General features: G+C 40.3%; 4 protein-coding genes across 4 annotated transcripts; 1 reads left to right on the top strand and 3 right to left on the bottom strand.

Annotated features, from left to right (window-relative positions):
* The first annotated feature begins 9,298 nt into the window (after nt 1–9,298).
* LOC125190095 lies at nt 9,299–12,579 on the top strand. The gene is made up of 3 exons (XM_048087291.1): nt 9,299–9,831; nt 9,888–10,865; nt 12,555–12,579. The coding sequence occupies exons 1-3, from the start codon at nt 9,299–9,301 to the stop codon at nt 12,577–12,579; spliced, it is 1,536 nt and encodes a 511-aa protein (XP_047943248.1).
* Nucleotides 12,580–26,825: 14,246 nt separating this feature from the next.
* LOC125190094 (late embryogenesis abundant protein At1g64065-like) lies at nt 26,826–27,218 on the bottom strand. The gene has a single exon (XM_048087290.1). It carries the CDS (start codon nt 27,216–27,218, stop codon nt 26,826–26,828), a length of 393 nt encoding a protein of 130 aa, XP_047943247.1.
* Nucleotides 27,219–35,088: 7,870 nt separating this feature from the next.
* On the bottom strand, nt 35,089–35,676 carry LOC125190093 (DNA polymerase epsilon subunit C-like). Its single transcript, XM_048087289.1, has one exon. The coding sequence runs from the start codon at nt 35,674–35,676 to the stop codon at nt 35,089–35,091; it is 588 nt and encodes a 195-aa protein (XP_047943246.1).
* Nucleotides 35,677–36,592: 916 nt separating this feature from the next.
* On the bottom strand, nt 36,593–37,879 carry LOC125190092 (cell wall protein IFF6-like). The gene has a single exon (XM_048087288.1). The coding sequence runs from the start codon at nt 37,877–37,879 to the stop codon at nt 36,593–36,595; it is 1,287 nt and encodes a 428-aa protein (XP_047943245.1).
* Nucleotides 37,880–61,370: the final 23,491 nt, after the last annotated feature.

Below are 61,370 nucleotides of genomic sequence, written 5' to 3'. Positions count from 1 at the left end.
GCAAGGATCTGAGTTCCATGCTGAAGTCTATATTATCAATCTAGAAACCTATGATCTCATATTGGGGGGAGAGTGGCTGTCAACTCTTGGAGAGATCAAATGGAATTTCAACAAACTTAGCATGGTGTTTGAAATAAATGGTAAGGAACTTAAGCTGCAAGGTGAGTTGTGGTCTCCAAAGACAGAGCAGCTCAACTATTTGCATGTTTTGAACCAGCAAGAAACTGATGAGGATGAGAGGAAACTAGTCAAATGATGCCATCTGTGGAAGGAGATTTTGGCTGTTGCTGGGAGATTAGTGTGGAGGAACTATGGCCCAACCTTAACCTGATCCTTGATGAGTATGCTGAATTATTTGAGGAGCCAAAATGGTTACCACCACAGAGGGAACAAGACCATAAAATTGTGTTGAAGGAGGGAACAGAAGCTGTGAATATCAGGCCTTACAAATATGCTTCTCATCGAAAAGATGTTATTGAGAAGATGATTGTTGAAATGCTTGAGGCAGGGGTTATAAGGCACAGTGAGAGCCCTTTTGCGAGTCCCATAGTTCTGGTTAAAAAGAAGGACTCCACCTGGAGAATGTGTGTGGATTACAGAGCCTTAAATGCTGTGACTGTGAAAGATAAGTACCCCATACCTGTTATTGAATAGCTGCTTGATGAGTTGGGTATAGCTGCTTGGTTCTCTAAGATTGACCTGCGTTCAGGCTACTGGCAAGTAAGAATGAAGCCTGAAGATGTGTATAAGACTGCCTTTAAGACACATTCTGGGCACTATGAATTTTTAGTGATGCCTTTTGGCCTCACAAATGCACCAGCTACCTTTCAAAATTTGATGAATACTGTGTTCAGGAATTATTTGAGGAGGTTTGTTCAGGTTTTCTTTGTTGATATCTTAATCTATAGCAAGAGTAAAGAAGAGCATGAGAAGCACCTAACTCTGGTAATGGAACTGATGAAGGAGCATGGTCTCTTGGCTAAGAGGTCTAAGTGTAACTTTGGGTGCAGAAAGGTGGAATACTTGGGGCATGTAATATCTGAGGAAGGAGTTGCAACTGATGAGGGAAAAATTGAGGTAGTAAGAAATTGGCCTCAGCCTCGGACTGTGAAACATGTTAGAAGTTTTCTGGGCCTCACTGGTTATTACAGAATATTTGTTCACAACTATGGTGTAATGGCTCGGCCTCTGATAGAAGTGGTGAAGGGAGCTGTGTTCAAATGGACTAATGAAGCTTAGGAGGCCTTTGAGAAACTCAAATTGGCCATGACAACAGCCCCTGTGCTGGCCTTACCTGATTTTTCTAAGGAGTTTGTAGTAGAGACTGATGCCTCTGGTGTTGGAATTGGGGCAGTGTTGATGCAGGATAAACACCCCATAGCCTTCATCAGTAAAGCTTTATCTCCAAAATATCAGTCTCTATCAGTTTATGAGAAGAAACTCTTGGCTATCCTCATGGCAGTTAAGAAGTGGTACCATTATCTACAATGCAAGAAGTTCATTATATTGACTGATCATCAGAGCCTCAAATATCTTTTGGAACAGAAGTTAACAACACCTACACAGCAGGCTTGGATGACCAAACTCATGCACTTCGACTATGAGATAAGGTACAAGAAGGGCATTGATAATTCTGTGGCTGATGCTCTCTCAAGGGTACCTGAGGTTATAACATATGCTCTAACCTCTTATGTCATTCCCCTAGAGCTGATTGCGAAGATTAAGGCCTCATGGGAATCTGATGTCCACATTCAACAGATACTTAAAGAGAAGCAAGAGAATGATGACTCTCATCCCAAGTATAGCTGGAACAGGGGAGAACTGAGAAGGAATGGTAGATTGGTGGTGGGTAATGATCTACAACTGAAGGCTCAGATATTGTCTATTTTTCATGATTCTGCTCTTGCTGGTCATTCAGGAGTGTTGGGGACTTACAAAAGAATCTCTGCTCTATTATATTGGCCTAAATTGAGAAAAGAGGTCAGAGAGTTTGTGAGGGTTTATGTTACATGTCAGAGGTACAAACCAGGGAATTCATCCCCAGCTGACCTTCTACAACCTTTACCTATGCCAGCTGCAATCTTTACAGATTTAACCATAGATTTTATTGAGGCTTTACCAACTTCACAAGGGAAAGACACTATTATGGTAGTGGTGGACAGATTGAGCAAGTATGCCCACTTTATGGCTCTCTCCCATCCTTTTACAGCAAAGAAAGTAGCCGAGGTATTTCTGGATTCTGTCTTCAAGCTTCATGGAATGCCCATTAAGGTGGTGAGTGATAGAGGAGCTATTTTTGTTGGATCTTTTTGGAAGGAATTCCTTACCTTATTGGGTGTGGAATTTCTTTATTCGGTCTGACAAACGCCCCAGCCGTGTTTATGGATTTGATGAACCGAGTTTTCCACCCGTACCTAGATACGTTCGTCTTAGTATTCATAGATGATATCTTAGTCTACTCGAAGGACAAGAAGAAGCACGCGGAGCACCTACGGATCGCGCTGGAGACGTTGAGGAAGGAGAAGCTGTACGCCAAATTCAGCAAGTGTGAATTCTGGCTGAAGGAAGTCAACTTCTTAGGGCACATCGTGTCAGCAGGGGGAATCCGAGTGGACCCCGCCAAGATCGAGGCGGTACAACAGTGGACGTCGCCATCGACGCCGAACGAGATTCGGAGTTTCCTGGGTCTGGCAGGATACTACCGAAGGTTCATAGAAGGGTTCTCCAAGATAGCGAGACCAATGACCCAACAACTCAAGAAAGGAATCAAGGTGAACTGGACGCCGGAGTGTGAAGCGAGCTTCCAGCTTTTGAAGGAGAAATTGACCACCGCACCAGTGTTAGCTGTGCCAGAGCTTGGGGTGAATTACGTAGTTTGCACCGACGCTTCGAAGGTCGGATTAGGATGCGTGTTGATGCAAAACAACAAGGTGATCGCTTACGCGTCGCGACAGTTGAAATCGCACGAGTTGAACTACCCGACCCACGATTTAGAGTTAGCCGCAGTAGTGCATGCCCTAAAGATTTGGAGGCACCATCTCTACGGAGTTAGGTGTGAAATCTTTACGGACCACAAGAGTTTGAAGTACTTCTTCGAGCAGAAGGATCTGAACATGCAACAACGGAGATGGCTTGAGCTAGTGAAGGATTACGATTGTGGCATCAACTACCACCCTGGCAAGGCAAACGTAGTAGCAGACGCTTTAAGCCGTAGAGACCATTCGCAACTCGCTGTTTTTCTAACAGAAGAGGAAAGTTTACTACGAGAGTTGAGTAAGTTGCGGATAAAAGTAGTTAGAACACCCGATACCGTGGAAGGTCGAATCGCCGCGTTAGTAGTAGAACCTGGTCTAAGGACGAGGATCGTGGCAGCACAACGGCTAGATGAGAAATTGGAGGAGATTCGAGTCGAAGTAAGAACCGGTGAATCCGGACAGTTTAGCGAGGCTTCCGATAACGCTCTCACCTTTGAAGGGAGACTGTGCGTACCAAATGACGAGAGACTTAGGAACGAGATCATGAACGAAGCTCACGAAACCCCATACACTGCTCACCCCGGGAGCACAAAAATGTACCAGGATCTGAAGAAGTCCTTTTGGTGGAACGGCATGAAGAGAGACGTCGCAGCTTTTGTGGAGCGCTGCTTAGCCTGCCAACAGGTGAAAGCCTTACACCAACGACCGTACGGGAAGCTACAACCGCTTGAGATACCTGAGTGGAAATAGGAGCACATCGCTATGGACTTCGTGACGGCATTGCCGAAGACCCTCAAAGGGAACACCGCGATCTGGGTGATCATAGATCGACTTACCAAGAGTGCGCATTTCATACCAATCCCCGTAACCCATGGATCGGATAAGCTAGCTCGGATCTACATTCAAGAGATCGTGCGATTACATGGAGTCCCAGTGACGATTACGTCTGATCGTGACCCGAAGTTTACCTCGATATTTTGGATTAGTCTACAACATGAGCTTGGAACACGCTTAAACTTTAGCACCGCTTTCCACCCACAACCCGATGGACAATCCAAAAGAACGATACAAACTCTCGAGGATATGCTAATAGCCGTGGTGCTCGACCGAGGCGGAAGTTGGGAGACCGCACTCCCTTTGATCGAGTTCGCCTACAACAACAGCTTTCAAGCAACGATCGGCATGGCGCCATATGAAGCACTTTATGGGAGAAAGTGTAGATCTCCGCTCTATTGGGATGAAGTTGGCGAACGAAGAACGCTTGGACTCGATGCAGTCGAAGAGATGGTCGAAATCGTTCGACAAATTCGTGCGCGAATGAAGGAAGCTCAGGACAGACAGAAGTCGTACGCCGACGTTCGACGGACGGACTTACAGTTCCACGCTGGTGATAAAGTTTTCCTCAAAGTATCCCCGTCGAAAGGGATAGCGCGTTTTGGAGTCAAGGGCAAACTGAAACCACGTTTTATCGGGCCGTACGAAATTCTAGAAGGAGTGGGACCAGTAGCTTATCGTTTAGCGTTGCCGCCCAGCCTTGGGAACGTGCACAACGTTTTTCATGTGTCGCAGTTGCGAAAATACGTATTCGATCCGAAGCATGTGATTCGTTACGAGGATATTGCCGTAAGCCCGGATCTGAGCTACGAGGAGCAACCCAAGATAATCTTAGATCGAAAGGTCCAAACCTTGAGAAATAAAACCACTGCCTTCGTAAAGATTCAATGGAGAAACCACGGGCCCGAGGAAGCCACGTGGGAGCTCGAGGATAAGATGATGGAACTATACCCGGAACTCTTTCCATAAAGGTACCAAATTTCGGGACGAAATTTCTTTTAAGTGTGGTAGGATGTAACATCCCGAATTTCCGAACCCTAATTTTAGAGCCCTAGAATTTATTATTGGTGACGTGGAGGATGTGAATTATTTGATGAGTGAATTTATTTCATGAGTTTATTTGACCGGGAAGTTTGAAAAGTCAAACTTATTGATTTAATGATGTGACATGTAATATATTAATTTGTGAGATTATGTGGTAAATTAATTATCTAAGGGTGAATGAGAATATTAGAGAAAATTTCCATAAATACTTGTCACCCTAATTCTTGTAATTTTCGAACCCTAGACCCCCTTTGAAGAGAAATTCTATTCTCTTCCGGATTTAATTTAATCCTTGGGATATTTACCCAAATTAAAATCCAAGACCCAATTATTTCCTTATTTTAAAAGAGGAAAATCGAGCCCCTTACTTTCCTAGGTGATTTTCGAAAATCACTCATGTAGGGAAGGAAATATTATTTTGCTTATTTAATTGATCCCTTATTTGATTTCCTTTCATACCTAGAATTTAATTATTCTACCAAATCTTTACATACCTCAAGAGATCTTGCCTTACTTTATTCTAGTCAATATTTAAAAATCCATGCCTTATTTAAAAGGCATAGGAGGCGCCACTTTTCACTCCAAATTGGGAGAATTCTTATTTTTATTTTGCTCCGTTATATTTTATTCTACTCCGTAAAATATACCAAAACAAAATCTTGGCCATCCTAGAAGCCTAATTTTTGAAAATTTGGAGATTTGCCCTAGGATCTATTTTTGTTAATTCTTCTTCCCTACTTCACAATATTTATTTATTTAATTGTGGAGAATAAGATCTTACCAAATATTCTATTCTAATTACCTAAAGATCTTGTTGGACTCTATAAATAAGAACCAAAACCCCTAACCCTAGCCCCCACATTTTCGAAAATCCCCCACCCTCACTCTCTCAAATTTTCTTCTTCTACTCTCCAATATTTTGCTATCTTTTGGAGAAGAATTGAAGTTTAATCCAAGAATTTTGAAGAACCAAGGCTAATACTTGTTTTCTACCGATCGTTTTCCTCTAAAAAGGTACTTTTGTTTAATTATAAGTTTTTCTTCATCTTCTTCTTCTTTCTAACCGATTAATCGTTCTTCTTGAACCCTCATGCATCTTGGTTGAGTGAAAGAGGGATAAAAGGGATGTGGGAATATGTTCATGTGTGTGTGTGTGGCGCGTGTGTGTGTGTGGCGTGTGTGTGTGTGGCGTGTGTGTGTGTGTCGTGTGGTGTGTGTGTTGTGTCGTGTAGAGTGTGTTTGATGGTTAAATATTTGCGTGTGATAAACATGATCTTGATTGATTAGTAAGGATAAGATAAATCGGTGGGAAACGGGAAAAAGTCTTGAGGCATGCATGAGTAAGAGTAGTATTGAACCTAATTTGTGATATGTGCCTATGTGATTAAAAGGTGAAACTTTGGTTGCGAAGCCGGATAACGGAAAAGCGAAACTACTTGAAAACTAAGCAGTCGAGGTGGGCTTTACTCTGAAAACTACTTGTCAAAAGTATGAATTGGTGTTATAAGGGTGGTTTAACTGTTATGCCATGCCTATGTTTGTTTACTTGTGATATTGTGCGCCTGACGCCTAGTTTGTGAGTTTGCTCCATTGGGCTATATGGTTATGGATGTGATTATACGAATTCGGGTCTGAGTATGGGCCGCAAGCCCTACCAGGCTGTGTACACAAGGGGATCGGGAGCCGTCCTTGCTAGTCGGCCGATCTCGTGGGCAAAAAGTGTGGCCACACTTTCGTCGCACCATGGAATGATTGTGATTGTTATTTTTGTTGAGGAAAACGGGGAGTTATTTTGACTGGCCAGTCTATGGAAAATATATTTAGTGATACTCGTGATATTCTCTTATAACTGCTTAAAACTCGAGTTCACTTGGTAAGGGTGGCATAACCTATAAAATGTTTTGGCAACAAGCTCACTGAGTATTTCAAAATACTCAGCCCTGCATGTGTTTTCCTTATGTGCATGTTGAATGATGACGAGCGGTGGCGGGTGTTGAGCAGATTAATTAATTAATATGGATATGTTGAACTTCAAGCGTAGTTGTGTCTTCATACATAGCTATACTTTCTCTTGGTCGTTTTCCGCTGAATTTTGATACACTTTAGAATTTCTTTTTGGAATATTTGTATCTTGCCTTCGGTTTGAGGCCTTAGTCTTTTCTTGTGACTTTGTCTTGGATATTATGTCGTACTCTTAAGATATTTTGATCGTCGTTTATGATATCTTCCTTCCTTTAAACTTCTAGGTTAAGTTGTTGCGTTTAATACTCTGATATTTCTTCCAATTCTTTTGGTCAATACTCTTTAAATGAAACCCTAGCCTATGTTTACTTCTTTAGAGTCGGTTTTGGGTAGCAGCCGCCACATTTATTGTACCCTAGGAGGGCGGGCTGTTACAGTTGGTATCAGAGCCTCAGTTCTTTCCGCTCTGGACCCAAGAGTCTTTTCAAACTTTAGGTAGTCCATGAAATCTTTTGTGTAAATGAACTAAATATGGAAGGCTCAACACCGCAACTCGTCTCGTTCAACCGCAAAGAAAGAGGTACTAGATATTTTGTGACTTGTGCTTGAAACTTGATGCTTTTGGAAATATTGTGAATGAGAAGTGACGCTTTCTGAATGATGATTTGTTGAATATGAGAACTTGTGAAAAGCATGCTTTATGTGCTAGAAATATTATGAATGCGAAGCGATGCTTCTTTAATGATTTGTTGAATGTTACATGAGAACTTGTGAAAATTTGTGAAATGCGAATGTGATCACGTGAAACTAAGTTGAAATATTGCTATGCTTAGACTTGGACTTTGGACCTAGCATGCTTTAGCTATGATCACAGCGCTTGTACCAACAATAGAAACGTAGAGTGACTAGTATAAGGCCGTTAGTGTATGTGGGAATTCGACGAAATGCGAATGGAAAACGCGCAATTAGTTATCTAAGAATGGGAACCTTGGACGCGACGTTGCCCTTGTACCACCATCTTTAGACTTTTACACACTTTCGCAGCACCATTTGAGATCACGCACTTTCTATTCTTTTCCACCTTTGTGACGGTGCTGACTTGTTCCTTTCCCCTTTTTGTAGATGGTTCAACCCTATCACGCCCTTATGCGTCGCCCTTAAGCTAAGAATAGGAACTTTCCGGTGGAGCGCTATAGAGAGCTGGAATGGGACGGAGAGCAGTTCCTTCTGAACTTCGTCACCGACTTCTATGGTCATTGGCTGGACGCCTACGCGTACAAGACTACCCATCACGAGGGAATCATACGACTTATCCACCTACTGCCTTCCCCTTGGAGCGAGTGGACCGCTCAAGCCTCAGTATCCTACACCTGGTTTAGCCCACCCAAGTACACGCCTCGAGGAGACTTCGTCGGCCTAATAGGAGTCTTACTTTCGGCCATGTCTGCCGCCGTTGATGGACCTCCACTCCATCCACTAACGCAAAGGTACTCGCCAGGAGCAGCACGTCAGATGAAGTATCGCGATGACGAGGAACCACACGTTGCTCGCGTTCCCCAAAGAAGGACTCTTAGGATGCGCGTTTTGGCCCCTCGAAGGATCATAAGAGAGGCCGAAGAGATGCTTACTTCGATTCCTTCACCCCTGAGCAACGAGAAGAAGGACGGGGAGATGGGATCGTTCGAGAAAGGAGAGAGTTCGAACGCAGAGAGTGTCGGAGAGTCGGGAGATGTCTAGTGCCCGAATAGAAATTTTGTTTTCTTTTCCCCACGTTTTGAATCTCTAGAACTTCTTTTTATGTTGTTATTTTCTTCCGCGATTGTATCGCTCTTTTCCATTCATTTTACCAAGACCTTTTGGGATTACTTTTGAAATTTAATGGGGAATTCGCACCTTTCATTCTATTATATGGCAATGAAGCCGTCTTCACTCTTTCCCATCCTTATTGCGTGGATATACTTGCTCGTTCTATTATCTTCCAAGTGTTTTCCACCTTATGGTGCAACCTTATTATGTTCTCTGTTTTCCTAACAACTGCTATTGTGTGATCTTTCTTTAGACCCAGCTTGTGAATGAATTAAAAATTTCTTTCCTTCCTTTCAAAGTACCCTATCACTACCATGAAGTTTTAAATAAGTGCGCTAACAATTCGAGTGTGATAAATCAGAATGCCGCCTAGACGCAACGTGAGGAACGAGGAACCTACCTCCCAGGCTTTGGTGGAAGAAAGTGTGACGAAACCAAGGCCGCCGTCACCACCACCACCACCCCCACGAGTAGATAGGGAAGTCGCGAAGCTGTTCCTTGACCAAAAGCCTCCTACCTTCGACGGGATGGGTGAACCTGCAAAAGCTGAAACTTGGATACGTGCCTTGGAACGCACCTTCAAGACATTGGTGTGCAACGATGCGGAGAAGATGATCTGTGTGACGCATCAGCTGACCGGATCTGCCGATTTTTGGTAGGACACCAAGTTAAAGACCATGCCCCAGGATCGCATAGACGAGATGACTTGGGAGGAATTCAAGACCGAGGTTTACGACAAGTACGTACCCAAGAGCTACCGCAAGGCGAAAGCAGCCGAGTTTCACAACCTCACCCAAGGACGCCTGTCCGTAACCGAGTATGACCGTGCACTTTGTGACATGACCCGCTATGCGCCGGAACAGACCGATACCGATGAGAAGCTGGCTGATAAGTTTCGTGAGGGCCTTAGGCACGAGATTAGGATGGCATTGGCAGTCCGCGGAACCCTTACGTACGCCGAGGCACTAGCCCTCGCACTGGATGTAGAGGCAGTAATGCCAAAGGAGAAGAGCGCGGGGAACACCGCAATGACATTACCCCCGCCACGTCCTAACCATGATAAGAGGAGATGGGAGGAGAGTAGGATTACCTATGACAACAAGCGATACCGCCCCACTCAGAACAGGCCGCCGTACGGAGGAGGACAGACTTCGTTCAATCCAAGGAACGACCCCCGTGCCAGACCACCTCAGTGTAACGTTTGCGCCAGGTACCATTTCGGGGAGTGTAGAGGACCGAACCCGACTAGGTGCTTCAACTGTGGAGGGAACGGTCATTTCTCGAGGGAGTGCCCGAGCAAGAATATGGGAAACGGATCGAGGCAGAACCATCAGGGTTTCCGTCAGCAGCCGAGGGCGCCACCTACGGGCTCGGGAGCAAACCGGGATCAACCACTGCGGCTGCAACAGCCTGTCCGCCCAAGACTTCCTACCCGGCTAGAGCGTATGCTATAAGTCAGAAGCAGCCCAAGATCGAGCAAGGGAAGCCCGAGAGTGGAAACTTAGCAGGTATAGGCGAAATCCTTGATACCCCTATTGTTGTTTTGTTCGACACGGGCGCATCTCATTCGTTCATCTCTGAGTTATGTGTGCATACCTTAAGCTTGCCTACTAGGAAGTCCGAACATAGGATGATGGTGTCCTCACCAGTAGGAGGAATGATAGAGATCTCTCGGTTTTGCTTGAACGTAGAAATCGTACTAGGAGAACTTAAGTTAGTTGCTCACGACCTGCGAGTTATGGCGATGAGAGACGTTGACGTAATCTTAGGAATGGATTGGTTAACCGCGAACTTTGCGACGATTCGCTGTAAGGAGAGGCTAATAACCCTACAAACCCCGGGTATGGAACCCGCCGTGTACCACGGAATCTCGATGAACCGACGAATCGCTATAGTCTCCGCGTTACAAGCCACCGCCATGCTGAAGAAAGGACGCCCGACCTACCTTGTCTATCTCCACGGAGAAGAGAAGGAGGAAGCGAGGCTTGAAGACGTTGCTGTCGTACGAGATTTTCCCAATGTTTTCCCCGAGGAGTTACCTGGACCGCCGCCAGATAGACAGTTAGAATTTACGATCGACCTTGAACCTGGAGCCGCACCTATATCGAAGGCACCATACCGCATGGCGCCTAAGGAGTTAGAGGAATTAAAGATTCAGCTGCAAGAGCTCATGGACTTAGGTTTCGTTAGGCCCAGTGTTTCGCCATGGGGCGCACCGGTGCTCTTCGTTAAGAAGAAAGACGGGTCAATGAGAATGTGTATCGACTATAGAGAGTTGAACAAATTGACCCTCAAGAACAAGTACCCACTGTAACGACCCGCCCATCTAGGGTATACTAAATGCAGCGATCGTTAACTAGGCGGACTTAAATGCATCAATGATCATAGGCTAGGGTTCCATTTAAAAAGGGATTTAACCAAGGCATTTAATGAACAATTAAATAGGAAAAGAATAATGCCTTAGCCAAGAAATCCAACAAAAGGCTATCACAATAAATGCTCCGAAATAGCAAGATTCCAAAATAGTCTCATATGTTTCATACTCAAAATATTCCCACGAAATAAAAGTATTCAACCCAACCAAAAGATCACAAGTTTTCATAATATAGCGGAAGCGACCAAGAAAGAAGTGAGGCTATGTATGGAGACACAACGACACTTAAAGTTCCAACAGATCATGTTATTATTTCCTACTCAACACCGCCGCCCGCTCGCCACCGCTCAACCTGCACATAGGGAAAACACATGCAGGGCTGAGTACTATAATTATACTCAGTGGACTCATTGCCGAAAACAGTTTTATCACAAATATAGTTATCATGCCATTTTCAAGTGTCCGTCGGGGTTTTAACTTTAGAAAGACCCGAGGCACCAAAATATCTTCTTTATCAAATATCACGGTCGCGCAACCATTTTTCACATCGACGTTTACCATATCCTCATTCTACATGACAAGGAATGCAGCCGCAATCCAGGTCACTAGACCGGCCAACCCGTACGCTGACTCTCGGTCTAACATTGGTGTACACTAACCCAAGTAGAGTTTGCGGCTCTACAAGGATCCGAATTCGATTAAATCAATAGTGGCATAGCCACGAGGGATAGGCACGACAAAACAAATCAAGGCATGATAACACATATCTCATTCTCATCAATATCAGTTTAGGACAATGTCCTTATTTTAAAAGAAAGCCCACCTCGTCGGCTTAGCTCGAAAGTATTCTCTTCTCCTCGTTTATCACGCTGAGAGCGCGAAGTATCACCTTTAAATTAGGCGTATCACAAATCAGTTTCAATCATTGATCTCAAATCATGCATGTCTCCCATATTTCCCTTTTTCCCATCGATAAATCTTTTATATCATCATCCAAAATCAAGGTATGATTAGCATATCATTTTTATTCAATTAACAACTCCAAATTCACCATTAAATCGTGTCACGCATGAGTGTTCTACACACCCAACACACGCACACGAACACTACACATGTGCACGCCGACCGAGGCATGCACACACACACACACGGTCACGCACACACACACTCACACATGTATCCCAAAATTCATCAATTTAATTCCCCTTCACTCATTCTAAATGCATGTGGACTCAAGAACACCGATTAATCGGTAGAAGAAGAGGAGATCAAAATTAAAGTATAGAGATTAATAACATCAATAGCATAGAGATTCTCAACATCTAAAGGCCTTTTCATCCCCTCATCTATGCTAAAAGTATATTTTTCCCCATTATAATCCAAGCAAATTGTTCCATCGAAGACATCGATAATGGTCTTGGCAGTACGCAGAAAAGGTCTCCCTAAAAGCACGCCACTAGACTCAGCAGACTCATTATCATTCATCTTGATCACATAAAAATCAGCAGGATATAGAAAATCATGCACTTTGACTATGACATTTTCCAACACCCCTTCAGGACAAATGCAAGTTCTATCTGCTAACTGGATCACTACCTTGGTAGCAACCATCCTTACTCCAGTCAATTTCTTATAGATCGAAAGCGGTAAATCATTAATGGACTCCCCTAGATCACACATAGCATGCTCGACCCTGATGTCCCCTAGAGAGATGGGTAATGTGAACATACCTGGGTCGGTGCATTTTGAGGGCATCCTTCTCTTTTGTATCACAGCAGACACATTTCTCGTCTGGCTTGGTCTTCCCTGCAATGAATTCCTTGATGAACTTGCTGAAAGCAGACATTTTTAGGGCTTGCAAGAATGGCAGGTTGATTTCCAACTTGCTAAAAATCTCCATGAGATCCTCTGTATCATCCTTCTTTTTCTTTGCTTCCCCTCGGTATGGAAATGTGCTTTGTTCGCTTTACTGCATTTGTGGAAGTCCCAGCCTGGGTTTCATCAACTCCCATGTTTCCTTCCTTGTTTCCTTCTTCTTCAGGTTCTGAGTCTAGGAAAAATGGGTCGCTCGGTCGAGGTAGGGATCCCTCTAAATCTCCCCTTTGGAGGTCATTCTGAACAAAGATTTCCCTGGGTCTAGGGCTATCCCCTTGATGCGTCTGACTTTTTTTTCCTTCACTAACTTGCATGGGTACTTCCTCGTCAATTTGCAAAGTCGGTCCTTCATTACCCCGCCCAGATCTCAAGGTGATGTGACTAATGTTTGCTCGGTCAGGTGGTTTGACTGTGGCAGGAAGTTTCCCTTCATTTCCCCGCATCTCATTCAAAGAAACTGCAATCTGGGACAGTTGCTTTGCCATCATATCCATGGCGGCTTTATGTTCAGACTGAGCGTCTTGCAATTTGTGCACCACGTCATTGTTGGAGTGCAGGTTATTCTGCATGAACTGCTGTGAATTCACTAGGTCGTGGACCATGTCATCCAAACTCCTCTGTGGCCTGGAGTTGAATTGATTAGAATTTGGTCCTTGACCTTGGTTCTGACGATAGTTCCCTTGATGATTGTTGTATTGGTTGCTAGACCCTTGATTCCCCTGATGATTCGGTTGGGTTATTTCTCTGATGAGGTGGCACATAGGAGCTCCTTGGATTGTTCTTATTCCTATTTCCCCAATTAGCATGGTCCTGATTCCTGTACCCCAGTTGCAATTGCCCCTCTTGACTTTTCCCTGAACAGTTGGACTGCCTCTCCGGAGGGTGTGCATAATTCGTGAGCTAAAGTGGGGAGGGCTGGCCTTGATCATGGTCAGTCCACCTAAAGTTTGGGTGAGTCCTCCATGGAGCATCCCTCTGTCTTCCTTGGTTCCAACTTCCGTCGGGATTCCAACTTCCCATCGAATTTGCCTGAGCTTGGCACTCCCCTTCACAGGGCTGACTGTAATACGACTGAAGTTGACTTTCCTCTGGACCAGGGGGTTTCTCAATTTCTACTGGAGCATGCGGATTGTATTTTTCAATTGCATTCAGCAATGCTTTCTCCAGTTTATCGATCCTATCTTCCACCTTCTTGTCATCTTGTTCCGTTACTACATTGGCTGACCCTCTCCTCAATATGCTTCGCGGGTTATCATAGGCCTTCTTCGCCTCGATCAGCCTTCCCAAAGTTTCTCTGGCTTCACTTGCTTTATTCTTGGTAAAGTTTCCCCCCCTCGAGGAATTCATCAAGTCCTTTGATTCAGGATTTGCACCTTCGTAGAACAGATAGTAGGTCTCCGCTTCTATCATCCTGTGGTTCGGACAAGCATCCAGCAACCCCTTGAACCGGGACCAATAAGAACTTAGAGACTCATCATATTCCTGCTTGCACTCCTGAATCTCCTTCTTCAAGGCATTCGTCTTGTTGGAAGGGAAAAAATAATCCAAGAATTCTAGCTTGAAATCTTTCCATGTGTTAATCGAGTCTGGTGGAAGCCTTAGTAACCAAGTATTGGCTTCCCCTTTGAGGGCAAACGGGATTGCACGTAAATAGTAGTCCTCCTCAGTCGCCTCGTTAGGTCTCTTTTGAATGCTGCACAACTTACTGAACTCGTTTAGGAATTCGTAAGGACATTCGTTCCTTCGTCCAAACCTCCTACGCGGGTTTGAGACTATGGCATGGGCCGGCTCGCCGTCTAGATGCGCGGTGAGCGAACCTATTTCCGGATCGGGGTCCACTATGTGTGCCATATTCACGTCCTCCTCTTCCTCAGTCTCGGATTGCTCTGTTTCGGTGGACGACTTCGGGTCCTCTTCTCCTGATGAGTTCCACTCCTTCTCACTTTCTGATTCGAACGGAAATGGGTCCCTTCGTCCTTAAACCTGATCTGGTGGTGATGGTAGACGTAGATTCCTTGACTCGCCACTTGTATTGGCCGCTCCCTGACCCAGATGAGCTCGCCCAACTTCCAGAATGGAAGCCTGCGTTCATAAACTGTCAAGGAGAAAGAAAATAACAGAAATTAAAATATTTAAACCAAATCCTTAAACGCAATAATAATAAACGTCATCCTTCCCTGGCAACGGCGCCATTTGAAGATCTGCTAGAGACACTAGTGTGTGGGTAGTCACTGTGTGCACAGAAAGAAAATAACAGGTTTCCTAGGTCCAGCAAATCCGCTAGATCACATGGTCTAGAAACTCGTTGGTCGTCGGAAAATCCTGGTCTTCGGACACACAGAGCACTCCTTCAAAAACCCTCAACCACTTTACTAAAACCTAGCACAGGGAAGTAGGTATCGATCCCACAGAGATGGATGTGTAATAATCATGCTCAAGGATTTGGGGATTATTTTTGGGTTGGCTACAGCCACGCATTTTTTTGGGTTGAGGAAATTAAACTTAACTTGGGATTTTAAACTGCTATGCTAACAGCTAGATCTAGGCGAAACAACAAAAGCATGCACGGAAACTAAACCGAACAATCACTAGATCTAAGAAACTACTCTAATTACCTAGATCTGGGAAACAAACTGACGGTGGGGACCATAACTGAAAAAGCAGAGTACGGACGAAAAGCTGGAAAAACAACTAACTAGGGTACTAACTAACAGCGACATCATCTTCTCCAACCAATTTGCGTAAAAAAAAACTCAGAAGAAAGCAGCATGAGCGAAATCGGAACAGAGCAGACTGGATTTAAACAATTTTAATGAGTAACAATTAAGAACTAAACAGATCTACGGATGCTAGACGAAGTAAAACAGAAAGCAAGCAGAAAACTCAAAATCCATGCATAACTCGACTTCCCCTGTTCAGATCCAAACGCTAAATCCACTCTGGATCCAACCGTCCGACACAAACTCCAGCCAAAAAGAACATTTCATAACTTCAGATATAACCAACAACCTCCGATCAACAATAACACCGCAGATCTACAACCAAATTTCCAGATCGAGCACCAAAGTAACAAAAACAGAGATCAACATACAACTTGCCGAAATAAAAACTCTCAGCAGCAGGATCAACTTAGATCAACACAAAATAACACAAATGTAACGAAAGCGAAAAAGTGCATAGATAATCAGTAACATCAACAACCAAATCGACTTCCAAAAGTGAAGTTCGAACGAAAAGAGAGTGCAAAAGAAACTGAAAATAAAGAGATAGTATCTTCGCCCTCACACGGACGGTGTTACGACTGAAATTTTCTGAAGAATTGACCCCTTGAAACCGAAAACTACCCCAGAACTCCCATTTCCCAAGTGTGTGTTGTGTGTGAGCTAAGAGTGAGCGAAAAAGAGTGATATCTTGTGTGTTGCATGCTCCTCTATTTATAGGCGTTGAAGTGGGGGCCAGCAAGGTATAGATAGACTTTGTTGCCCTCAGCTATTGACTCCCTTCTTCAAGCCTTCTTTTTCCTTAGATTCTGCTCACTTCTACTTCATTCCTTCGCTAGACTGTTTCCTTCAGCATCTTCTGGATCTAGCGATTCTGTCACAAACCTGGCTTAGAAACCGTGTTAGACCCAGCAAAATGTAATGTTTTTCACTATATAACCGATGCATGAAATTAGCCTTATCAGTCGTTTCACCGGGCCATATGATGGCAAGATCCTTCGAAATGCCATTCTGTTCTGTCACAAATCCGACAGTGTTCACTCGATTGCCAATCACATTCACAATCTCAAATTCAGATGGTTGTAACTGACCATCACTGATATTGCAATCACCCCTCAAGCCTTTAGAAAGTAAATTCTTGATCAATGGAGCAAGTTTTGGACCACTATTTGAAGTCCCTATTGCTTCCAAATCCGTTAAGCTGCCTCCCGCCATTTTCTTGAATCTTGGAGATGCATCTGCGCGTACACGCTCCACAGATTCTGCTACAGCAGCTATGCTTTCATAAGCCCACAAACCAAAAACATTCAGATCTGGCCTTTCAATCTCCGGATTCTCCTCATAAAACCTCTTCCTCCATCTTCTAACGAAGCTAGTAACTTGATCAGATTTTGGGATATGAGACTTAACACCTACTACTCCCTGCATTGCTTCAATACATTCTGAATCCAATAAACTAGGTAGCGGATCAGCAACTGTCCACGCGTACCCCTTGCTCATCATTCCAGCTTCTTTCACCATTTGGAAGAATCGAGATGCAAGAGATGGTGGCATGTGAACCACAAACACCCTTGCCTTGCCTGCTTCTTCTTGAGCTCATTCAGTTGTTGAAGAATCTCATCATTTTTAGCAGACGGAGAAACTGCAATTTGGGATGAGACAAAGGCATTGCGGTTTAGCAGTTCCTCACCTAAAAATGGTACTAATCCACTTCCATATTTTGTATCCTCGTGGATAAAAACAACCTCCCTCCAACCAAAGTTCTTGACAACTGCAGCAACAGCTTTGGCCTGAGAAGCAGAACTCCATGATGATCTGATGAAGTATGGCGATTCGTGAGGCAATAGAGAGGGGCTTGTTGCTGGTGATATTATCGGAACTTTCACTTTGTCACCAATTTCTATCACAAAGTCTGCTTGAATGGATGTTTGCGGCCCCAAAATCACCACTACTTGAGTATTCTTCAGCAGATCAATGGCTGCATTTTCAGAAAAAGTTGACAAGAAATGTAAACTTGTATTGAAGGAAAAGAGGTGTTATAGTATTTATATATACCTGCAGAAGCTGCAGAAACAACATCTTCGCTTGAATCCTTGAAATGTGGCACGATCACAGTGCTATAATTAGTGTTTTTGGAGTAGAATTCTTCAATGGCCATAGAAATGCAAGTTTTGTACATGTTTCCGTGAATTGTTTGAAGATCAAGAATAACTCCGACATCAACCTTTGCAGTGAAACTGTTCCATGGAGATACCATATACAAAAGCATAAGCAACAAATAAAAGAGTGGTTTCTGCATTGGAAAAGTATTTAGAATCTAATAAAAATGAATAGTATCTACTTGGGAAATGGATCGATGAAGCAACACTTGTATATATACATATATGAGCATGCAAAATTCCAACTTTGGAAAAATGAAATGATCACGTAATTACGCTTTACTAAGTCTTTGATTTTAATTAAAAAAGAGTGGACTTGTCATTGTCAATCAAAACAAGAAATTTCTTTTGCAGTAGAAGCTCTGACCAATTCTAATGTTCTAGTCTTAATTCTAAGTGTTCGCTCTTTTATTCTTCAAGAAATTTCTGATAGTTTGCGTCCTTAATTCTGAAAACAATATCATAATTTCCAATATCTGGTAAAAACTTAAATAATACTCCTACTAATATAATTAAGATATTAAAAAATTCTTCTTTTATCAATAAATAAAATCCATAAATATTAAATTCACGTTAAAAAATTCAATACAATATTAATTACAACATAATTCATGTTAAAAAAAAAATTCCAAAATACCATTATTTGCAGTTAAAATTAGTGCATCACAATTACTACTTACTATAATAGTTTGTCACCAGTTCTATTGTTGACCACTTCCCTTGTTCACAGCAAATGCAGATTTTGGGCTTACTCTTCATTTCTGCTGCAACCATTTCTTCACAAACAACTGCTGATTTCTTGGAAAATGGCAGCAACTAATAGAAGCTTCTTCATACATCTACATACTACTACTAATTAGAAGCTTCTTCATGCATTTTTGTTGTTAGTAATTGTTGGAAAGATGAATTGAGAAGTCCTAAGTATGTGGGGAAGAGAAAATATGGAGTCCCCAACTTGTTGGGAAGAGAATAACATTTATAATGTAGAGTTCCAATAGGTATAGTTTCTAGGTATATTTATATCTAGTGTACTATAAATACCTATGTACTCCATGTATCAACAACAATTCAAGCCTAATACAATGTAGTCTCTAAAGCTTTTAGTGTCTTTTATTTTCCCCATTTTACTTTTCCGCATGGATCGACCTGTCTCTATAGCATAAAAAAAAAAATCAAAAACCTCCCAAATACACAGCCGAGAGAGTCAGCACAAGTAACCATACAGCCGTGAAAAATTGAAGAGCTGGAGATTTGTGCGCATAATGGTCGGCGAAGCGCTAACTGATGATCGAGCAAACGCCTGGAACATAAGCTACACCAGCGCCGAAATAGTTACAGAGAAGAGAACCAACAACGGTTGATTGTCAGTTGGTCGGAGGAAAGGCCATACCGGTCATGTTGGGAAGGAGGCTGGAGCACAAAAATGGCAGCATGCTCGTCATCTCTCCTCGATCATGGAGAAGACACTGAAGGAGCAGCCAACGTCTTCGCGGCGAGGGGGAGAGAGATGGCGTCACCACACATCCGTTGTGAAGGCCAAGGTGGGAGTAAAACCTTCGAAGTAGCCATCGTCAAAGCCCAACCAGAAGAAGCCTGCCAAAACGGTGTACACAGTCGAGGCGACCAAGGTGGCCAGAGGGCGATGGGAAAATCAGAGGGGATGACCTCACAATGCCACTGTATTGGCTGTTCTATTCGATTTGAAGATTAGCCTGTTGGAATGAACTTGAGAACTGAAAGAGAACGAAGAGAATCATGAATTATCCGTCTAAGGGGGAGAGTAACTAAACAGCCGAACAATGCCTCCATGGATGGAGGAAAATGCTCCAAGGGAGCAGCCCGCCGAAGAGATCGAGAGGTTAAAGATGGGCGCCTTGAAGGATGCCGAGATGAGCCGCGGTGAGAGACAGCTTGTGCCGGCATCTAAAGTGGAGTCCGTCACAGGGGGAGAGGCTGTCACTTGGAAGAGGGGGTTGTGGAGGCGGTTGCTGACAGGATAAGCTCCGAGAAAGCAAGCTTGGAGAGCCATGGTGGCCAAGCTGAAGACTAAGGGCTGGCCGAAGTTTACACCTATGAGTTGGCGGAGGATCGGCCACGGACGGAAAAGAAGGCTACAGAGGAGCGGTCATGGAAGAGATTGAGTCTCCACACCCAAAAGAGAGGAAAATATGAAAGAGGTTATCCAGCATAGGAGGGGGAAAGAAAGTACCCTATCGGAAGAGAGATATGAAAGGTCATTGACAAGTCTCCCAATAAGAAGGCCAGGTAGGCAGTTGAGAAAGCCACCAAAGCCGAGGCTGAGAAACTTGCCGCCGATGAATTGGCCAAGAAGGAGAGGAAGTATCTGAACCAACAACTCATCAACAAATTGAGTTGAGCCGAGAAAGGATACTGGTGTTGCCGTCCGGAAAAGAAGCGGATCGAACGGATCCAAAAATGGAGTCCTTCATCTGAAAGAGAGAACAAGGCAGCCTATGAAAGATGGCGCCTGGAAAATTGCCGAGAAGAGAGTGGGTCCTGCACCGAGTAGATGCCGTCGAGAAATCTCCAGAACCTAAGGTCGACGATAGAACAAAGCAAGCCGACGGGAGAAGACAGAGGCCATCGAGAAGAGCTCACAGTGGTCGGACGGTGGTCTGGAGAGGTTGTTGCCTGCTTCCTAGTGATGGTTTGAAGGTGAGCTTCAACATGTTGGGATACTACAATTCAAAAGCGTGACTCTCCGAGCAGGAGAAGAGAACAACTAAGATTGCAAAATGGATGGATACTACTGGTTTGAGCTGTGAATGAAACTGGCTCATGGTTTGAGTTGGGAATGAAATTGGCTCATGCTCTGAGCTGGAATGGACCGAGAATGGTCTGGAATTAACTCCTCGACATGAGTCAAAACTGTCAGAATGGCTCCCGGACATGAGTAAAAACTGTCTAAGATGGCTCCTAATGGCACGAGCTAAAACTGCCGAATAAGGCTCCTAATGGCACGAGCTAAAACTGCCAAATATGGCTCCTATGGCACGAGCTAAAACTGCCGAAGTTGGCTCCTAATGGCACGAGCTAAAACTGCCAAATATGGCTCTTATGGCATGAGCTAAAACTGTCGAAGATGGCTCCTACGGCATGAGCTAAAACTGCCAAAGATGGCTCCTAGATACGAGCTAAAACTGTCTAAGATGACTCCTAGATACGAGCTAAAACTATCTAAAAAGAGCTCCTTGACACGAGTTAAAACTGTCAACAAAAAATTGAAGAGCTCCTTGACACGAGTTAAAACTATCAACAAAAAAAATTAAAGAACTCCTGAATACGAGTATAAACTATTTATCAAAATGAAGATCGTGCAAGTTAAGTGTCGAAAAATTCGATACTTAACTTGAGGGAGAGTGTTGGAAAGATGAATTGAGAAGTCCTAAGTATGTGGGGATGAGAAAATATGGAGTCCCAACTTGTTGGGAAGAGAATAACATTTATAATGTAGAGTACCAATAGGTATAGTTCCTAGGTATATTTATATCTAGTGTACTATAAATACCTATGTACTCCATGTATCAACAACAATTCAAGCCTAATACAATGTAGTCTCTAAAGCTTTTAGTGTCTTTTATTTTCCGCATTTTACTTTTCAACAGTAATTATTTGCTTTTCCTGAAATTAAGTGATCATTAAAGTGCTGCTTGTTCTTGCTAATTAAAGTTGTTTCAACTTATTTAATAAACTGGTGTGGAAGCATGGCCAGTGCTTTAGAGGTGGACCCGCCGGCCACGGCTCCATTGCAGGTCACGGTGGACTCAATTTGAAACATTTGGCATCCCGCATTAACCACTCTTACTACTATAGCTACGCAACACGCACACACACTTGAGTTATTACATTATTGAATCTTAACTATACGTGCATATTAATTTAAATTTGATGAAATTATTAATACCCCAATGCAAAAATCGCTATAGTCCATATATTATATTCAAACTCCCACAAAAACAATCATAATTTGTGCTAATCATAGTTACCGAAAAATAATAACCGCACCGCATGTAAAAGTATTCAATTTAAATCTTAAAAATTTGTATTTTAAATAATTAATGTATAGTTTTATCATAATTTTGATGAATTCTAGATGCAAAAAGATCGATGAATAAATATAGACCATTATCCTCAAAACTATCTAGTATAGAGCTCCTAACATACATACTTGTATTTCTATAACATGTGGATATCATATTTGGCCTGTAATATTATCACTAAATCTTCAAGTTATAATACACAATTATTTAATAGTACTATACAATATTAGTTTGATACACCCTTAATTTCATGCAATTTCCGACTGGTTATGAAAAAAATCCACATGGAGGTAGCTTTACATCCTTTTAACAACCAAGTTGCAGAACTTTTCATGATGCTTTTATTTACCTTTTTTCTTTTCACGTCATCTTCAAAAGAGCATTTTGTATTTTCGTATATACTGGTATATCAGTATATGAATTTTCTACAAACCATAGAACAAGCTCTTAAGAAACTAACATTTGGAACACTATGTAGCTATAGAAATAACAATATTTCAATCGCTTTTTTTTTTCCTTTTGTTTATCTCTTGCTTTATCAAATATGCATTAAATATCATGATCTCAAAAGTGATAGTAGTATATTTTTATGAGATAGAAAGAATATTAATTAAATATTATTATTAATAATTTCGTTTTCTTGTGATTTGGCCATTTCGTTTTCTTGAGCTCAGTTGAAGCCATGCTAGTGTAGGAAACGTACGGATGTTGCCAAATGTGAGTTCAGTGCGAATACTTTTTATTATTATTATTATTATTATTATTATTATTATTATTTATTATTATTATTATTATTATTATTATTATTATTATTATTATTATTATTATTATTATTATTATTATTATTATTATTATTATTATTATTATTATTATTATTATTATTACTACTACTACTACTACTACGATTTAGTTTTACACTTTTTCAGCTATATACAAGATTCTGCCACTCATTCATGTATTAGATTGGTTTTCCTCAAAGTAAGTGGTGCTTTTTTTAATTAAACCTTCGAGAGGTATCACCACCTTACTTCGTTTTCCCTTTTAACCCGTCGCCCATGGCTGCCATTCCCCTCTTTCACTAGTCATTAGGCCAACGCATGCACGTACAAATTTATGCAATATGAAGTTATCAACACCCTAATGCAAAAATCATTGTATAGGATCCATCATCCATGGCTGCTACATAAACTAAAACACAAAATATATAGATACTACCAATTCTTTTTATAATTTTTAACATTAATATCTGCGGATTTACTGAGGTTACATAGCTAATTAATATACTCTGTTTACGTTCTTAAATATGGTAGGATCGTCGACTACAACATTAGTTTGATATGTCCGCTTTGATCAAGCCCGCACGAATTTTGTCACGAGCACCCTTTCTAGGGTTAATAAATGCGAGTGGTCGCGACTTATAGGACTTTAAGAAATGGAAATATTCTAGAACTTCAAATAAGAGTTTGACCAATATATTTAATATTCAAATAACGGAGGAAAAATCAAAGTAATTCCTTATCAATTTAAATCCAAGGTCAATAGATATCATGGTTAATAATCCAAGAGTAAATGAGGTTCAAAACATAATCGTGAAAAATAGTATTTATCTCAGCGGAAGCGTTCAAGAGAAAGAGTAACGTCATGTATGAAGACATGACGACACTCGGATTCAAAGACTTTAATTTAAGCTCAACACCACCCAGCCCGTCGCCGCTCAACCTGCACATATGGAAAACATATGCAAAGCTGAGTACTATAAAATACTCAATGGACTTATGCCGAAAACACAGTTATAAAAAATATTAAATTTATCATGTCATTTTCAAGTAATCATCGAGGTTTTAGCTTTAGAAAGGCCCGAGGCACCAAAATATTCCATCGTTCAAAATCACGGCAGCGCAACCAATTTCCCATAGACGTCTACCATATCTGCTCATACATGACTTGGAATGTGGCCACAAACCAAGTTACTAGACCGGCCAACTCATAAGATGGCATGTAACAGCCCGCCCTCCTAGGGTACAATAAATGCGGCGGCTGCTACCCAAAACCGACTCTAAAGAAGTAAATATAGGCTAGGGTTTCATTTAAAGAGTGTTGACCAAAAGAATTGAAAGAAAATCAGAGTATTTAATGCAACAACTTAACCTAGAAGATTGAAGGAATGAAGATATCATAAATGGCAATCAAAATATCTTAAGAGCACGGCTCAAAATCCAAGAAGAAATCATAAGAAAAAGACTAAGGCCTCAAACCGAAGGCAAGATGCAAATATTCCAAAAGGAAATTCTAAAGTGTATCAAAAATTCAGCGGAAAACGACCAAGAGAAAGTATAGCTATGTATGGAGACACAACTACGCTTGAAGTTCAACATATCCTTTTTAATTCATTAATCTGCTCAACACCCGCCACCACTCGTCGTCATTCAACCTGCACATAAGGAAAACACATGCAGGGCTGAGTATTTTGAAATACTCAGTGAGCTCGTTGCCAAAACATTTTATAAGTTATGCCACCCTTACCAAGTGAACTCGAGTTTTAAGCAGTTATAAAAGGAATATCACGAGTATCACAAAATATATTTTCATAGACTGGCCAGTCAAAATAACCTCCCATTTTCTCATCAATTAACAATCATTCCATGGTGCGACGAAAGTGTGGCCACACTTTTCGCCCACGAGACCGGCCGACTAGCAAGGACGGCTCCCGATCCCATCGTGTACACAGCCTGGTAGGGCTTGCGGCCCATACTCAGACCCGAATTCGTATAAGCAGATCAGATATCACATTAAAACAAACATAGGCATGGCATAACAGTTAAACCACCCTTATAACACCAATCAATATTTTTGACAAAAATAAAAGAGATTTTAAGAGTAAAGCCCACCTCGATTGCTTAGTTTTCAAGTAGTTTCGCTTTTCCGTTATCCGGCTTCGCAACCAAAGTTTCACCTTTTAATCACATAGGCACATATCACAAATTAGGTTCAATACTACTCTTACTCATGCATGTCTCATTACTTTTCCCTCTTCCCAACGATTTATCTTATCATTACTAATTAATCAAGATCATCTTTATCACACCATATTATTTAACTATCAACACACACTACACTACACCACAACACACACACACACGGTACACACACACACACACGCCACACATTCACGACACACACACACATACACATGTTCCCACATCCCTTTTTATCCCTCTTTCACTCAACTAAGATGCATGAGGGTTCAAGAAGACCGATTAATTGGTTGGAAGAAGAAAAGAAGAGGTAGAAGAAGAACAAACATAACTCTAAATCAAAAATACCTTTTTAGTGAAAAACAATCGGTAGAAAACAAGTATTAGCCTTGATTCTTCAAAGTTCTTGGATTAAACTTCAATTTCTTCTCAAAGGGTGAAGGATTAATGGAGTAATGTAGAAGAAAAATTGAGAGAGTGAATGTGAGTGAGGGGGCCGAAAATTTGGGGTCTAGGGTTGGGGTTTTCTCTTATTTATAGAGTCTAATGAGATCTTTAGGTAATAAGAATAGAATATTTGGTAAGATCTTTTGCCTTATAAATAATTAGAATAAAATAATATGGTGAAGTAGGGAAGAAGAATTAACAAAAATAGAAGATGGCAATATCTCCTAATTTTCGAAAATTAGGCTAGGTAATTAGCCATGGTTTTGTTTTTGGTATAATTTCCAAGCAGAATAAAATATCATGGAGTAGAATAAAAATTCTCCCTCTTGCATTGAAAATAAGCGTGTACTATGCCTTATAAATAAGGTATGGATTTTTGACTATTAACTAAAATAAGGTATGGTAAGGTTCTCTTGAAATATGGAAAGATTTGGTAGAATAATTAAATTCTAGGTATGGAAGGAAATCAAGTAAGGAACCAAATAAAATAAAATAATTCTTTCCTTCCCAAAAATAGTGATTTTCGAAAATCACTAGAAGAATAAGGGGCTCGATTTTTTCATCTCTAAATAAGGAAATAATTGGCTCTTGGAATTCAATTTGGATAAATATCCCAAGGATTAAATAAATTCCGGAAAAATAGAAATTCTTTCTCCAAGGGGTCTAGGGTTCGAAAATTATAAGAATTAGGGTGACAAGTATTTATGGAAATTTTCTCTAATATTCTCACTCACCCATGAACAATTAAATCGCAACATAGTCTCATATCTTAATATATCACATGCCACATCATTAAATTAAATAGTTTGACTTTTCAAACTTTCAACGCAAACCCTAATTCAAATCGACCATATCAACTCGTGAAATAAAAGCATTCTCGATGCCACGTCATCAAAAAATAATTCTAGGGCTCAAAATTTAGGGTTCTAGAATCCGGGATGTTACAGGTATACACTAATCCAAGTAGGGTTTGTGTGCTGCCTACAAGGATCCGAATTCAATTTAAATAATACATGGCAAAGCCATTTCAGATAGGCACGTTAAAACCAAAATACGGCATGATAAACATATTAACATTTCGTTCCCATCGATAAAATAGTTAGGACTCACTTGCGAGATATCACCTTTAGAATTTAAAAATAACATATAGATCAACACAAGGAATTAAAATAAATAAGATGCATGCATCCCATGACTTCGATTGTTTTTTAGCGATACGATTATGAATTTGCCCAACTAGAAACTTGATTATTTCGGTTAATTTCTGCCGCCCAAGGCTAGAAGCTCCTCAGGTCAAATGGTGACAAAAATTCTTAGGGAGGGGGAGTAAAAATTTAGTACTAGAAAAATAGAAAATGTTAGAAAGATTCAGGTAGTAGTGCATGCAAAAGAAAAGATACATCATTCCCTTTTTACAGGGAACTACTAGTTTGGTTAAGTTACTACGATATGGGAAAAGAACCAAACGAAGAAAAACTCATGAAGGAACTTATAACACTGCTCGATAAACAACGGGAAAAGAACCAAACGGAGCTTATAACAGTGCTCGACAAACATTAGGAGTAATTATTCATACGTTGTTGGGTGGCGGAATCATTGGCAGAGTAAATTTGCAATGCTCTGCGTAGCCGTCATAATTTGCATTACGCATATCAAATAATTAGTCGATCTCTCCGTGCCGATGACTCTCCCTCTCATCCCAGCCGAGCTCGTGATCCGCACCACCCCCTGGCTCAAATCCGCCGAGAGCTTAGCGGCGTTCAAGAAAAGGGGCACGATAAGGATCATCGTCTTGGTGGATCTTTTGGCAACCCCGGAGGCGGGGATGGGAACCTGGCCCACCAAAGCCCCCTCGTAGAAGAAGTCGAGGGTGGTGTTGCGGTAGTCATAGCCACCGAAGTTGGGATTCTTCACCGCCAACTTGGAAGTTATGTTGGCCTGCAGCCACGGATTCTGCGGCGTTCCAACGCTGAGGCTCGTCAACATGGCTCCCACCATACCGAGCTTGGGCGTTTACACTGGCAACATGACTACAGCAATTATAATCCCTGCTGCTATCACGATGATCGTGGTAACAATGCAGCAGCACTGCCATCTGTCGCCGGTGGTGGGGGGATTCACTCTAGGGGTGCTGTTGTTGCACGACTCAGGGAGAACACGATCCACAAATATGCTCATTTTAGTTGAGTTGAAGCCCTGCAAACCTATTGTTATATTTCTATATATATAGGAAATCAACACTAAGAGAGATGTTACCAAATGTGACTATTTATGTTTAGTGCTAATTATCTTATAGTTTATTTTGGTTTCAAAAGGGACCACAACATTACTACCTAGTTCACTGTTCATGCATTCTTCTTATTACTAAAGTGGTTTTCCAAACCATCACTACCTATGTAACATCTCGAAATTTAGAATCCTAATTTTAGAGCCTTAAAATTTATTATTGATGACGTGGAAGATGTGAATTAATTGATAAGTGAATTTATTGCATGAGTTTCTTTGACCGGGAAGTTTGAAAAGTCAAATTTGTTGTCTAATGTGATGTGGCATGTGGTTTATTATGAGGTGAATTATTTGATTAAGGGTGAGTGGGAATATTAGAGAAAATTTCCATAAATACTAGCCACCTAATTGTTGAGAAATTCGAACCCTTGGACTTTGGAGAGGGAATTCTATTTTTCCGGATTTAATTTAATTCTTGGGATATTTATCCAAATTAAATCCAAAACCCAATTATTCTTTATTTTAATGAGAAAATCAACACCCCCCTTATTTAATAGTGATTTTCGAAAATCACTATGTTGGGAAGGAAATAATATTTTGCTTACATTGATTCCTTATTTGATTTCCTTCCATACCTAGAATTTAAATATTCTACCAAATCTTTCCATACCTTAAGAGATCTTGCCATATCTTATTCTAGTAAATATAAAAAATTCATGCCTTATTTTAAAGGCATAGAAACGCCTATTTCCAATCCCTAATTGGGAGAATTCTTAATTTTATTTTGCTCCGTGATATTTTATTCTACTCCGTAAAATATACCAAAACAAAGTCTTGGCTAATTAAGTAGCCTAATTTTCAAAAATCATGGAAAATTGCCTTAGAGTCTATTTTTGTTATTTCTTTTTCCCTACTCCACAATATTTATTTATTTAATTTTGGAGAATGAAATCTTACCAAATATTCTATCTTAATTATCTAAAGATCTTGTTGAGCACTTTAAATTAGAGGACTCCTAAACCCTAGCCCCCATATTTTCGTCCCCCCTCCCCCCTTCACTCTCCCAAAATTTTCTTCCTCTCTTCTCCAATATTTTGCCATCTTTTGGAGAGGAATTGAAGTTCAATCCAAGAATCTTGAAGAACCAAGTCTAATACTTAATTCCTACCGATCGTTTTTCTCACAAGGTATTTTATGTTCATCTTCTTCGTTTCTACTCAACTCCTCTTCTTTCTAACCGATTAATCGGTCTTCATGAACCCTCATGCATCTTGGTTGAGTGAAAGTGGGATAAAGGGGATATGGGAATATGTTACATGTGTGTGGCGTGTGTGTGTGTGTGTGTCATGTGTGTGTGTGTGTTGTGTTTGTGTAGTGTGTGTTTGATGGCTAAATATTATTGTGTGACATATGTTGATGTTAGATCTAGATTTGGAGATGCGAATGGAACTTGTGTTATAAACTTGATCTTGATTGATTAGTAATGATAAGATAAATCGATGGGAAAAGGGAAAAGTGTTGAGACATGCATGAGTAAGAGTTGTGTTAAACCTAATTTGTGATATGTGCCTATGTGATTAAAAGGTGAAACCTCAGTTGCGAAGCCGGATAACAAGAGAAAGAACTTACTTGAAACCTAAGCAGTCGAGGTGGGCTTTACTCTTGAAACTCTCTTTTATTTTGTCAAAAAATATTGATTGGTGTTATAAGGGTGGTTTAACTGTTATGCCATGCCTATGTCTGTTTTATTGTGATATTGTGTGTCTGATGCCTAGTTTGTGAGTTCGCTCCATTGGGCTATAGGGCTATGGATATGATTATACGAATTCGGGTCTGAGTATGGGCCGCAAACCCTACCAGGCTGTGTACACGAGGGGATCGGGAGCTGTCCATGCTAGTCGGCCGGTCTCGTGGGCGAAAAGTGTGGCCACACTTTCGTCGCACCATGGAATGATTGTGATTGTTGAATTGTTGAGGAAAAATGGGGAGTTATTTTGACTGGCCAGTCTATGGAAAAATATATTTTGTGATACTCGTGATTTTTTTTATAACTGCTTAAAACTCGAGTTCACTTGGTAAGGGTGGCATAACTTATAAAACGTTTTGGCAACGAGTTCACTGAGTATTTCAAAATACTCAGCCCTGCATGTGTTTTCCTTATGTGCAGGTTGAACGATGACGAGCGGTGGCGGGTGTTGAGCTTGTTAACTAATTGAGATGGATAATTTGAATTCAAGTGTGGTTGTGTCTTCATACATAGCTGCTCTTTTCTCTTGGTCGTCTTCCGCTGAGTTTTTGATACACTTTAGTGTTGTTATGGATACTTTGCACTTGTTTTCCTTTGGCTTTTGAGGCCTTAGGCTTTTCTTGAGGATTCTATCTTGGAAACCATGTCATACTCTTAAGATTTTGCTCGTTATTTATGATACCTTCTTATTTCTTATTTAAGCTTCTAGGTTAAGTTGTTGTTTTATTGCTCTGATGTTTCCTTTAAATGCTTTGGTCAAAACTCTTTAAATGAAACCCTAGCCTATGTTTACTTCTTTAGAGTCCGTTTGGGTAGCAGCCGCCGCATTTATTGTACCCTAGGAGGGCGGGCTGTTACAGTTGGTATCATAGCCTCAGTTTCTTTCCGCTCTGGACCCAAGTGTCTTTTCGAAAATTTAAGTTGTCCTTGAAATCATTGTTTCTAACGAACTGAATATGGAAGGCTCAACACCGCAACTCGTCTCGTTCAACCACGAAGAAAGAGGTACAGAATATTTCTATGATTGAAACTTTATGCTCTTAGAAATTTCGGTGGAAAGTGTTATTTTTGTGAAAAGCATGCCATAAGTGTTGGAAATATTGTGAATGTGAAGCGATGCTTCCCGAATGATGCTATGTCGAATGTGTATGAGAACTTGTGAAAATCGTGAAATGCAAATGTGATTACGTGAGATTATGTTGAAATGTTGTGATGCTTAGACCTGGACTTTTGAACCTAGCATGCCTTAGCTACACGATCACAGTGCTTATATCAACAGTAGAAACGCGGAATGACTAGTATGAGACTTCAAGTTATGCTTGGAATTATAGAGTGCCTAAGGAGTAGGCCAGACTGAACGTGCTAAAACTTAGTTGTAGGTTGACAACTGCAGTATCACCTTCCTGAGTGATAGAACCAACGAAAATAAGTATATTCCGAACTTTGGTGTATCCTTACATTGGTGAGATCATACGTAAGATCTAATAAAACTATGCAGTCTTGCATACCATGCCAAAGTGGCGACGCGCCACAAATACGACGACGTTTATGACACCTTAAGACCACGTGTATAATGGCAATCGAAAAAGACTATGTGACATGGCAAGAAGAAGACTTTGAAGATGTGACCATCAAAAATAGTTATTTTCGACGATACGATGAATCTCAACTTGGAATCCACGGTTTCATAGAACGACGTTACCATGATCAGGCTTCGGGAGAAATGTGCGAGGGAGTGCGACCTTCGTAGTTAGAATGACCGATTTTTTTTAAATCAACAGTACTTACTTGGATCCTAAGTTCTTTTCGAGACGTTTTGCATAACCATGAGCCCTTATCTATTTAAACACCTTGGTTGACTCACAATTTGCAAGTGATGTCCCTTATTTCTTTTCCAATATCGAGTCATGACTCACTTGGCGTGAAATTTGTGTTTGCCCTTGTGACTTTGGACCTCTTGCTTAAGTAGTATTCTTCAAATTCATAAGAACGATATTTGATTTTATGAGCTTCCGTCATTGAACTTCATTCCTAAAGTTGTTTGTAGTTATGACCTTCGGTATGATCACATCTCCAGACCTGTTTTCTTCAAAGGATGGAATATTCTTCTTGGAACTTTGGTTCACCCCTTTATTTTGTAACCATGTTTGTGGCAAGCTCTTTCTGGCAGAAGTGAAATTCTTTTTAGCTCGGTTTCACTACATATATTGTTCCATACTCAATGATTTTCTTTCTTCAACTCCAAGTTAAGGCTATGATGTTCTTTTCTTCGTTAACGGGTTTGATCGTGTTAATTTTCTGAAAAGTTCCCATCACTTTGAGTTGCCCTCAACAAACCCGTGAATCCATTGATGCGATTCCAATTTTTTTTCCAATAACATGACGTCATTGAACCATTTTAGTGCTACTTCATGACATTATGTCTATGTTTATAAATCCTGCCACGACTGATTATTTTAGGCCTCGACATGTGTGGACGATATCATTCATTGCGGTCCGGAATTTTTTTCAAATTTTGATCCAGTCTGTGAAGGTCTTCAGGTTGTCAGTCCGGTTTGTTTCCCTAGTTTTTCGTATGTGAAATTTAGAGTATCCAACTGATCAGGAAGTGATTCCCGACCCAGCTGAGTCATTGGTACGATAACCGGGACCTGGCTTCAAACAAATTTCCTCAACCCACTTCTACTGGTTAGTATAGTGGAGGTAAGGGTCGAATCCCACAAGGATGGACACGTTTAGATAACTGTGGTGACTTTCCTGGGTGTTTGGTTAGCTACCACGCTTTGGTTGAGAATTTACCTAGACAGGAAATAAAGGTAGTACTCACTAGTAGCCGAGAAAATGACAGACATGTGGGAGTGTTCGTGAAAATAGGGGACAAGGTGTATCAGAGACATATTGAAAATGGACAGTTACTAAATGAGGAAAATTAGACAACATGGTATATCTGATGGCTGGGGGCGTTCTGACAGGTCTGGGCAGTACATCTGAAAAGTAGGGAACAAAAGCAAAAGTAACTTAAAAGTAAAGGTGGTCCAAATAAAGTTGATTTTGACGTTTTCTTCTTCACCAAGTATTGACAAGAATCATGTAAACTCAAACACCATAACTAAACTTCAGGTTCATAAACTCAAACTCAAGACCCATCGATTAAAATGCTTTAACTTAAATTAAACGGTAAACTGCACATTTACTTCTGCTGACTGACATGCGAGGTGGTAGTCACGGTGCGGAAAAGAGACTCATGCATGAAAACTTGATTAAACTAGCTACAACTTCAAATCAACAACTCCCGATAAGAAAAACACTTAGAAATTAAAAGCAATAACTAGATCTAACTTTCCTAGGCAGAATGAAGCAAACTCGAACCAAAGGGACATGCGAAATAGAAACTTCATAATGCAATTGCTGGAAAATAACAAAGTAGTTCAAAAGAGCAACAGCGATGAGTGCTTGCAAAATAACCAACGATGAAAACAAGTAAACTTTAGAAAGCGATTAAGATTGTTTGTGCCACTCTGGGCGATGATACTACTACACTGCTATGATAACTGGCTGGAACGATGGGCTGATGACTTCTCTGGAAACTCTGGACGTCAAGTGACCATGGCTGTGGCGAGGAACGAGAAAAATGGGATAATGCTGAAGGATGGATCTTCTAGAGAGAATTCTACTAAGTGTAATTGTCGAACTGCGAATTGAGAGCCCCGAACTGAACTTCCTCTCTTTCTCTCTCTCCAAGTGGCTTCTTTTATAGCGAGGCTTGCCCATGCTTTTAGGATAGACTTCTCCCACATTTTGACCTTTTTGCCCTTGTCAATGATCATCCCAGCTATCCTCCTTCTCCATCTCGAGCCTTTTCTCCGGCATGCATCCTGGTCAATGTCGCACCCTTCTGGCGCCCTTTTCACTTGCGTCACCCGTATCGTCACCTACTGACTTGGATCCTTCAATCCTGCACACTTAAGCAACTGTTTTGCAGATAATACATGCAATTCACGACATACTGACCAGTAACCAAGGCTTAGAATTCGACTTATCAAACTGCTCACACTTACCACATGCTTGTCCTCAAGCGTGAAGACAAATAAAAAGAAATAAGTCGAATTCGAGCCTGGTTACTCCCCTGACCGACTCTACCTAACTAGACTCAAGACTCTGACGCAAAAGGAAAGAAAACAAAATAACGACACAAACACATAACACATATAGTTAACTTAAACACATAGAACAGGCTATATTTTCAACCACCCTTCCCCTCGAGATCAGGTGCAATCCGGCCTTAGGCAGCCTTGAACTTCCGCCACCCCCTTTTCTTCCCCAGTCAGTATATCGCTTGTCAGGATCACCCAATCCTAGGCCAAACACTGGGTTCACTCAGTCACTCATTCCTCACAGGGGATGTAGGACCATTTTCTCTCGGTGCTTAACCACAGATGTTTCGGACTCAGATCTCACATGCAGCTCCCGAAGGTCTTTAAGGCTTGTAATGGGGCTAGTGGCTTGTAGCGTTTGGGGTAGTTGTCCCTAAGGCCCTAAGGTTCAACAATAGCTACTTATTTGATGAGGGAGAACTGTGTGCATTCGGGCTTCTGGCTAGGGCTTCATCTTTGGCTGGACAATTTCTGACATTGGCTTCCAACTGGTCAGTAGCTTCTTTGTGGCTTCGCCACCCTTATTCCTTCTTCTCCTTTCTCTTTTTGTGGTCAAGTATCTGCGACCATTTTCTTCAAATTCCTTTTCTATGGCTTTGCCACCCTTATTCCTTCTTCTATTTTTTTTAAGATCTGGAAATCTCAGATCGATTTTCTCCTTCTTTCCTTGCTTTTCTTTTCTTCAGTTGGTCTCTTTTGTATGTCCTCCTGGGCAGTTGCTTCCTTGCCTCATGCCTTGCACGCACACAGTTCCAGTGGCTGATGGGTTATTTCGGGGTATAAGTCAGGCTAGAAAATGGGGTTCTAAGGGTAGGGTTTTTTTTTTTTTTATGGGGGGGTTTCCTACTGCCTTCGGGGTTTGCTACACGCGGTCACCTTACCCTAGACATCATGTGGTAGCCTCTCTTCTTTTTTCAGTATTTAGTGGAAAGTGGTTCCACCTTAGGCCTTTAACTCACCTTTTAAGAGGGCTTTCATGTCTGACCTAAGGGATGGGTTTTTCCTTCATACTCGCATCATCTAACTGACTAGGGGTTACTGGAGGGGGTGGTTTCTATTTTCCGGCATGCCTTATCTCCCTCAATTCCCCTCACCGTCAGTTCGAGGCAGTTGAGTTTTAAGCCCATTCATGAAACATAACACATAATTCCTAGACCTAACAAACCCTAAAAAAAAACTAACATGCACTGACTCAAATAACACATATATACATGTCATACTGGCCATTTGCTCCCCCCTCTCACTTCACAAGTGTCTGCCCCAGATACGGGCTGTGAATTGAAAATTGGGAATGGCTAGTATGACAGACACACACTTATAACAAACACATATTATATCTAAAAACTTCTCACACTTAGACTATGCAATAGGCTAAGTGGGAGAGTTTCAGATATATACCTAGATTTATAAACAAAACAGAGCAATATATTTACAAACATGAAATAAAAACATATAAACTCCTCACACTTAGACTACACAGTAGGCTAAGTGTGAGGTAACATGCCCACGACAAAACACAAAGAAAAACATAATAAAATACATACACCGAAGTAGCGAACCATTTACTTCTCACACTTAGACTATGCAATAGGCTAAGTGTTATGAATGGGGTTTGCATACAACCAAAACACATAAATCTTCCTATTAAATAAAAGTACGAAAACATAAACAAAAGAAAAAAAATTAAAAATTAAAAAGAAAACTAACTGGTCAGTTGGGGGTGGTTCGGTCAGATGTTCCTCCTGCTCATTCTTGGGGCAGGGTTCTGTGTAGGTGGGTCCGTTGGTTCTTCTTCAGTAAGTCCGGTTTGGTTGTCATCATCCTCCTCTTGCTCATCACCTTCTTCTTCCTCAGGTCCGGTGGGTTCTTCTTCCTGTCCTCCATGTCCGCTTGTTCCAGCTTCACTGCTTGCTTTCGCTCTTGCCAACTCCTTTAGTATGCTTTCCATTAGGGTTATCAGTTTTGCCATCTCTGTCCGCGATTGTCTGTTCTCCTCAGCCAGCTCAGTCACTGCCCGCTCCAGATTTTCTTGCCTCGGCCTCTGCGCTTGGTCGATCTGGGCAGCTTGCACCTCCTGACCTTGTTGTGCCCTTCCCCCGGGGGCTTCTCCCATTGGGTAGAACTGGGGTACTCCTTCTCTGTAGTATACCAAGTTGGTGCGGACGAAGAAGGGTACATCAAATAGGCCAGGAGCGTCGACCATGTACATTGGAGACAGGTCCTCTGCCTCTGTTATGATGATGTTGTTGCGCACGAAGGCTCCTAGTATGTGGCAGAGCGACAAGTTTCGGGCTGGGTAGGTGGCTATCGATGGCATTGGTAGGCTGTCCAAAACCCTAGGTGCAGTTTCCTTCCATGCTTAGCGCACCATACCAAGTACAATTCGGTCATGGACATTCTTGCAGCGGAGTTGCTCTGTCCCAGTAGGTTATAGCCTAAGTAGAGCTGCACCAATCGTAGCATGGAATTGTTGAAGTGGGTGGATCTGGATTTTGTGGAGGCGAACTGGCCAGCATTGGGGTGGGTTAACTCCTCCCAGGCTTCCTGGGGCTCAAATTCTATATGTCACCTCGGTACCCCCCTCTCACGGCTTCTCCAGTCCGGCCCTATAGCCTCCTCCAGGCTACACATACCCAATCGCACAGTCCACTCTATCAGACTCATCGATAGTTCTCCACCGAATATCCTAAAAGAGATTGACACCTCGTCTAGGTCCGTAGTCAGTTGGAACCTAAACGTGGTGAAAAACTCCTTCGCCAATCTCACAGATATCTCTGGGTCCCTATTCTCTAACAGTCATTCAAAACCCAATGCTTCCATACTAGCCAGGAATGAATCACGAACAGACAACTCATCCAAAGAGGGTATATGGAGTACCTTTCCGCACTTGACTTGCTTGCTACTGTCATCCTTGTCGTCAAATGCATCTTGAAGCTTTTGGGTGTCGTAGTACTTCATGTCCTCCATAAGCTCATCAGTGAGCGTTACCCTCCACCGCCGGTACACGATCCTTTCTACCGGAGGGTGGACTAGTTCAAGGTGGTTGTCTGGGAGCTGCTGCTCGTGATAGTCATCTCCTTCCAGAGAGATATCACTCTCTGAGTCAGAATCCTCGCTGGAAGTGTAGTCTGTGTCGCTTGATCTCTCTTTCTCTTCCGGCTCTCTGATCACTATGCTTGCATTGGCAGTGCGCTGCTTCTTCATGACTTGTTTCTTCTTGACAGGGGCTTTCCCTATCTCTTCCTTTCTTGAATGTACTTGGTCTCTTCGACATCCATTGTCTCTCCTTCCTCGTCGGCTCGTGTTGAAGTGTCCTCCTGTGCGGTAGGCTCGGCCACCATGCGGGCACTAGTATCACTTCTTGTTGCCTCCTCCCGACCTACTGACTCTGATGCGAGGTCCAGACCCTCAGCCACCTTGTCAGTATTCTTCTCCTGGTCAGTCGGCGTTGCTGATACTGTCCCTGTTGCCAATTGGGTGTCCTCCTGGCTAGCATTCGAGGGCTCCTCCTTAGGTTTTGTAGGAGTAGTCCTCTCGTCATCACTCGAAACCTCCACTGCGTCCGCTGCTGTGTTTGCTCCTGCCTTGTTGGACGTCCACTTTCCTAAGCATCTCTGTGACACTCTTTGGGGTTTCTGCCTTTCTGCCTTGGGGTCGTTTTTCAACACTAGCCTCCTCTTTATGGGTTTCGGTTTAGTTACCACTGAGGCTTCCTCTTGATGTGCTTCTGGTTCTTGTCTCTCCTCTTCAATGTGTTCGGCCCTTTTCGGTTGTTCGTCTGTCTTCTCCTCTACTGATTGGTGGGCTACCTCTTCCGAGCTTTCCGCTTTCTTTGTTGCTTCCCCCTTTCCTACTGACTGGGATGCGAGGTCCATTACTTCAGCCACCCCTTCAGGGTTCACCACGATTCGATCCCCTTTGCCCAAAACCGCTTGAAATTCTTCACCCGTCATTAACCCTTGCTTCCTGGCCGTCTCGTTCAGATCTATCTCCTCCTCCGCTGCATCGATTTTTGCTTCAGTGGCCCTAATCTCCCTTGCTTCACCTTTCTTGCTCTCGCTTGCTCTCACTCCACTCTCCTTGTCTTCTGTTTCTCCCCAGTTGGGGTCTTGATAGGCGGAAAGAGGGCTGACGTCCAGCGGCTCTGTTTGTTGGTATGTGGGAGAAGGTTCTGATTGTGCAGCAATTTTTGTGGAAATATTTTCGGACGTCAGAGTTGAGGTTTTCGGGGTGGTAGTGGGTGGTTGTTCTGTGGTTGTAGTTGGGGTAGGGTTTGATGTCGCCGGTATTCCTCCGGTTAAGCCAAATCCGGCTAGGGTTGCTGTCCAGTCTCTATTGGGGTCCTGTTGGCTTAGAAACGCCGCCAGTGCTTCTAAAGGAACCATCGCCGGAATTTGTGTCGTTGGCGGTGGTTGTGATCTTTGTGGGCTTGGCGGCCGTGATTCGGCTGCTGGCTGGGGTTCAGACGAGGCCCCGCCGGTGGTAGATGCTCGGTCGATGGTTGCCTTTCTCTTTGCCATGGCTGTACCGGTGGTGGTTTGCGGTGGTTTCTTTAGTGTGTGGTAGTTTTTCGGAGTGGGGGTTGCGGTTGTGGGAGAGAGAGTGCAGGTGAGGGTTTGTAAAGTGAAGGGGAGTAGGCGGTGGGGTGTTTTATAGAGTGGTGGGCAGTTGAGGGTTTTGACCGGTTGTAGGCGGTCGCTCGGTTGAGACGCTTCGTGTGGGAGGCGGTTGTGCTTGCTGGCAGCCGATTGGACGTTGCTTGTCACGTCCTTGCCTCACGCGCCTCCCAGCCTCTGCACTCGCCTGCAAAGCTGCAACACACCCAAAATTCAAACTTTACTCAACTCCCTCTTCTCAATTAGCTAGAAGTAGAAAAAGTAAATAAATGGCTCTTTAATATAATTCAGAGTTTCACCCAAGTGGTATCCTCGTGGTCAGTACGAACTTCGAATTAATATTTAAGATCCGAAAAATCTTTTTGTTGTTTTTCCTTCTTCAAATCCCTTTCCTACTGGTCATTTAGACGCTCTTAAAGTGTAATGGAATTTCTTCCACTACACACACCTCTTCATTTTCCCTATATATTTTTAATCTATGTCCATTAACGACAAAAGGTTCAGAGTTAGGGATACTCCCTGAAATCTCGACCGCTCCATTAGCACGTAATGCAGTGATAATGTAAGGTCCTGCCCATTTGGATTTGAGATTCCCAGGCATTAGCTTCAGTCTTGACTGGAAGAGTAGTACTTTCTGACCAACTTGGAGATCCTTGGTTCTCAGATTTTTTTCGTGCCACATCTTTGTTTTCTCTTTATACCACATGGCTGAGTCGAACGACTCCAATCTGAGTTCTTCCAGCTCTTGTAGTTGTAGCTTCATTTCCTCTTCACAAGCCTTAGCATCCATATTAACTTGTTGTACTGCCCAGTATGCTCGGTGTTCAATTCCCACTGGCAAGTGACACATCTTCCCAAAGACGATGCGATAGGGGGACATCCCTATAAGAGTTTTGTAGGCTGTCCGATATGCCCACAGAGCATCTTCCAACCTTGTGCTCCAATCTTTTCTGGAGGGGGACTGTCTTCTCTAAAATGCTCTTTATTTCCCTGTTTGAGATCTCTGCCTGCCCGTTGGTTTGAGGGTGGTAAGGACTGGATAGGCGGTGATGAACTCCATACTTCTTCATCAATGCTTCGACCGTTCGGTTGGAGAAGTGAGTCCCTTGATCGGAGATGATTGCCCTTGGTATCGCAAATCGGCTGAATATATGACTCTTGAGGAACTTGGTGACTTCTTTAGATTCACAAGTGCTTGTGGCCTTGGCTTCTATCCATTTTGACACGTAGTCAACTGCCACTAAGATGTAGGAGTTCCCATAAGATGATGGAAAAGGACCCATGAAGTCCATACCCCAGATGTCGAACACCTCACAAACTATTACTGGAACTTGCGGCATTTCATCCCTCGCGGAGATCCCACCGGTCAGTTGGCAACGGTCACAGCCCTTGCAGAACTCGTAGGCATCTCTATTCAGGGTTGGCCAGTAGAATCCGCTATCTAGCACCTTCCTGGCAGTCTTCCTTGGCCCGAAATGTCCTCCACATGCCAAGGAGTGGCAGTGCATCAGTACATCCCGTTGCTCCCAGTCAGGAACACGTCTTCTAATGACCTAGTCTGCTCCTGCCTTCCACAAGTATGGATCGTCCCAGAAATAATACCTTGCTTCGCTCTTGATCTTCATCCTCTGAGCCTTTGTCACGTTTGGCACCATTGGCAGCTCTCCTGTTACTAAGTAGTTTGCCAAGTCCGCATACCAGGGTTCCTGTCCCACTTTCTCCTTGCCCTTGGTTGTTGCGTCCTGACCAGTAAGTCTCATCACCTCTTCCCAATCGATTTTTTTCGCGGAGAAAATCACTTCACATAAATGCTCTTCCGGGAATCGATCCCTTACATCTTCACTGTTCCCTTCTTGTATTATTCTACTCAAGTGGTCCGCTACCTTGTTCTCAACTCCCTTCTTGTCTTCTACCTCCCAGTCGAATTCTTGTAGAAGCAGCACCCATCTGATCAGTCGGGGCTTTGACTCCTTCTTCGCAATGAGATACTTGATCGCCGCATGATCAGTATAGACGATGACTCTAGATCCCAGTAGGTACTGCCTGAACTTCTCGAACGAATAGACAACCGCCAACATCTCCTTCTCGGTGGTGTCATAATTCCGTTGGGCTTGATTCAGGGTTTTTGATGCATAGAATATCACGTACCTTTTCCCATCTATCTTCTGACCCAGTACGGCCCCCACTGCATAGTCACTAGCATCGCACATCACCTCGAAGGGGTGATCCCAGTCAGGAGCCTGAATGATTGGTGCAGAAATCAATTTTTCCTTAAGGAGGTTGAAAGCAGCCTTGCAATGCTCATCGAAGACGAATTCCACCTCGTTCTGGAGAAGCCTGGTAAGCGGTTGGGCAATCTTGGCGAAATCCTTGATAAATCTTCGATAAAATCCAGCATGGCCAAGGAAACCTCTTATTCCTTTCTGATCAGTAGGGAAGGGTAGTTTGGATATGACATCCACTTTAGCTTGATCCACCTGGATCCCCTTTTCTGACACCACGTGTCCTAGAACAATTCCTTCTGTAACCATAAAGTGGCATTTCTCAAAGTTCAAGACCAGACTCTTTGCTTGACACCTTCCTAGCACCATATCCAAATGTTGCAAGCACGAGTCGAAAGAATCTCCATAGACCGTGAAATCATCCATAAAGATCTCTATACAATCTTCAATCAAGTCCGAGAATATGCTCATCATGCACCGTTGGAAAGTACCGGGGGCGTTGCATAGGCCAAATGGCATACGCCTATACGCATAGGTTCCAAACGGGCACGTGAACGTGGTCTTATCCTGGTCCTCCGGGTTCACATAAATTTGAAAGTATCCACTGTACCCATCCAAAAAGTAGAAGTACTTCCTCCCAGCCAGTCGCTCCAACATTTGATCGATGAATGGCAGGGGGAAGTGGTCTTTCCTGGTTGCAGCGTTCAGCTTTCGGTAATCTATACACATTCGCCACCCAGTAACTAGTCTGGTGGGCACTAGTTCATTCCTCTCATTCTTAATCACCTGGATCCCTGACTTCTTGGGGACCATATGGATTGGGCTAACCCATTCACTGTCTGGCACCGAGTATATAATGCCCAGTGAGAGCAACTTCAAGATTTCCTTCAATATCTCTTCTCGCATGTTTGGGTTCACCTTTCTTTGAGAGTCCCTATGCACCTTGGCTCCATCCTCTAGCCTAATGTGGTGCATGCAGACGTCCGGGCTTATACCTACCAGGTCCGTAAGGCTCCATCCAATAGCCTTCTTGTTTTTGCTCAGCACGGTCAGTAGTCTTGCCTCTTGTTCTTCAGTCAACCCGCTGTTGATGATTACGGGGAATGAGTCTTCCTCCCCTAGGTAGGCATACTTAAGGTTTGCTGGCAACTTTTTCAACTCCACTTGCGGGGGTAGTGTGTCCGTAGGTAGAGGGTTCTTCTTTGAATCCTCCTCTTGTTCCTGTTCAGCATCTGATTTTTCCTCCATACTGGCCGGTACCACGGCCCCTACGGATCCTGCTAGTTCTGACTTCTGACAGAATTCCGTAATTGCTTCTTCAATCTCTTCGTCAGTCAACCCTCGGCTACTGATCGAGATCACACCATGCGGCTGCTTCCACATCAGCCTGGGCATACACATCCAAGGCTTGGAGCTTTTCCTGCAATAATTCGGTCTCAAGAAATTCTTGGACTAGGGGGTCAATTACATCAACATATCATAGATTTTCAGAATCTATGGGTCTTTTCATGGCTTCATTGATGTAAAATACAAATTTCTCACCATTAAAGTCAATGCATATTGTCCCCTCGGCCATATCCATAATTGTCTTGGTCATTCTTAAAAATGGTCTACCTAACAATATCCCGCTAGACTCCCTAGCTTCCGGTTCACTCATTTTAATGACATAAAAATCAGCGGGATAAGTAAAGTTTTGTATCCTGACCAACACATTTTCTAACACACCCTCAGGATTGATACATGACCTATCAGCCAGTTGGATTAACACCCTAGTATTCGACAATTTTACCCTCTTTAACCGATTATAAATGGATAATGGCATAACATTGATAGATGCTCCTAAATCACACATTGCATGCTCGATTTTCACATCTCCAATCGTTATGGGTAGGGTAAACATACCTGGGTCGGCTCTCTTGGGTGGTAGCTTCTCCTGTACAATGGCCGACGCTATTCCCTCCACCATGATCTTTCCATCTCCCTGGACTTTCCCAGCTATGAGCTCCTTTATAAACTTCCCCAGAGGGGGCAGTCTCACGGCTTGGAGAAATGGTATGGTGACATCCAGCTTCCCAAAGATCGACATGAAATCCACAGGGTTTTCCTTCTTCCTCTTCGTCACAAACCGATATGGAAACGGTTTTTCTTTAGCCTCCCAGTCAATCCTTGTGGATTTCCCGTTTGTGCCTCCTGGATTGGAGGGTTCGATGTGGGCATTGCTCCTTCGGGGTTGCTCATTTCCAGGTTGTGTTTCTCCCCCTTTTCTTTGCACAGTAGGCTCCTCGTCTAGAAAAAACGGGTCCTCCATCCGAGGCAGAGGTCTCTTGAGCTCTTCCGCTGAGATGACGTCGCTCAGCACCCTTTCTCTATTAGACTCCCTGACAGGGTTCTTGAGCTGAGGTCCGTTGTAAGCTGTTCCGGACCGTAGTGTAATCTTGCTCACATTTGCCTTTTCCGGTACATGGACTGTAGATGGGAGTTTCCCTGAGTTCCCCTTCATTTCGCCCACCGAGTTAGCGTTCATTGGTGGGCCAACTGCCTATTTTGTTCATCATATCTATATTTGCCCTATGCTCCTTCTGGGCACTTTGCATTCCTTGCATTGTTTCATTACTGGACTGCAAGTCATTTTTAATGCTTTGCTGCGAGGCAAGCATCTCTCCCATCATGTCCTCCACGGACCTCCCCGACCTGTTTGGGTGATGGAATTGGTTCGAGTTCGGGTACTGGCTATACTGAGCAGGAGAGTTATACTGGTAACCTGAGAAATTTTGTTGATTTGGGTTCGGTCGGTACTGGTTATACTTGGGCGGGAGGGTTATACTGGTCGTGGTTGTGCTTGGTACTGGCTTTGGTTTTGATTGCGGGGGTTGTGTTGAGGCCCTGGGTTAAATTGGTTCTGGTTTTGGTTTTGAGAGTTTCACTGATGGGGTGGCACATAAGTAGGGTTCGGGTTCTGGTTTTGAGAGCCTTGGTTCTGGGGATGCTAGTTCCTTCCTACCCAGTTAGACTGGTAGTCAGGGTTTGTTGGTCCGCGGTTGGGATATTGGTTCGGTTGGGGGTTGGGTTGATTTGGAGCCTGATTTTGGTTCTGGTTCTGATTTCCATCTCCCCATCGGAAATTTTGGTGGTCCCTCCACGGTGCATCTCTTTGTTTCCCCGGAATCCAATTGCCGTTGGAATTGTAGTATCCTGCGGCATTTGCTTGCTCCACATCCAGCGAGTTGTCCGGCTGATCATATGGTAGTGCTGGGGCTTCTTGGCCTCCAGTTGGAGAAGGTGGTGGAGTGTTCTGCTTGATTGCAGTCAGCAATTCCTTCTTTAATTCCTCCATCTTCAAGTCCATCCGTTCCTCCTGGTCAGTAGCCGAAGCACTCGCTACCCTTTCTCTGTTGTACCCATCTCTCGCGTTGTCGTACGTCTTCTTCGCATTCAACAGCTTGCGTAACACCTTTTTGGCTTCACTTACTCTTAACTGGGTGAAATCTCCTCCAGATGATGAATTCGCCAGATCCTTGGTCTCCTTGTTCATTCCCTCATAGAAGGTGTGATGCACCTCTATCTCCTTCATGTGATGGTTGGGGCATGACTCCAGAAGGCTCATGTACTTCTCCCAATACTCGCTCAGGGTTTCATCATATTCTTGCCTTATGCACGATATTTTCCTCTTCAATGCACTTGTCTTCGAAGACGGGAAAAACTCGGCTAGGAAAACTGACTTGAAGTCGGCCCATGTATTGATAGAGTCGGCTGGCAGGCGCATGAACCAAGTGTTGGCCTCTCCCTTTAGGACAAAAGGTAGGGCCTTCAACCTGTAATCATCCTCGCTCGCTCCTGCTGGCCGCCTCTGCGCCTTACAGATCTTGCAGAACTCATTTAAGAACTCGTAGGGTCCTTCATAACTCTTCCCACAGTACGTCGGTAGGATTGCAATCACGTGGGGTTTCACATCACAGGCGGTCTGGCCTGGGGTGACCACTATTGCTTGTGGGGGATCTCCGTCAGCGTGTGCGGTAAGTGTTGCTAGCTCGGGATTGTCCTCACCTTGATCAGCCATCCTTACGAGTGTTCTTACTGGTTGGGGTGGAAGCTCCGGGAATTGGTACTCTAATTCCTCCTTTTCTTCGTCGCTACTCGTGCCTAGGTCGGACGGTGCCGTCGACAGGCCAGAACAAGTGGTAACAAGTATTGTTCCTCGGGGAAGTATCCTTGGTCTCCACTGGCCAGGAGCCGAGCCACTTCTCATAAACTGAAAACAAAAAGAAAAGAAAAATTATAAACAGTATGTACACCAAAAAGATCACACACAATAATAGGTATGAACGCCATCCATCCCCGGCAACGGCGCCATTTTGAAGGTCTTCAGGTTGTCAGTCCGGTTTGTTTCCCTAGTTTTTCGTATGTGAAATTTAGAGTATCCAACTGATCAGGAAGTGATTCCCGACCCAGCTGAGTCGTTGGTACGATAACCGGGACCTGGCTTCAAACAAATTTCCCCAACCCACTTCTACTGGTTAGTATAGTGGAGGACACGTTTAGATAACTGTGGTGACTTTCCTGGGTGTTTGGTTAGCTACCACGCTTGGGTTGAGAATTTACCTAGACAGGAAATAAAGGTAGTACTCTACTGACTAGTAGGCGAGAAAATGACAGACATGTGGGAGTGTTCGTGAAAATAGGGGACAAGGTGTATTAGAGACATATTGAAAATGGACAGTTACTAAATGAGGAAAATTAGACAACATGGTATATCTGATGGCTGGGGGCGTTCTGACAGGTCTGGGCAGTACATCTGAAAAGTAGGGTACAAAAGCAAAAGTAACTTAAAAGTAAAGGTGGTCCAAATAAAGTTGATTTTGACGTTTTCTTCTTCACCAAGTATTGACAAGAATCATGTAAACTCAAACACCATAACTAAACTTCAGGTTCATAAACTCAAACTCAAGACCCATCGATTAAAATGCTTTAACTTAAATTAAACGGTAAACTGCACATTTACTTCTGCTGACTGACATGCGAGGTGGTAGTCACGGTGCGGAAAAGAGACTCATGCATGAAAACTTGATTAAACTAGCTACAACTTCAAATCAACAACTCCCGATAAGAAAAACACTTAGAAATTAAAAGCAATAACTAGATCTAACTTTCCTAGGTAGAATGAAGCAAACTCGAACCAAAGGGACATGCGAAATAGAAACTTCATAATGCAATTGCTGAAAAATAACAAAGTAGTTCAAAAGAGCAACAGCGATGAGTGTTTGCAAAATAACCAACGATGAAAACAAGTAAACTTTAACTAAGAAAGCGATTAAGATTGTTTGTGCCACTCTGGGCGATGATACTACTACACTGCTATGATAACTGGCTGGAACGATAGGCTGATGACTTCTCCGGCAACTCTGGACGTCAAGTGACCATGGCTGTGGCGAGGAACGAGAAAAATGGGATAATGCTGAAGGATGGATCTTCTAGAGAGAATTCTACTAAGTGTAATTGTCGAACTGCGAATTGAGAGCCCCGAACTGAACTTCCTCTCTTTCTCTCTCTCCAAGTGGCTTCTTTTATAGGGAGGCTTGCCCATGCTTTTAGGGTAGACTTTTCCCGCATTTTGACCTTTTTGCCCTAGTCAATGATCATCCCAGCTATCCTCCTTCTCCATCTCGAGCCTTTTCTCTGGCATGCATCCTGGTCAGTATCGCACCCTTCTAGGCGCCCTTTTCACTTGCGTCACCCGAATCGTCACCTACTGACTTGGATCCTTCAATCCTGCACACTTAAGCAACTGTTTTGCAGATAATACATGCAATTCACGACATACTGATCAGTAACCAAGGCTTAGAATTCGACTTATCAGTCTGCTATGAAATTTGAGATTTATTGCAGTTTCACCTTGTTTTCTTGACCCATCCCATGTTGTTTCGAGCTCTCGTCAGAAGTAAATTCCCAAGCTCTATGGGTTTTTCTTGATCCCTCTAAAACCATTTGAATTCTCAAAATGGACAAGTTAAGTTCAATGAAACTTAGTTCTTGCTTTATTTCGAACCAATTGTCAATGATGAGATTTGAAAGTGTCAAGTTAGAAATGTTGTTCTTGTCTCCTTGATTAAGTTTGGAGCCTTTCCGATTAAAGACATTCTTAGTTGTGCTTCTTCGAGTTGAAACCAGTTTCTATCCAAGTAAGGCTGTTTGATCAATTTTTGAAATTTTTGATACTAGACTCAAGGAAATGTTAGAGTTGTGCTTTTTGGATACACCCGAGAAATAAGTTCATATGGCCAATCGCGCGTGGAAATTTATACACCAACTAAAAGCGTCGACATAACCAATAAACGAGATGTTAGATACTCTGCAACAACGAACTACGACCACAAGCGATACCGCCCCGCCCCGAACTGACCGCCGTATGGAGGCGGGCAGACCTCGTTCAACCAAAGGAGCGACCCCCGGGCCAGACCACCCCAATGCAAAGTTTGCGCCAAGTACCATTTTAGGGAGTGTAAAGTGCCGAACCCGATTAGGTGTTTCAATTACGGAGGGAACGGTCATTTCTCTAGGGAGTGTCCGAGTAGGAACGTGGAAACCGGGTCGAGGCAGAACAATCAAGGTTTCCGTCAGCAGCCAGGGCGCCACCAACGGGATCGGGAGTGAACCGGGATCAACCACAGCGGCAGCAGCAGCCTTTCCGCCCGAGACTTCCCGCCCAAGCTAGAGCGTACGCCATGAGTCAGAAGCAGCCCAGGATTGAGCAAGGAAACCACGAGAGTGGAAATTTGGCAGGTATAGGCGAAATCCTCGATACCCCTATTGTTGTTTTGTTTGACACGGGTGCGTCGCATTTATTTCATATCTGAGTTGTGTGTGCATACCTTGAGCTTACCTGTTAGAGAAACTGAACATAGAATGATGGTGTCCTCACCAGTAGGAGGGATAGTAGAGATTTCCCAAATTTGCTCGAACGTAGAAATCGTACTAGGAGAACTTAAGTTAGTTGCTCACGATCTGCGAGTTATGGCGATGGGAGATATCGACGTAATCTTAGGAATGGATTGGTTAACCGCGAACATTGCGACGATCCGCTGTAAGGAGAGGAGAAGGAGGAAAGAAGGCTCGAAGACGTCGCTGTCGTACGAGATTTTCCAGACGTTTTTCCCGAGGTATTACCTGGACCACTGCCGGATAGGCAGTTAGAATTTACGATCGACCTTGAACCTGGAGCCGCACCCGTATCCAAGGCACCGTACCGAATGGTGCCTAAGGAATTGGAGGAAATAAAGATACAACTACAAGAGCTCATGGATTTAGGTTTCGTTAGGCCCAATGTTTCGCCATGGGGAGCACCGGTGCTCTTCGTTAAGAAGAAAGACGGGTCAATGAGAATGTGTATCGACTATAGAAAGTTGAACAAATTGACCCTCAAGAACAAGTACCCATTGCCAAGGATAGACGACATGTTCGATCAACTCCGAGGAGCCGGCGTGTTCTCAAAGATGGATCTGAAGTCCGGATACCACCAGCTAAAAGTGCGAAAGGAGGATATACCTAAGATCGCATTCCGTACCAGATATGGTCGCTATGAGTTCGTTGTGATGTCGTTCGGTCTGACGAATGCCCCAACAGTGTTCATGGACTTGATGAACCGAGTTTTCCACCCGTACCTAGATATGTTCGTCTTAGTGTTCATAGATGATATCTTAGTCTACTTGAAGGACGAGAAGGAGCACGCTGAACACCTACGAATCGCGCTGGAGACGTTGAGGACGGAAAAGCTGTACGCCAAATTCAGCAAGTGCGAATTCTGGCTGAAGGAAGTCAACTTTTTAGGACACATCGTGCCGGCTGAAGGAATCCGAGTGGACCCCGCCAAGGTTGAGGCGGTGCAACAATGGAAGTCGCCATCGACGCCGAACGAGATTCGGAGTTTCCTGGGTTTGGCAGGATACTACCGAAGGTTCATAGAAGGATTCTCCAAGATAGCGAGACCGATGACCCAAGCAGCTCAAGAAAGGGATCAAGGTGAACTGGACGCCGGAGTGTGAGGCGAGCTTTCAACTCTTGAAGGAGAAATTGACCACCGCACCAGTGTTAGTTGTGCTAGAACTTGGAGCAAACTACGTAGTTTACACCGACGCTTCGAAGGTCGGATTAGGATGCGTGTTGATGCAGAACAACAAAGTGATCGCCTACGCGTCACAACAATTGAAACCGCACGAGTTGAACTACCCTAAAGATTTGGAGGCACCATCTCTACGGAGTTAGGTGTGAAATCTTTACGGATCATAAGAGTTTGAAGTACTTTTTCGAGCAGAAGGACCTGAACATGCGACAACGGAGATGGCTCGAGCTGGTGAAGGACTACGATTGTGGCATCAACTACCACCCCGGCAAGGCAAACGTAGTGGCAGATGCTTTAAGCCGTAGAGACCATTCGCAACTCGCTGTTTTTCTGACAGAAGAGGAAAGCTTAGTACGGGAGTTGAGTAAGTTGCGGATAGAAGTAGTTAGGACACCCGAAACCGTTAAGGGGCGAATCGCCGCGTTAGTAGTAGAACCTGATCTAAGGACGGGGATCGTTGCAGCACAACGGATAGATGCAAGATTGGAGGAGATTCAAGTCGAAGTAAGAACCGGTGAATCCGGAAATTTTAGTGAGGCTTCCGACAACGCTCTCACCTTTGAAGGGAGACTGTGCGTGCCAAACAACGAGGGACTTAGGAACGAGATCATGAGCGAAGCCCACGAAACCCCATGCTCACCCCGGGAGCACAAAGATGTACCAGGATCTGAAGAAGTCCTTTTGGTGGAACGGCATGAAGAGGGATGTCGCAGCTTTTGTGGAGCGCTGCTTAGCCTGCCAACAGGTGAAAGCCTTACACCAACGACCGTACGGAAAGCTACAACCGCTTGAAATACCCGAGTGGAAATGGGAGCACATCGCTATGGATTTCATGACGGCATTGCCGAAGACCCTCAAAGGGAACACCGCGATCTGGGTGATCATAGATCGACTTACCAAGAGTGCACACTTCATACCAATCCCCGTGACCCATGGATCGGATAGGCTAGCTCGGATCTACATTCAAGAGATCTGGGTTAAGTTGTTGTTTTATTGCTCTGATGTTTCCTCTAAATGCTTTGGTCAAAATTCTTTAAATGAAACCCTAGCCTATGTTTACTTCTTTAGAGTCCATTTGGATAACAGCCGCCGCATTTATTGTACCCTAGTAGGGCGGGCTGTTACAACCTAGTTCACGATTCACTCTATATATTACTCCCTCCGTCGTCCCTGAAAATTTGTCACTTATTTCTTTTTTCGTCCGTCCCTAAAAATTTGTCACCTTTCACTTTTACCATTTTTGGTAGTAGACCCTACATTCCACTAACTCATTCACACTCATATTTTATTAGTATAAAACTAATATATAAAAGTAGGACTCACGTGCCACCAACTTTTTCAACTCATTTTTTATTACATTTTTTTAAAATTCATACTGGGTTAGATGGTGACGAATTATTAGGGAAGGAGGGCTAGTAAATAGGAAAGACAAGAGATATATGTTGCCAAATGTGACTATTTAATAATCTATTGGTATAATTATCTTAGTTTGTTATGGTTTCAAACGTGTCATAAAGGGAGCACTAACTTTTTCATGTATCTACACATTACTAGTTAGAAGCTTCTGCCCATCTTTCATGCATTCTTGTTGTTAGTAAAGTGGATTTTCTGAAATTAAGTACTACTAATGATTAAAGTGTTTCATCTTTACTGAATTGATCTTGCTAATTTAACCTCCCAGAGTTGTTTCAACTTAAATTAAGTAATAAACTGGTGTGGAAGCATGACCATTTGATTTTCTTTTCTGCTTTAGAGATGGACCCACCGGCGGACACGATTCCATGCAGCATGACATCCAAACAAGCCCTTGTCACAAAGGACTCAAATTCAAAACCTTTGGCGTCCGGCATTAACCACTCTACTATTAGCTAGCTAGGCGCACTTCACACTCAAGTTATAACATTATTGAATCTTATAACTATACGTACATTCCTTCGAAGCAAAAAAAAAAACTATATGTGCATGTTATTGTTGGTTTCAAACGTAAGAGAGCACTAACTTTTTCATGCATCTACATACTACTACTACTAATTAGAAGCTTCTTCATGCATTTTTGTTGTTAGTAATTTGCTTTTCCTGAAACTAAGTAATCATTAAAGTGCTGCTTGTTCTTTCAACTTATTTAAGACCAGTTGTTAACTTCCTTTTCTGCTTTAGAGGTGGACCCGCCGGCCACGGCTCCATTGCAGCGTCACGTTGGACTCAAATTGAAACATTTGGCATCCCGCATTAATCACTCTACTGCTCGAGTTATTACATTATTGAATCTTGACTATACGTGCATATTAATTAACTTTAATGAAATTATTAATACCCCAATGCAAAAATCGCTATACTCCATATATTTCCCACAAAAACAATCATAATTTGTGCTAATCATAGTTACCAAAAATAATATCCGCACTGTATGTAAAAGTATTCGATTTAAATCATAAAAATATGTATTTAAAATAATTAACGTATAGTTTTATCATAATTTTTAAGAATTCTAGATGCAAAAAGATCGATGAATAAATATACCAATATCCTCAAAACTAGAATAGAGCTCCTAACATGCATACTTGTATTTCTATCATATTTGGCCTGTAATATTATCACTGCATCTTCGAGTTATAATACACAATTATTTAATAGTACAATATTAGTTTAATACACCCTAAATTTTATGCATTTCCGACTGGTTATGAAAAAAATCCACATGGAGATAGCTTTATCCTTGTAACAACCAAGTTGCAGAACTTTCCATGATGCTTTTATTTACTTTTTTTCTTTTCACGTCATCTTCAAAAGAGCATTTCGTATTTTCGTATATACTGGTATATTTGTCTTTTCTACAAACCATAGAACAAGCTCTTAAGAAACTAACATTTGGAACACTCTGTAGCTATGGACCTAACAATATTTTAATTACTTTTTTTTTTCATTCTATTAATCTCTTGCTTTATCAAATACGCATTAAATCTCATGATTTCAAAAGTGATAGTAGTATATTAATTTAGTATGAATGATTTGTTAATACATAGAGTATGTGAATTTATTAACATCCAAATATCAATTTAATTAATTCATTGATAAATAGGAGTAATTAAATTTTTTAGTTTTGTATCTTAAAGCCGTGCAAACTGAGATTTAGAAAATATTGAAAGTTGGTGTATATACTAATACATGCATGCAAAAGAAAAGATAGGTTCCCTTTTATATAGGAATTAAACTAGTTTGGTTCAGTAGGTACGACATGGGAAAAGAACCAAACGAAGAAAAACCCATGAAGGAGCTTATAACACGATAAAGCTAAACTAGTAGTAGTAGTAGTATCCATTTAGTTTCATTCGCAGAATAAACTTGTAATGCTCTGCGTAGCCGTCATAATTTGCATGAGGCAATTCAAAGAAGTCGATCTCTTCAATATTCCGATGAATGTGCCTGTCATCCCCGCGGAGCTCGTGATCGCCACCACCCCGACGCTCAAATCGGAGGAGAGCTTGGCGCCGGAGCTGCCGAAGTCGAGGGCGGCCACAAGGAACATCCTCTTGGTGGATCTTCTGGAGACCGCGGAGGCAGGTACGGAAGCCCGCCCCACCATAGCCCCCTCGTAGAAGAAGTCGAGGGTGGGGTTGTCGTGGACTAAAATATTAGTTATTAAATTATAGTTATTCGTTGAATTTGGCCAATTTCATAACTTTAAAACTCTAATACTAAAATATTTCAGTTTTTTCATTTATCTCATAATGGTAAAAGTTGAAATTATAATGGAAAAATAAAAAAAATATATTATGGCAACAAAATCACAACAATTTTTTATATATCAACATTATCAATCAGATTTGATTTTTTTCATATTAGATTCCATTTTATGCATTTTGAAACAATTTAAAAAATTAAAAATTATGATTTAGATTTAAATTTTGAATTTTATGAGAGCATCAAGAAGTCAATAAAAATAAAATGGTAATCATCTCTTAAGTTACTCCCTCCGTCCTAGAAAGTTTGTCACATTTCTTCATTTCCGCCTGTCACACAAAATTTATCACATTTCACTTTTTACGTTTTTTTAGTGGACCTCATATTTCACCTAGTCATTCATATTTACATTTTAATATCAACCTAATATATTAAAGCAGAACTCGCTTTCCACTAATTTTTTCAACTCATTTTTCATTACATATCTTAAAACTCATGTCCGGTCAAAATATGACAAAATTTATGGGACGGAGGGAGTACCAGAGTATGAGCTATCAGTTACTACTATAATTTAAAAAAATAATACTAAGGGAGTTTCAATTATTTTTTAAAATTAACTTTTAGTGTAATATTATAAATGAGATTTATAAATTTAAATACATAATCACTTTTTAAAATTTGATAATTTTTTTGTTAAAATAAATTATAACTAGAACTGATAACTACTAATTGCAACCAATAAGCTTTAATTATTATTTTAAATAAAATTTAAATGAGCATCCAATTTAATACTATAAGATTCTGAAATTTTAATTAGTAAGTAATTCATATATATTTTAATGAGTAGCTTATGAATCATTATTTAAATAAAATTGTTGTTCAACTTAAATCAACGAAATACAATGAATTAGTTAGTGCGTGCGGCATGCACTGAATATATTTAGTTAGTGACTTATTAGTGCAGTATGTACTGAAGCTACTTCGGAAAAAGTTAAGTTTGTAAAATTTGGCACAAAACGTCGACGTATTACTACCACAGCAGCCCCTGCTGTGTTTTTACCACAGCAGGGGATTAGCACAGCAGGGGATCCAGCCCCCTGCTGAGGTAAAAACACAGAAGGGGCTGTTGGGGTAGTCTACGCCGACGTTTTGTGCCAAATTTTATAAACTTTAACTCTTTCCAAAGAAGCTTCAGTACATACCGCACTAATACAAAAATATTAGTTATTAAATTATAGTTATTCGTTGAATTTGGCCAATTTCATAACTTTAAAACTCTAATACTAAAATATTTCATTTTTTCATTTATCTCATAATGGTAAAAGTTGAAATTATAATGGAAAAATAAAAAAAATATTTTATGGCAACAAAATCTCAACAATTTTTTATATATCAACATTATCAATCAGATTTGATTGTTTTCATATTAGCTTCCATTTTATGCATTTTGAGACAATTTAAAAAATTAAAAATTATGATTTAGATTTAAATTTTGAATTTTATGAGAGCATCAAGAAGTCAATAAAAATAAAATGGTAATCATCTCTTAAATTACTCCCTCCGTCCTAGAAAGTTTGTCACATTTCTTCATTTCCGTCTGTCCCACAAAATTTATCACATTTCACTTTTTACGTTTTTTTTAGTGGACCTCATATTTCACCTAGTCATTCATATTTTCATTTTAATATCAACCTAATATACTAAAGCAGAACTCGCTTTCCACTAATTTTTTCAACTCATTTTTCATTACATATCTTAAAACTCATGTCCGGTCAAAATATGACAAAATTTATGGGACGGAGGGAGTACCAGAGTATGAGCTATCAGTTACTACTATAACTTAAAAAAATAATACTAAGGGAGTTTCAATTATTTTTTAAAATTAACTTTTAGTGTAATATTATAAATGAGATTTATAAATTTAAATACATAATCACTTTTTAAAATTTGATAATTTTTTTGTTAAAATAAATTATAACTAGAACTGATAACTACTAATTGCAACCAATAAGCTTTAATTATTATTTTAAATAAAATTTAAATGAGCATCCAATTTAATACTATAAGATTCTGAAATTTTAATTAGTAAGTAATTCATATATATTTTAATGAGTAGCTTATGAATCATTATTTAAATAAAATTGTTGTTCAACTTAAATCAACGAAATACAATGAATTAGTTAGTGCGTGCGGCATGCACTGAATATATTTAGTTAGTGACTTATTAATGCAGTATGTACTGAAGCTACTTCGGAAAAAGTTAAGTTTGTAAAATTTGGCACAAAACGTCGACGTATTACTACCACAGCAGCCCCTGCTGTGTTTTTACCACAGCAGGGGATTAGCACAGCAGGGGATCCAGCCCCCTGCTGAGGTAAAAACACAGAAGGGGCTGTTGGGGTAGTCTACGCCGACGTTTTGTGCCAAATTTTATAAACTTTAACTCTTTCCAAAGAAGCTTCAGTACATACCGCACTAATACAAAAATATTAGTTATTAAATTATAGTTATTCGTTGAATTTGGCCAATTTCATAACTTTAAAACTCTAATACTAAAATATTTCATTTTTTCATTTATCTCATAATGGTAAAAGTTGAAATTATAATGGAAAAATAAAAAAAATATTTTATGGCAACAAAATCTCAACAATTTTTTATATATCAACATTATCAATCAGATTTGATTGTTTTCATATTAGCTTCCATTTTATGCATTTTGAGACAATTTAAAAAATTAAAAATTATGATTTAGATTTAAATTTTGAATTTTATGAGAGCATCAAGAAGTCAATAAAAATAAAATGGTAATCATCTCTTAAATTACTCCCTCCGTCCTAGAAAGTTTGTCACATTTCTTCATTTCCGTCTGTCCCACAAAATTTATCACATTTCACTTTTTACGTTTTTTTTAGTGGACCTCATATTTCACCTAGTCATTCATATTTTCATTTTAATATCAACCTAATATACTAAAGCAGAACTCGCTTTCCACTAATTTTTTCAACTCATTTTTCATTACATATCTTAAAACTCATGTCCGGTCAAAATATGACAAAATTTATGGGACGGAGGGAGTACCAGAGTATGAGCTATCAGTTACTACTATAACTTAAAAAAATAATACTAAGGGAGTTTCAATTATTTTTTAAAATTAACTTTTAGTGTAATATTATAAATGAGATTTATAAATTTAAATACATAATCACTTTTTTAAATTTGATAATTTTTTTGTTAAAATAAATTATAACTAGAACTGATAACTACTAATCGCAACCAATAAGCTTTAATTATTATTTTAAATAAAATTTAAATGAGCATCCAATTTAATACTATAAGATTCTGAAATTTTAATTAGTAAGTAATTCATATATATTTTAATGAGTAGCTTATGAATCATTATTTAAATAAAATTGTTGTTCAACTTAAATCAACGAAATACAATGAATTAGTTAGTGCGTGCGGCATGCACTGAATATATTTAGTTAGTGACTTATTAGTGCAGTATGTACTGAAGCTACTTCGGAAAAAGTTAAGTTTGTAAAATTTGGCACAAAACGTCGACGTATTACTACCACAGCAGCCCCTGCTGTGGCAGGGGATCCCCTGCTGAGGTAAAAACACAGAAGGGGCTGTTGGGGTAGTCTACGCCGACGTTTTGTGCCAAATTTTATAAACTTTAACTCTTTCCAAAGAAGCTTCAGTACATACCGCACTAATACAAAAATATTAGTTATTAAATTATAGTTATTCGTTGAATTTGGCCAATTTCATAACTTTAAAACTCTAATACTAAAATATTTCATTTTTTCATTTATCTCATAATGGTAAAAGTTGAAATTATAATGGAAAAATAAAAAAAATATTTTATGGCAACAAAATCTCAACAATTTTTTATATATCAACATTATCAATCAGATTTGATTGTTTTTCATATTAGCTTCCATTTTATGCATTTTGAGACAATTTAAAAAATTAAAAATTATGATTTAGATTTAAATTATGAATTTTATGAGAGCATCAAGAAGTCAATAAAAATAAAATGGTAATCATCTCTTAAATTACTCCCTCCGTCCTAGAAAGTTTGTCACATTTCTTCATTTCCATCTGTCCCACAAAATTTATCATTTTTTATGTTTTTTTTAATGGACCTCATATTTCACCTAGTCATTCATATTTACATTTTAATATCAACCTAATATATTAAAGCAGAACTCGCTTTCCACTAATTTTTTCAACTCATTTTTTATTACATATATTAAAACTCATGTCCGGTCAAAATATGACAAAATTTATGGGACGGAAGGAGTACCAGAGTATGAGCTATCAGTTACTACTATAATTTAAAAAAATAATACTAAGGGAGTTTCAATTATTTTTTAAAATTAACTTTTAGTGTAATATTATAAATGAGATTTATAAATTTAAATACATAATCACTTTTTAAAATTTGATAATTTTTTTGTTAAAATAAATTATAACTAGAACTGATAACTACTAATTGCAACCAATAAGCTTTAATTATTATTTTAAATAAAATTTAAATGAGCATCCAATTTAATACTATAAGATTCTGAAATTTTAATTAGTAAGTAATTCATATATATTTTAATGAGTAGCTTATGAATCATTATTTAAATAAAATTGTTGTTCAACTTAAATCAACGAAATACAATGAATTAGTTAGTGCGTGCGGCATGCACTGAATATATTTAGTTAGTGACTTATTAATGCAGTATGTACTGAAGCTACTTCGGAAAAAGTTAAGTTTGTAAAATTTGGCACAAAACGTCGACGTATTACTACCACAGCAGCCCCTGCTGGGGTAGTAATACGCCGACGTTTTGTGCCAAATTTTATAAACTTTAACTCTTTCCAAAGAAGCTTCAGTACATACCGCACTAATACTAAAATATTAGTTACTCCCTCCGTCCCGCTTTAGGAGTCCCTTTAGGAGTTGAGATAAATTAATAAAAAATACCTACAAAGTGTTAAAAGTGGGTCCCAACATCCACTACAACTAATAAAAAAGTGTTAAAAGTGGGTCCCAACATCCACAACAACATTTATTTATTGGACAATTAATTAAAAGTGGGTCCCAACATCTACTACAATATTTATTTATTACACATAAACACTTTTTTTCTTAAAACATGTGTTCGACTCAACCGGGACTCCTAAAGCGGGACGGAGGGAGTATTAAATTATAGTTATTCGTTGAATTTGGCCAATTTCATAACTTTTAAACTCTAATACTAAAATATTTCAGTTTTTTCATTTATCTCATAATGGTAAAAGTTGAAATTATAATGGAAAAATAAAAAAAATATATTATGGCAACAAAATCACAACAATTTTTTATATATCAACATTATCAATCAGATTTGATTGTTTTCATATTAGCTTCCATTTTATGCATTTTGAGACAATTTAAAAAATTAAAAATTATGATTTAGATTTAAATTTTGAATTTTATGAGAGCATCAAGAAGTCAATAAAAATAAAATGGTAATCATCTCTTAAATTACTCCCTCCGTCCTAGAAAGTTTGTCACATTTCTTCATTTCCGTCTGTCCCACAAAATTTATCACATTTCACTTTTTACGTTTTTTTTAGTGGACCTCATATTTCACCTAGTCATTCATATTTTCATTTTAATATCAACCTAATATACTAAAGCAGAACTCGCTTTCCACTAATTTTTTCAACTCATTTTTCATTACATATCTTAAAACTCATGTCCGGTCAAAATATGACAAAATTTATGGGACGGAGGGAGTACCAGAGTATGAGCTATCAGTTACTACTATAACTTAAAAAAATAATACTAAGGGAGTTTCAATTATTTTTTAAAATTAACTTTTAGTGTAATATTATAAATGAGATTTATAAATTTAAATACATAATCACTTTTTTAAATTTGATAATTTTTTCGTTAAAATAAATTATAACTAGAACTGATAACTACTAATCGCAACCAATAAGCTTTAATTATTATTTTAAATAAAATTTAAATGAGCATCCAATTTAATACTATAAGATTCTGAAATTTTAATTAGTAAGTAATTCATATATATTTTAATGAGTAGCTTATGAATCATTATTTAAATAAAATTGTTGTTCAACTTAAATCAACGATATACAATGAATTAGTTAGTGCGTGCGGCATGCACTGAATATATTTAGTTAGTGACTTATTAATGCAGTATGTACTGAAGCTACTTCGGAAAAAGTTAAGTTTGTAAAATTTGGCCCAAAACGTCGACGTATTACTACCACAGCAGCCCCTGCTGTGTTTTTACCACAGCAGGGGATCCAGCCCCCTGCTGAGGTAAAAACACAGAAGGGGCTGTTGGGGTAGTCTACGCCGACGTTTTGTGCCAAATTTTATAAACTTTAACTCTTTCCAAAGAAGCTTCAGTACATACCGCACTAATACAAAAATATTAGTTATTAAATTATAGTTATTCGTTGAATTTGGCCAATTTCATAACTTTAAAACTCTAATACTAAAATATTTCATTTTTTCATTTATCTCATAATGGTAAAAGTTGAAATTATAATGGAAAAATAAAAAAAATATTTTATGGCAACAAAATCTCAACAATTTTTTATATATCAACATTATCAATCAGATTTGATTGTTTTCATATTAGCTTCCATTTTATGCATTTTGAGACAATTTAAAAAATTAAAAATTATGATTTAGATTTAAATTTTGAATTTTATGAGAGCATCAAGAAGTCAATAAAAATAAAATGGTAATCATCTCTTAAATTACTCCCTCCGTCCTAGAAAGTTTGTCACATTTCTTCATTTCCGTCTGTCCCACAAAATTTATCACATTTCACTTTTTACGTTTTTTTTAGTGGACCTCATATTTCACCTAGTCATTCATATTTTCATTTTAATATCAACCTAATATACTAAAGCAGAACTCGCTTTCCACTAATTTTTTCAACTCATTTTTCATTACATATCTTAAAACTCATGTCCGGTCAAAATATGACAAAATTTATGGGACGGAGGGAGTACCAGAGTATGAGCTATCAGTTACTACTATAACTTAAAAAAATAATACTAAGGGAGTTTCAATTATTTTTTAAAATTAACTTTTAGTGTAATATTATAAATGAGATTTATAAATTTAAATACATAATCACTTTTTTAAATTTGATAATTTTTTCGTTAAAATAAATTATAACTAGAACTGATAACTACTAATCGCAACCAATAAGCTTTAATTATTATTTTAAATAAAATTTAAATGAGCATCCAATTTAATACTATAAGATTCTGAAATTTTAATTAGTAAGTAATTCATATATATTTTAATGAGTAGCTTATGAATCATTATTTAAATAAAATTGTTGTTCAACTTAAATCAACGATATACAATGAATTAGTTAGTGCGTGCGGCATGCACTGAATATATTTAGTTAGTGACTTATTAATGCAGTATGTACTGAAGCTACTTCGGAAAAAGTTAAGTTTGTAAAATTTGGCCCAAAACGTCGACGTATTACTACCACAGCAGCCCCTGCTGTGTTTTTACCACAGCAGGGGATCCAGCCCCCTGCTGAGGTAAAAACACAGAAGGGGCTGTTGGGGTAGTCTACGCCGACGTTTTGTGCCAAATTTTATAAACTTTAACTCTTTCCAAAGAAGCTTCAGTACATACCGCACTAATACAAAAATATTAGTTATTAAATTATAGTTATTCGTTGAATTTGGCCAATTTCATAACTTTAAAACTCTAATACTAAAATATTTCATTTTTTCATTTATCTCATAATGGTAAAAGTTGAAATTATAATGGAAAAATAAAAAAAATATTTTATGGCAACAAAATCTCAACAATTTTTTATATATCAACATTATCAATCAGATTTGATTGTTTTCATATTAGCTTCCATTTTATGCATTTTGAGACAATTTAAAAAATTAAAAATTATGATTTAGATTTAAATTTTGAATTTTATGAGAGCATCAAGAAGTCAATAAAAATAAAATGGTAATCATCTCTTAAATTACTCCCTCCGTCCTAGAAAGTTTGTCACATTTCTTCATTTCCGTCTGTCCCACAAAATTTATCACATTTCACTTTTTACGTTTTTTTTAGTGGACCTCATATTTCACCTAGTCATTCATATTTTCATTTTAATATCAACCTAATATACTAAAGCAGAACTCGCTTTCCACTAATTTTTTCAACTCATTTTTCATTACATATCTTAAAACTCATGTCCGGTCAAAATATGACAAAATTTATGGGACGGAGGGAGTACCAGAGTATGAGCTATCAGTTACTACTATAACTTAAAAAAATAATACTAAGGGAGTTTCAATTATTTTTTAAAATTAACTTTTAGTGTAATATTATAAATGAGATTTATAAATTTAAATACATAATCACTTTTTTAAATTTGATAATTTTTTCGTTAAAATAAATTATAACTAGAACTGATAACTACTAATCGCAACCAATAAGCTTTAATTATTATTTTAAATAAAATTTAAATGAGCATCCAATTTAATACTATAAGATTCTGAAATTTTAATTAGTAAGTAATTCATATATATTTTAATGAGTAGCTTATGAATCATTATTTAAATAAAATTGTTGTTCAACTTAAATCAACGATATACAATGAATTAGTTAGTGCGTGCGGCATGCACTGAATATATTTAGTTAGTGACTTATTAATGCAGTATGTACTGAAGCTACTTCGGAAAAAGTTAAGTTTGTAAAATTTGGCCCAAAACGTCGACGTATTACTACCACAGCAGCCCCTGCTGTGTTTTTACCACAGCAGGGGATTAGCACAGCAGGGGATCCAGCCCCCTGCTGAGGTAAAAACACAGAAGGGGCTGTTGGGGTAGTCTACGCCGACGTTTTGTGCCAAATTTTATAAACTTTAACTCTTTCCAAAGAAGCTTCAGTACATACCGCACTAATACAAAAATATTAGTTATTAAATTATAGTTATTCGTTGAATTTGGCCAATTTCATAACTTTAAAACTCTAATACTAAAATATTTCATTTTTTCATTTATCTCATAATGGTAAAAGTTGAAATTATAATGGAAAAATAAAAAAAATATTTTATGGCAACAAAATCTCAACAATTTTTTATATATCAACATTATCAATCAGATTTGATTGTTTTCATATTAGCTTCCATTTTATGCATTTTGAGACAATTTAAAAAATTAAAAATTATGATTTAGATTTAAATTTTGAATTTTATGAGAGCATCAAGAAGTCAATAAAAATAAAATGGTAATCATCTCTTAAATTACTCCCTCCGTCCTAGAAAGTTTGTCACATTTCTTCATTTCCGTCTGTCCCACAAAATTTATCACATTTCACTTTTTACGT

Source organism: Salvia hispanica, chromosome 5 (genome assembly GCF_023119035.1).
Source record: "Salvia hispanica cultivar TCC Black 2014 chromosome 5, UniMelb_Shisp_WGS_1.0, whole genome shotgun sequence".
In the NCBI taxonomy this organism is placed as follows: Eukaryota; Viridiplantae; Streptophyta; class Magnoliopsida; order Lamiales; family Lamiaceae; genus Salvia; species Salvia hispanica.
The sequence above is the reverse complement of the archived record's forward strand: the minus strand, read 5'-3'. Positions and strand labels throughout refer to the sequence as shown.

Excerpts from the sequence above, each read along its gene's own strand:
- LOC125190095 (XM_048087291.1), top strand. The coding sequence starts at position 9,299 with ATGCCCCAGGATCGCATAGACGAGATGACTTGGGAGGAATTCAAGACC. Across the intron at positions 9,832-9,887 it reads CAGTGTAACGTTTGCGCCAG|GGAACGGTCATTTCTCGAGG; the intron begins GTACCATTTCGG and ends TCAACTGTGGAG. Across the intron at positions 10,866-12,554 it reads TTCGTTAAGAAGAAAGACGG|GACAAATGCAAGTTCTATCT; the intron begins GTCAATGAGAAT and ends ACACCCCTTCAG.
- LOC125190092 (XM_048087288.1), bottom strand. The coding sequence starts at position 37,879 with ATGGCAAAGAGAAAGGCAACCATCGACCGAGCATCTACCACCGGCGGG.
- LOC125190093 (XM_048087289.1), bottom strand. The coding sequence starts at position 35,676 with ATGCCATCGATAGCCACCTACCCAGCCCGAAACTTGTCGCTCTGCCAC.
- LOC125190094 (XM_048087290.1), bottom strand. The coding sequence starts at position 27,218 with ATGTTGACGAGCCTCAGCGTTGGAACGCCGCAGAATCCGTGGCTGCAG.